Genomic DNA, 72,089 nt, shown 5'->3' with positions numbered 1-72,089 from the left:
GCCAGTGCTGCAGAGAAATCCAGTGCTGCAGAGAAGTCAGTGCTGCAGAGAAATCCAGTGCTGCAGAGAAGCCAGTGCTGTAGAGAAACCCAGTGCTGCAGAGAAACCAAGTGCTGCAGAGAAACCCAGTGCTGCAGAGAAACCCAGTGCTGCAGAGAAACCAAGTGCTGCAGAGAAGCCAGTGATGCAGAGAAACCCAGTGCTGCAGAGAAACCAGTGATGCAGAGAAGCCAGTGATGCAGAGAAACCCAGTGCTGCAGAGAAACCAGTGATGCAGAGAAGCCCAGTGCTGCAGAGAAGCCAGTGCTGCAGAGAAGCCAGTGCTGCAGAGAAACCCAGTGCTGCAGAGAAACACAGTGCTGCAGAGAAGCCAGTGATGCAGAGAAGCCCAGTGCTGCAGAGAAGCCAGTGATGCAGAGAAACCCAGTGCTGCAGAGAAACCAGTGCTGCAGAGAAGCCCAGTGCTGCAGAGAAACGAGTGATTCAGAGAAGCCCAGTGCTGCAGAGAAACCCAGTGCTGCAGAGAAACCCAGTGCTGCAGAGAAGCCCAGTGCTGCAGAGAAGCCCAGTGCTGCAGAGAAACAAGTGATTCAGAGAAGCCCAGTGCTGCAGAGAAACCCAGTGCTGCAGAGAAACCCAGTGCTGCAGAGAAGCCCAGTGCTGCAGAGAAGCCAGTGCTGCAGAGAAGCCCAGTGCTGCAGAGAAGCCCAATGCTGCAGAGAAACCAGTGCTGCAGAGAAGTCAGTACTACAGAGAAGCCAGTGCTGCAGAGTCCAGTGCTGCAGAGAAGCCAGAGCAGGGCTCAGTGGAGGCGACTTACCCCCAACCTAGCATCTCCTGAGGATCTGTCAAGGGTACTTCTATACTTGATTTCTGCTTTCCAAGCTGACTCCGCTGACTTGTGCCCTCAGAGAAATATAACCATCAGATCATACTGGGTTAAAATTCCCATTCTGCTGTTTCTAATTGTGTGACCTTGAACAAGTAAGTCACTCCAGTGTTGCTCCTTTCACCTGTCAAGTGGAAATAACAATACCCACCTCCCAGGGCACTGGGAGTCAACACCTGTGCTGACACAGGCTACCTGGTAGACTCTCGATATCTGGCTGTTCTTATTATTTCATTCTTCATACAGCTGTTATCATACTGTTTCATTTGCAGTTTGCTTGTAGTTCTCCTGATAGCCTGGGAAGCTTTGAGGATGAGGATTAGTTCTGAGTCAGCCCAAGTTCCCAAGGTCAAGTCTGTACCCCAAACAAAGGGGATATCTAAATATGAGGAAGGAAGGGAAGGAGGGGGGAGGGAAGAAGGGAGGGAGGGTAGAAGGAAGGAAGGGAGGAAGGGATTAGTTAACTGGTTTCTCCCCTGCCCCAATTTTGTCTGACAACAAGGGTCTGATCAAAAGAATGGATCAGTAGCCCCGTGCATTCTCCTGTCTCTTTCCGGAATCAGAACTTAGGTTTGTAGCTGTCTAATTTATTATTATATGGTGCAGTGCAGGGTAATTATACACTGTGGTATAATTTGTTATAACTTGGGCTGAGGCCTATAACTGTGTAATTTATTATTATACAGTTCAGTGCTGAATAATATGAAGAGTATGTAATTTATTTCAGGCTTACCAGCCTAACCTGTAATCCAAATGCAGCACGCAGCCTATGTGGATGAGTTAATGTTTCTACGGAAACCCCAACTTAGATATTTCTTCATTTCTAATTTCTTTCCTTGGGCTTTTCAGAACACTGCTTGGCTACGGTTGCCAATTTCCTGGTACTTCTTGTCTTGAGCAAGGCTGAAATGTTGGACAACCTCAGCCCAGTCTGAGCAAGTCTTACATATTGTGTCATAGAAAAGGAGGGCCCAGAGCTGTCACCCTGCCCAGTTTCAGTTGTTATCCCAGGGAGGCCACAGCTTGCCCAAGGTCTTGCCAGCAGCAGGTACAGAGCCAGGACTAGCGCCTAGCTTCCTGGATCCCCAGCAAGGGCCCCTGGCTCGAGAGAGCTCCATTCATTTATTTGATAACTATTTTTGTTCTATTCTCAGACTTAGGGATATGTCATTGGATCAGAAAAAATATCCTTCCCCTCAGGGAACTTCCATTCTGGGAATTGAGTGCCTATATCTCTCTGGCCTCTTATTTCTCAAAACGTGGTACCCAGACCAGTGTCAGCATCATCATCTGGGAGCTGGTTAGAAATGCCACCTTGACCTACAGAATCAGAATCTGCATTATAACAAGACCCTCTCCTTGCCCTACCCCCATTCATATGCTCTTGATAACCCCTGTTCCAATTTCTATGTGGTTCAGGGAAGCCATTTTCTTCTGTGTCCTTCCTGTCCAAAATATGTGCCTTCTCACTGAGTTTTGAAGCAGAATTTCTTCTTTTTCTTTATTTTAAAAAAGGTGTGTGTGTGTGTGTGTGTGTGTTTCTGTTTTTTCACCTTGATCACTGAAGTTCATTGTGTACCTTTTGGAAATTACAGAACAAAAGAGAAGAAAATCAAAATTACCCAGAACCCCACCATCCAGAGAGGACACGGTTAATGTTTTAATGACTAACCCATCAGACTTTTTTTTATATATACATACACATTTTTTCAAAATTTCAAGAAATGATAAATCGTGTTGTGTGGGGGCTCAGCAAACAATACCTCGAATATGATGCTTCGAGGCGCTGTGACCTTCCCACATCCCTTTCTGATCCTCTTACTTTCCCAAAGCACAAAGGGGGCTCTCTCTGAAATTTCCTTGTCTGACTAAAAAAGCTTCTTTCCAAAAGAAAGGGAATTTTTTAAGACCCCCTCCCTAGGACTCTCCTCAAATAACCAGGGAAGATTAGCCATTGGAAATGAGAGTAGGCTCCTCACCTAACCCCCCCAGATGACTTTTCATCTGTTCTCCCAAGGGCAGCCCCAGAGGTTACCTGGGGGACTTTATGTACATAAGACAACCTTTGTTCACAGTGACAGTTCTGCCCCTGCTGTCCCTTCACATCCTTCAGTGCTAAGAGGAACTTTGTTCCCGGCCATTGTTCTTTGGGTTCATTCATTCCCCCCAAAAATCACTTATTCCTACCTCCCTCCCTCCCCTAGGAAGAAGGGGACACATCTGGGTCTCACTGGTTAATAGGTAATCATTCTTCCACAACTCCCCTGCGCTATGCACATTAAATCCATTCATATACATATTTTTCCTATTCATCTGTATAATATCAGTTCATTTTCAGCAAATATTCAAAGGGCGAAGGGAAAGCTTTCCTTCGGCCTCAACAGTTGCACAGTGGTTCTCAAAATTGAGCAAATCAAACACAGATTGCTGGGTCCCACCCCTGGAGATTTTGATCAATCAGTCTGGGACCTGGCCTGGGAATTTGCATTTCTAACAAACCCAGGCTATTTGGAGCTGCTAGTCCAGGACCATCACTGGACTCAGGAACTAAGCACCAGGGCTTGGAGTCCAGCTACACCACCCACTGCCTGCCCACAGGGAAGTTAGTCTGCCTCTCCAGGCTGGGGCTTGTCAGTCCACAAGGACAGTACCTGCCTCAGAAGATTCTTATAAGGATCGCATGAATTAATGAAATTAGTGAAGCACAAAGGAAGTATTAATTATGATGAATATGAATATAATTTTATGATCAAGATTTCTTAACAATTATTCATAGACATTTGTCATGTCATTATTCTTCAGTGTATTTGTTTTTAAAGGCTGCAGGTCGTCCTTCACATCAATGCATTAATCTAGTCCCCAGTCACCAACTAGCCAGTGTTGCAATGAGCACCCTCGAGGATAAATCACTGCGCACCTGTTCACTCCTTTCCTTAGGACAGAATGTGCCAAATGTGAGGAAAATTGAATGAACATATTTGAGACTTTTGATAAGTTTTGCTAAATGGCCTTCCAAAAAAATTATACTGATGTATAAAGCCACCAACAGCATGTGAGAGCATCTTTCCCTTACCTCCTCCTTAATAGCCCATGTTGCTGCTTTTTAAAATTATGCCAATATTTTGTGTGTTAATTTGTATTTTTTTTTTGATGATTCCTGCAGTTAGGTGTCCCACCTTTCAATATTTTAGGACTTTAAATTTTTCAACAAAAACAAAAAATCCCTCAAAGATTGTGTTTGCAGAAGGTTAATCAGCACTTTCCCCATTACTAAACTAACTCTCTGTCTTGGCATCACTCCACACTCCTCACCCCTGCAGGAGCAGAGGCGTCATCTCACAGGTAACAGCTGCCTGATTTAAATCCCACCTGTACCGCTGGTAACATACCTCCCACTTAATAGACGGGTGTGGATTGGAGGAGACGGGAAGCATTGAGACAGCAAACAGAAGGGGAGAAGTCATTTGCTCAACACAAATTCCCTCATCATCTGCCACCAGTCAGGCTCTCTGATAAACTTGGAGGATGCAAAAACAAGGAAGTCTCCAAGTGCAGGTGGGGGGTGTGGGAGCATACAGTCAATTCAAAATAATGTGAAATGTAACAGTGAAGATGAGGACAAAGGGGTGGGAATTTCTTTTTCTTTTTTTTTTTTGAAACAGAGTCTCACTCTGTTACCCTGGGTAGAGTGCCCTGTCATCATAGCTCACAGCAACCTCAAACTCTTGGGATCAAGAGATCCTCTGGTTTCAGCCTCTTGAGTAGCTGGGCAGCTGCCACGACACCTAGCTAGTTTTTCCATTTTTAGTAGACACAGGGTCTCACTTTTGCTCAGGCTGGTCTCGAATTCCTCAGCTCAGTCAATCCACCTGCCTCAACTTCCCAGAGTGATAGGATTATAGGCGTGAACCCACTGTGAGCCCAGCCAAGGGGTGGGAATTTCATGGAGAAAAAATTGGTAATGGCTTTGAAGTCAGAGATTCAAGATTATCTATTTTTAGTTTTAAACTAGTTAAAACAACAAGTGAAAAAAGTTTGCAAACAGGTAAGGTATGAGCCTCAAAATGGCATTCCAGGGGCAAATACAGTCTATAGAAAGTGTTGGGTGGTCCATCCAGAGTTTTTAAAAATAATGTTTAAAATGGGAATTAGGGTGGCTTAGATCAATAGTTCTTCGTCCTGGTTGCATAGTAGAAACACATGGAAATATATGAGTTCCTTGAGAAGAGTTCCAGGTCCATTCATTGATTTCTCCTTCTGGCCAAGATGGAGTAAGAGAGAATAGGTGTATCATCTCATCTGAAAGAAAAATATATAACAGTTTTCAAGACACCGGACAGCAGACAACAAAGAACGGTAATCCCTGAGAGATAAAAAACAGAAGAGGAGAGTCCCGCATGTCATCTGGAGAGGGTTTCCAGGCCGTGGCATGAGAGTGGGGGCCCAGGTGGGGACCAGTGGTCTCCCTGAGTTGAGGGGATGCAGCTGGAAGGCTGCTATGGGCTGAATGTTTTTCAACCGCTCCCCCCCCCCCAAAAAAAAAAAACCTCATGTTGAGATTTAATCCCCAGTGCAACAGTGCTGGAAGTTTGGGCCTTTTGTAAGGTGTTTAGATCATGAGGGCAGAGCTTAATGGCCTCACATGGTTATAAAAGGCCCCGAGGAAAGGAACTCATTTTTTACTATCTGCCTTTTTTCATGAGGACACAGTGTTCCTCCCCTCAGGAGGACCCAGCCTTCAAGGTATCATCTTGAAAGCAAAGAACAATTCTCACCAGACACCAAGCCTGGTATCTTAATCTTGGACTTCCTGGTCCCTAGAACCATTTTTAAAAAAAGTATGTTCTATACAAATTGCGCAGTCTGAAGTATTTTGTTGTAGCAGCACAAATGCACTACGGCAGAGGCCAAGTGGCTAAAGTTCAAAGAGCAAGGTGTCAGTGAGAAGAGAGCTGTGAGCGGGGCATGAAGTCTGGAGATCAGCAAAGGACCCTTGGAGTCCCCTGAGTCCTGATGAACACATGTATGGATGAAAACTACCTGAGGACAGCAAAAACCACCTGGAAGGGAACAATGCCAGGAGCCCACAGAGGGCTGGAAGGAGACCCTCTTGTTAGGAACCAGAGTAAGAAATCTCACAAGGCAATACACAAAGTACTCACAAAGTTCTTGCCTTAGTAGGAGGGCAAAAGTAGCTCTAAACATTGCTCTAGTCCCGTCTAGAACAAATGATTAAACTGGCTCCAAGTAACTTTATTGGCTCTCAGAAAAAAAAAAAAGCTCAGAATATTTACAGAAAAAAAATCTAACAACCAAAAAGATAAAATTCATAATGTCTAGTATCCATTAAAAAATGGTCAGGCATGAAAAGAAGTAGGGAAATTCAACCCACTAATGAAGAGAAAATTTAATCATTGAAAGCTGACCCAGAAATGACACAGATGATGAAGTTAACAAAGACATTAAAACCATAATTACAGAGGTATTTCGTATGTTCAAGAAGCTTGAAGGAAGATTGAGTATATTAAATTGTGACATGGAAGATAGCAAAAGGGCCCAAATCAAAAAGATTAGTGAACTTAAAGATACATAAATAGAAAGTAAATGAAACACAGAGGGAAAAAAGACTGGAAGAAGAAATGAATAGGGCATCAGTGAGCTGTGGGACGACTTCAGATACTATGTAGATATATTTATAAGCTGAGTGAGAGAATTTGAAGGGGAAATAACAGTGAAAAATGCCCAAATTTGATGAAAACAATAAACCCACAGACCCAAGAAGCCCAGTGAACCCCAAGCACATTAGCTTATCACACTCTACCTTCTACCTCCAAGTAATGTTATTCCACTTCGCCTCACAGCATCATCTTGACAATCATACTCTCATTTTTCCCTCCTTGCCTTAAAGAAACATTAAAGGGATAGGAGTAGTGGCTCACATCTATAATCCTAGCACTCTGGGATGTCGAGTGGCGTGGATTGCTTGAGCTCCGGAGTTCAAGACCAGCCTGAGCAAGAGTGAGACCCGATCTCTACAAAAAATAGAAAAGCTAGCTAGGCAATGTGGCGGTGCCTATAGTCACAGAAACTCAGGAGCTGAAGCAAGAGCATCTCTTGAGCCCAAGTATTTGAGGTTGCTGGAGCTATGACCGCTATGGCACTCTACCAAGGGCAACAAAGTGCTTTAGGGCAACAAGGTGCGTAACAATCAAATTACTCAAAACCAGAAATAAAGGGCTGGGCGCAGTAGCTCACGTCTGTAATCCTAGCACTATGGGAGGCCGAGGCTGGTGGATTGCTTGAGCTGGAGTTCAAGACTAGCCTGAGCAAAAGTGAGACCTCGTCTCTACTAAAGATAGAAAAACTGAGGCAAGAAGATCGCTTCAGCCCAAGAGTTGGAGGTTGGCATGAGCTATGACACCATGACACTCTACCCAGGGCTTGAGACTCTGTCTCAAAAAAAGAAAAACAAAAAAACAACTAAATATAAAGAAAAAATCTTAAAAGCAGCCTGAAAACAAACAGAAAAATGCCAGGTTACATACACAGGAACAAATATAAAGCTGGCATCAGATTTCTTAAAAGAGACAGTGTGAGACAACAGTGAAGTCGCATCTTTAAAATGCTAAAAGAAAAAAAGAAGTTGGCCCAACCTGCAAAAATGTCTTAAAAATTGAAGATGAAGGCCAGGTATGGTGGCTCACACCTGCAACCCTAGCACTCTGGGAAGCCAAGGCTGGTGGATTGCCTGAGCTCAGGAATTTGTGAGCCCACCCTGAGCTAGAGCGAGAACTCGTATCTAAAAATAGCTGGCTGTTGTGGTGGGCACCTGTAGTCCCAGCTATTTGGGAGCCTGAGGCAAGAGATTGCTTCAGCCCAAGAATTTGAGGTTACTGTGAGCTATGACACCATGGCACTCTACCCAGCATGACAAAGTGAAACTCTATGTCAAAAAAAAAAAAAAATGAAGGCAAAATAAAGATGCTTTCAGGTATGTGAAAGCAAAAGGAATTCACCGTGTAAAAGAAGCACTCAAGGAATAGGGCGCTGGCCCCATATACTGGAGGTGGTGGGTTTAAACCCGGCCCCAGCCAAAAAAAAAGAAATGTTAATGAAGTCCCTTAGGCAAAAAGAAAACTATCCCAGATGGGAGTCCAGATGTACACAAAGAAATGAAGAGCACTGGAAATGGCAACTACTTGGGTAAATAAAAGTCCTTTTCCTCTTATTTCAAAAGACACTTTAAATAATAACAGAGTGCTGTGGAGTTTATAATGTACGTAGCACTATTAGGTATAATGGCAATAGCAAGCCAGGAGGGGAGAAATGGGAACATAATATTGTAAGATTTGGACAACATGTGTGGGGTATGGTAAGCATCACTTGAAGGCAGACTGTGATTAAGTTAAAGTTGTGTATTACAAATTCTAAAACAACTGCTAAAATAACTGAACAAAAAGTTATAGCTAATAAGCTGACAAGGGAGATAAAAAAGAATCATAAACATTTCCTCTCCTAATTTGAATTTTTAAAAAGCAGAACAAAGAAGGAAAAAGGAGGCTGGGCGCAGTGGCTCACACCTGTAATCCCAGCACTCCGGGAGATTGAGGCGGGAGGATCACTTGAGCTCAGAAGTTTGAAACCAGCCTGAACAAAAGAGAGACCCAGTTTCTACCCAAAATAGAAAAATTAGCCAGGTGTGTGGCAGGTGCCTGTAGTCCCAGCTACTTGAGAGGCTGAGACAGGAAGTTGCCTGAGCCTAGGAGTTCAAGGTTACTCTGAGCTGAGCTAAGGCCGTGGCACGGATGGCTTGGATAATGAAGCAAAACTCAGTCTCAAAAAAAAATAAAAAAAGAGGAAACAGTAAATGGGACTAAAAGAAAACAAATAATAGCATGTTGGATTTATGTCCAACCATACCAATTATCACATTAAATGTAAATAGTCTTAACACCCCAATTAGAGGGGCATAAATTGTCAGATTAAATTAAAAATCAAGATCCTCCTCCCTAATATGCATTCTACGAGAGAGAAACTCACTTTAAATACATATAAACAGATTAAATGTAAAAAGATAAGAAAAATATACTGAGCTAACACTAATCAAAAGAAAGCTGTGTCACTACGTTAATGTCAGATAAAATAGATTTCAGAGCTGCTGGGCACAGTGGCTCATACTTATTGTCCCAGATATTTGGAAGGCTGAGGCAGCAAAATTGATTGAGACCAGGAGTTCAAGACCAGCATGGGCAACATAGTAGGACCCTCATCTCTTTAAAAAAATTCAAAAATGGATTTCAGAGCAAAGAATATTATCAGGGATAAAAAGAGTCATTTCACAATGATAAAGGAATCAGTTCACCAAGATGTTGATGCCTTGGTCCCACCCTTAGAGATTCTAACTTAATTGGTTTAGGCTCAGATCTGTACTTTGATATCTTTTGAAAACCCTCCAGGGGCTTCCAGCTAAGAACCACATCTCCATCTGTCTCACTTCCTACTTTGGGTTGCCTTCCTGGCCCCTTTAGGCACTTGAGTCTGTGGCCCCCGTAGTAAAGTAGTAAGGACTCAGAAATGATAACAGCTGAGTTTTATTTCATTTTATTGTTTTTTGTCTCTTGTAAAGAGATGGTCTTACTCTGTCACCCAGGCTGGAGTATAATGGTGCAATTAAATAATCCCCCTGCCTCAGCCTCCCAAGTAGCTGGGACTATAGGTGTGTGCCCACACATGGGTAGTTTTTTTAAATTACTTTTTGTAGAGACAGAGTCTCACTATGTTACCCAGCCTGATCTGGAACTCATGGCCTCAGGTGATCCTTCCACCCTCAGCATCCCAAAGTGCTGGGATTTCAGGTGTGAGCCACTGCACCTGGTCCACACTTTTGCGTGCCTGGTAGTGTTTTAAGGGCTTGCAGTGTATTCTCTCATCCTTCCAGTAGCTGCATGAGGTTAACTGACTGGTTTTATGGCTAAGGTTATAAATTAAGGCCCAAAGAAGAATTGGTCAAGGCTGCCCACCAGATAGAGGTGGGGCTGGGCAGCCCCAGCAGCTGTGCTCTGACATTTCATGCTGCTGCCTCTTGGACATGTGACCTCTTAGCCGTGGGGCCAAAATGCAAGCCAGGGCCATCTGTGTCAGGGGCTAGCACAGGGAGAAGCGAGTTCAACAGGGAAGTAGCTTCTGCATCTCTGAATGAATATGTTTCCACCACCACCCAGATCCTTGGCTCTGATTCCAGGGTTCACCTGACCACTGCCATCTTGTAGCTGGGTAGCCTCTGTGAGGCCTGTCCCACCCTCAGGATAGTGTTCTGCTGGCCAGGATTGGAGACAAGCTCTCTTGGTAAAGACAAACCCTTAGTACCCAGCCAGTCCCAAATGCCAAGTAACCAGATTGTCTTCCCCACTCGATGTTGTGTGGGCCTTGTCAGATGTGTGCAGAACTGCTCCCACTGCGGGAGAAATGGCCAGGCTGGACACACAGCCTCACAGGACCAAAGAACTGTTGGTCTCATCCAAACCCAGGCATCTGTAGGGATGTTTTGTTCATTCATTCATTTGTCCATAGAATGTTTATTGAGCATGTCTGTGTGCCAGGCAGTGTCCCAGACACTGAGAAGGCAGTGAGGACAGTGAAAAGCTTTTACCTGCCTGGGCTCACAGTCCAGTGAATGGAGATAGACACACAAAGAAGCACAATGTCTAGTGAAACCACAGTCACCGCAAGGTCTAATGGATATATGTGGCCATGTTTCAGAAGGATGAACAGAAGTCTTCCGGGGAGTCAAGGCAGTGAAGGCCATTGCAGTCAGTGGCCTGGCAGTCACAAAGAGGCAAAGGTGAGTAGGAGCAGGAGGTGTTAGGGAAAGCCTGGGGCTTTGGAAAGCAGGGAGGGTACATGACAGGAAGTGGGACCAGCAAGACTGGAGATAGAGAACGTGCTGGATGAGAAAACTTGAATGCCTGGCTTGGAACAAGGTGCCCTTGCAGGGCTGTGGGCAGGTGGATGACACGAGAATATTGGCACCTCAGAGAGGCTACTCTGGAGCAGAGGAATGGCCATGTAGGGGCTGGTAAAGCCACTGGAGGCAGAAGGATGAGAGATGGAGCTAGATGGGAGACATTGGCAAGAGACGAAAGGGTCTGAATTAGATGGGTGTCACTCTGGCTGGTGAGGAGAGGATGGTGGAGTGAAGAGGTGGAAGGGCAGGGCCTGGAAACCCAGTCATGGGGGAGGAAGCGGAAGCTGGAGAGGGCCACGTTGGGGTTGATCGAGAAGACATTTCCGTGGAGCCACCGCAATCCAGATTGTCACCAGAGATGGGGGGCGGGCTGGGGGTTTCTTCGCCACTGACAGTGATTGGGGGTGGTGGGCTCTGTCTCCAAGGCCCCTCTGGGGGAGCCGGGATTATTGGCAGTACTATGGGGCTATCCACTGAGAGCTGACAGAGGCCACAGGGGACTTGGATAGACAGAGCACCATATTCAGCCAGCCACACTGTGCCTACAGCTGTGAGGCTTAGGAGATGGTACCTGGGAGAGAAATGAGCATGATGATTCCAGGGAGATGATTCCAGACCACCCACCACTGCCCCCCCCCATCCTTCCTTTTTGTTTCTAAGCTTCAGACAACTTACCCATCCCCCATCTCTCTGAGCCTGCTCTGCCTCCAGGCATGTGTCTATGTTACTCCCTGTCTGAAATTCCTACTGCCTCCATCCTCTCCATTTGACTAACTTCTCCAGGATTTCCCATCCGATGACTTAGGATCCCTTTGTCTAATCACAGTGACATGGTGGCCTTTCTTCTTGTCGTCCCCCACTACTCAATGGTGAGTTCCTTGGAGGTTCCAAATGGGTTTTATCTTAAGTTTCAGGGTCAGTTTCAGAGGGCTGAATTAATGAATAGGTGGATGGAGAAATGGATGAAGGAAAAACTGGAGGAACGGAGGGAAGAATTAGTGGATGGAAGGAAAGCAGAAAGGGAGAAGGGCAGACAGGATAGAGGAGATGCGGATGGATGGATGGAAGAATGAATCAACGTGAGGGACTGACGGAAGGGTAGGTGGAGGAGTGGGTGGATGGATGGCGGTATGTACAGACAGGTGAGCGTGTGGATGGGTGAAGGAAACAGTAAATGAGAGAATGACTGATGGAGTAGGAGAAGGGGCAAATAATGAGCACGTGGTTAAATAAGCACGTGAATGATTGTAAGAGTGAATCAGGAAGGGAATTGATGTTGAGTGGATGAATAAGTAAATGAGGAAATCAAGAATTAATTTAATTAATTATTAATTCATTAATAATTCACCAAACTCTTTGCATAAATTAAATAAGTTGGATGGGTGAATGAGCTGATAAAAGTGGTAAGAGAAGGAATATTATTGGTAATCCGAGCCCACCAAGCTATATTTGCAGCCCCATGCTGCTGAATCCGCAGTGCGTAGGACTGTGTCTGGTATGTAACAGGTACTCAATAAACATTTAATTGAATAAATAAATGGATGCATGAATGTTGGTAAACCAGTTGACCTAGTGCTGTGGCAAACACCAAGGCTCAAATTGGATTCTAATCTTAATCCTTTACTTTTCGATATTGTCACTTGGAACTCAGCCCCTTTATTCTCTGAGCCTCTGTCTCCCAACTCATAAAATGGGCTTTAAATGTCTTCATTTGTTATGTTTTATCATAAACATAAACATAAACATATATCATAAACATTGGTATCATCCAATGCAGTAAGAGCCACATGACAATAATTGGGGCTCCAGAAATGTTAATTTGCTCTAGTCCCCTCACTTTTTTTATGCTACTTAAAATACCTTCTAAGTTTGTTTTTTTTTTTTTTAATGTTACAAAGCCCCTACTGTGTTTCCTGTCTCATAGACTCATGCTTTCTCATTGAACCCACAGCCTTTCCCAGGATTTGAACAAAGAAGACAAAGACTTTCTCCTCTGACCAAAACTTTGGTTAGTCTGCTCTGAGTCCTCTACTCTGAGTCCTCTCTGTCCAGGTAGACACTAGTTTGAGCAAGAATTCTGCTAAATTAGTTTAGCAAAAATCCCCTACCCTTGGTATCTGACTACCCACAATATTTTATCACTCTGCCTTCAGCAATAATTCTATGAAGTCAGTCTAGCCAGAAACCCGTTATCCTTGATATTCTTCTAAGTAATTTTCCATCCACTCGCCTCCACCCTGCCAGATGGTTACAAACCGCCACTTGTCCCATCTCTCTCCCCCACTGCAAGATCCCACGGCAGTGGTCCCTGTCCCTGTTGCCATGGCCCCCTTGAGTAAAGTCTACCTTATCATCATTAATGTCATGAATAAATTTTTCTTAACAGGTCAGCCTTAATGAAATGCTCTTCCACACAAGATTTTCAATCTTAGTTGAGAGCCCTCAGCCTTTATAACTTATTACTTTTGCTTTTATCAGCATCATTATTATTTAAAATTTTCCCCAGAGCTTCGGGAGGAGCTAGGTAGGCAAAATACGTTGGGCCTGTTTTTATCCTTGTTTTTCAATTTTAAGTGGAGAAAAGATCGAATAGGCGAAGGGAAAAAAAAAGTGCTCTGTACTCAAGTGATGCTTAAATTTTTGAAAGCCACTTGTCCAAGCTCACCCTCCACTGGTGAGAGCTTATTTCCTTTTCTTTGCAGTGAAGAAATTGCATAGTTCTCTGCAGCGGAAGAGAAAAGACTGGATTTGTCCAGGATTTGTCCCTTCCCAGGTGGGAGAATGTGGAGATGGATTTCAGAGACGCCTTCTTTTCCAGGGCTCCACAGGGCTCCCCGGTGTCAGCCCCAGCTCCTTCATGAGTGTCTGCTAGGACCTCCTTCTCTCCAAAGGACAGTCTGCAGTGAAGATCACTGTGTAAGCGTATTTTAATTACGTATTTTAATAGGAAGCACCAAGCCTTCTCACCTGAACGCTAACGACTGGCCATTTATATTCAATGGGCCCCTGAGCTCATTCCTCAAACTCATTTTCCTTTTAGAGTTTGAACCTTAAGGCCATCTGGACGGTAGGAAAACCTCCCTGGACGCGTATTGCTCTGTCTCGACACGAGGGGGCGCTCCCAGACCAGATACAGGCGGCTGCAGCCCACCTGCCTCACTGCCGCCACCTCCGGCGGATGCAGCATCTCCGCACACCTGCCCAGAAGGGTGGGGCCCGGGGTCTTCTGCCCCATTACAGAGGAGCAAGATATTCCTGATACCTCCCGGCATCTCTATCAAAACACCTTAGGCCTCTGGGTAGACAATGGGAACTAAATTAAAGCCCTGCATGTGCCAGGGCTTTAAATAACGCAAGTCGTTTACCCCACAGACACAGCGGGCCTACAGACGTGGCTATCCAGGGAGGGAAGGAGGCCGAGGGTGGAGGAGGGAATGTGGCCCTCAGACCAGTTTCCTTGGCCCTCAGATCAGCAGGACGTTCCACAACGTGTTGCTAAGCAAGAAATTAGGCCCAACTGAAAACCAGCCCCCAGGTGGAGCTCTGGAGAGAGAATGGCTCCTACCAGGAGGGCAGGATTTGGTCTTTTGCACAGCCCGGTCTGGAATGGGGAGGGGTTCACCAGCCAGAAACAGGGATCTGGGTGTGGCTTCCACAGCATCTACAGCAAGTGTCAGCAGTGATTGTTTCGGATTATTGTCATGTCCAGGATTTGTCCCTTCCCAGCTGGGAGAATGTGGAGATGGATTTCAGAGACACCTTCTTTTCCAGGACTCCACAGGGCTCCCCGGTGTCAGCCCCAGCTCCTTCATGAGTGTCTGCTAGGACCTCCTTCTCTCCAAAGGACAGTCTGCAGTGAAGATCACTGTGCAACCTCAAAAGGGTGAGATGTGGGGTTCCTCCTAGGGGCTCCCAAGGCCTGTGCGGCTCTGTGACTATGCACACCTGTGCCCAGCCTGCACCTGTGCCTGACCCGGGGCAAGTTCATTCTCAGCGCCTTTTCTCTTGCTCTGTCTCCATCTGATTAGGTGTATGACCTGACAATCCCATCCCCTTAATGTTCCCCATCCAGGTTGGCAGTTACTGTGTAGCATGCAGACAAGCAGGGACTTTGGGGTTACCCCAAACCCCAATTTAGCTACCGAGTGAGCTCAGGAGTATCAGTACGGGAAATTTTTTGCTTGCTGAAAAGTTGTCCTATAAATACTTGTTATTTAATTTATATTCAATATATTACTGCAGCTTAAAAAAAAACTCTAATCAGTCTTAAGCCAAGTTCAATTTACAAAACTTATTATTCTATATCTAGGCAGTCACGTTCAAGGGGCTTTTGATTAATGGTCAATCAACTCATACCCAGTTAAACGATCCATGCCATTTGCAAACTTGGTTAATTAAATTATCTTCAACATTTTACACAGGACTTACTAATTTAACATATTCAATTTCCCTTTTTAAACACCTCCATTGCCTGACCTGACAAGCAAAACTTTCCAAAGTACTTAACCCACTTTGGAAAAAAAAAAAATCTCATTTAAAAACTTATACAGAAGTGAATCTCAAGATCTCTTATACATCCTGGAGTCATTTATAAATTTAATATAAGAAGATTCATGTGCTTCTCAACAAAAGAATCACAAGTCTAAACTCAATTATACATTTTAAATTGGAGTCACAAGGCTAATTATTCATACTCTAATATGCACCCAAAAAAGCCCTCTTTCACATGGTGGCTTATGTTCAAAAATAAATAAATAAACCTCTTCAATGTTATGAATTTTATTTATTTACTTATTTATTTCAGAGCTGGGGTCTTGCTCTGTTGCCCAGGTTGGAGTGCAGTGGCATGTTCACAGCTCACTGTAGCTTCAAACACCTGGGCTCCAGCCATCCTCCTGCCTGCCTCAGCCTCCCCAGTAGCTGGGACTTTAGGCACATGCCACCATGCCAGGCTATTTTTTTAAAAGTTTTTATAAAGATGGGGTCTCCTTGCTGTGTTGCCTCCCATGTTGGCCTCTCAAAGTGCTGGGATTACAGGCATGAGCCACTGCTCCCAGACCCTACAAATTCCATACCAAGGACAGAGTTATATGGATTTAACTTTAACCCTTTGCAGGGGTAAAAGGCATCTGCCCAGTGAGGATAAAGTTCTCCATCTTAAGGGTCAGGGCCACTTCTTTCAGTACATTATACTACGTCAGGGGCAAAAAATCCATATTGTGGCAGAAACTGCTGGGTCACCGGTATTCATGCTCCCCAGCTTCCTTAGAAATAGATCCTCAGATTCTGAATGGGCATTTAGTAGTCTAGAATAAAGATGATATTTCCCAGCCTTTCTTGTATCTAAGTGTGGTCATGTGACTCGTATCTTATATTGAGCTGTGAACAGTAACTTCCTGAACCTCCTCTGTAAAGACAGTTGCCATGGGTATCTTTTCTTTTTTTATCTGTCCTTCCGCCTTGGCCATGGGTGCAATGGTTGGACTGTAGTCATGGTCATGGACCTGGAGGTCCAGGGCCCCATTCCAGGCTGGAGGTTTGGTGAGCTACAAGGATCCTCAGATTCTGATGACTTCACAGAGCTTGTGAGAGATTAGAAACATCCGTCCCTTCCCAGTGCTTCTTGACAATGTGACTTTGCCCTGTTTCCATCAAGAGAAGACGTCTATTCCCCTCCCTTGAATCTGAACATGTCCTCTGGCTTTGATCAGTGGTAAGCAGGAGAACTGGCAGGAGGCCTAAGACCCCCCAGTGAGGAAGTCAGTCTAGTCTCCCGGAGGATGAGGGGCTCCAGCCAGGAGCACCAGCTGCCAGCACTCAGGTGGGACCTTCCAGCCCAGGAGGGGGCTCAGGGGAAACCTGCTGGAGAGGTGCACCACCAATGTGTGGAATATGAGACATGAATTGTTATTGTTTTCATAGTCGTTTTAGGGTGGTTTGTGCAGTTAAAGCTAAATAAAACACAACCCTAGGCTGCCCAACTCTGATGTTTTCATGAGAAAGCCACTTTGATTTTGTTTTAGCCATTATGGTTTTGGTTCTTGGGTGATCCGAATTCTGATGCACCTGTGGACCTGTGGACCAGAGATTTGTGCTTTGATGTGATACCTCAGTGTCCAGGGTGATTCTCTCTTGCTACTGATGGGCATGCTGAGCCCTTTTTTAATTGGTTACTATGACAACAGGGACTCCATTTCCTCTAAAAAGGTTAGTCTTGTGGGCAATTAGATTCTGGTCATACCGTTACCTAATTCTTCTGTCTGATCTGAAACTACAACCCCTGCTCCCTTCCCCCCCACGTACCCTCTTGCCTTGCCCTCTCCCTGCCCAGGAGGTCAAAGCTGCTAATCTCCTTATTGCCTAATTGAATTCTGAAGCTGCTTCTTGCCTTTGCTGCCTGCCAAGGCTGCATCTCAGATAGACACTGGAGGCTTCCTTTTGGATTCCACATCTCTCTCCTTCTGGGCTCTAAGCTGTGACATCTCTGAAGTCAAGTTACTTAGAGAATATGAGCCTTCCCCTGCCCGAGCCTCAGTTTTCTTTCTTTTTTTTTTTGAGACAGAGTTTCACTATGTCACCCTGGGTAGAGTGCTGCGGCATCACAGCTCACAGCAACCTCAAACTCTTGGGCTTAAGTGATTCTTTTGCCTCAGCCTCCTAAGTAGCTGGGACTACAGGTGCCCGCCACAACACCCGGCTAGTTTTTGGTTGTAGTTGTCATTGTTGTCTGGCAGGCCCAGGCTGGGTTCGAACCCACCAGTTCTGGTGTATGTGGCTGGTGCCCTGGCTGCTGAGCTGTAGGCATTGAGCCAGAGCCTCAATTTTCTTATCTGCAAGATGGAGACTGTGTACTGACCTCAAGCAGTTGCTGAGAGACCTCTGAGATTCTGTTTGCAAACACCTTGCAATTCTCAGCCCTTTCACTCCCTTCCAAGTCCCCAGATGGCAATAAAATCTCAGATACTCCCTGTGGCCTTAGGGACTGCTCTGCCCTCATCTCCTCTACCCCACACCAGCTTCACCGGCCCCCCAAAGCTCCCTCAGCCCCCAGAGTGCTCCCACCTCCAGCCTTTGTCCTGGCTGTTCCCTTTGCCCAGGGTACCCCCCCACTTTCATGGCTGGCTTCTTCTCCATCCTTCAGGATATGCCTTCCCCAACAATATTATCAAAAGATCCAGTCTATTCCACTTCCCCATTTCCATCAAAGGTAATAACCACAACAAAACTTAGGTCCACACAAAACCTACCCGTGAATATCCACAGCAGCTTTATTCATAATCACCCAGACTTGGAAGCACCCAAGATGTCTGTCTTTCATGGGGTGATGGATGAACTGTATAACTTCCATCCAGTGGAATATTTTCCAGCAATAAAAAGAAATGAGCTATCAAGCCACAAAAAAAACACAGATAACCTTAAATGCATATTGCTAAGTGACAGAAGCCAGGCTGAAAGGCTACATACTATATGATTCCAGCTATATGACATTCTGGAAAAGGCACTTCTATGAGGACAGTACAAAGATCAGTGGTTTCCAGGGGTTCAGGAAGGAGGGAAGGACAGGGGAGCACAGGGGCTACTTAGGGCAGTGGACTTACTGTTCTGTACGACACCGTAATGGCAGACTCACATCATTATGCGTTTGTTAAACCCACCCATAGAATATGCAGCACAAAGAGCAAACCCTAATAATAATCTACCATTATTGTCTCATCAATTGTAACCAAAGCTCCACAGTCAAGCAAGATATTAATAGCAGGGGGAACTCCGTGTGCTGTGGGGAGGTGAAGGGATATTTGTTATTCTGCACTTTTCACTCAATTTTTCCATAAACCTAAAACTAAAACATAAGGTCTATTACTTTTTTTCTTTAAATTATAGCACTTCACTTACTTAGAGGTATAATGGTGTTAGCTGTGTTCATTCTTGTCTAATCTTCTGGAGCAATCATTTTCAACGGGTGTGCGGTGAAAAGATTTTAGGTGTGCCGTGAAAATTTTTAAAGATCGTTAATTGGCTGGGCGTGTACCGGCACACTTGAACCATAGTTAAATTTCCACTGCACACTTAAATTATGTTGATCCAAATAAAAAGGGTAAAAAGAAGAATATACTTGATGTGCTCTGAACTTCGTTACAGTATCAGGCGTGTAATCCTAGCACTCTGGGGAGGCCGAGGTGGGTGGATTCCTTGAGCTCGCAAGTTGGAGACCAGCCTGAACGAGAGTGAGACCTCATCTCTGAAAAATAGCTGGACATTGTGGCAGGTGCCTGTAGTCCCAGCTACTCTGGAGGCTGAGGTAAGAGGATCTCTTGAGCCTGAGAGTTTGAGGTTGCTGTGAGTTATGTCACAGCACTCTACTGAGTGTGACAAAGTGAGACTCTGCCTTTCCACCTCCCAAAATAAAATAAAATTAAAAGATCATTAATTAAATTATTTTCAAACAAAGTTCAAAGCACAGTAGGTATATTCTTCTTTTTACTCTTTTTTTTGGGGGGGATCAACATAATTTAAGTGTGCCATGGAAATTTATGGTTCAAGTGTGCCGTGACATGAAAAAGGTTGAAAAATACTGCTCTGGGGAGTGGACTCCAAGAGATCAGGGAGCTGGGGATTGAATCCACATGATGTACAAGCGAGTGACTCAGTGAGTTCCTTGATGGCACAGGGCTTGGCTCGGGGCACACATGGGAACCATGTTACTCTCAGGCTTAAAACCCAGGGAGTAAATTCCAAGCTCATTACAGCTGTGCACAAAGCCCGTCCTGATCTGAAACTTCCTCAGTTCTCAATGTGGACAGCTGCCTTGGGACCCCAGAGGGAGGAATTTTTCAATGCTCTTTGAAACCTTTCTATTTTACTAAAGAGATAGGCTCCCCTCATGAGTCTTAGCCCCCCTCATGCTTGCAAGGCCACCTTTTGTTTTGTCTCTACCAGATTCATCTCAGAGCTGGTCCCCCATGATACTTCTCCTTGAATTGTTGCTTAAATTCACTGTTATGCCACTTCTAGGAATGGAATGGAATCCTGGTTTTCCATTCGTGGTGTTAACATTTAGCTTCCTTCTTAAATCAACTCATTGTGGTTTTTAAAAACCAAATCAAATTACAGAAAAATGTAAAGGATAGTGTCAGAAGAGGGTGGCCGCGGCAGATTGCAGGGGGGTGTCTGAAGTTTGAGAAACATGACAGGAATCTTGGAGTGAAGACTGGTTTGACTATATGGTCTCTAAGCCGATTAGCTGAAGGAGAATTCATGGCAGGATTAGTTAGATCAATAACAATAACAACAATGAAAGCAACTCAAATGTTTATCCCAGAGGAAGGAGGACCATTTCACTTTTCATCCTGGACCATTTTAAAAGTGAAAGGGGTGCTATTAATAATGGTATCAGAGGAAAGGTACAACCTTGGAACATTCCAGGCAAACCTTAATGCTCATCAGAAAATACTAAAGCAAGTGATGGTATATCTAATTTGAGAGCTATTATGTTTATGTAGATTAAAGATGATATAAAAAATCCTAAGATGAATAATGCTAAATGAGAAAAGCATGTTACCCAGTGTTTAGAAATAGAGGGACCATCCTGGGAGAAGAGATGCTAAATATTAATCATAGCTCTTTCTGTGAGGTGATACCAAGGGTGATATTAGTTTTCTTTGTTGCAGGTTTATGTATAAATATTTATGCCTCACCTTGTCCCAAAAACCCTGATTGAGCACATCTGACCATGTCACTTCTTGCTTAAAGTGTTCCTGAGATAAGTCCAAATGTCACAAGGTGGCCTACAGGTCTCGTGTGATCAAGCTCCCTCTCTGTTTTTCTGCACAGCCACTAACCCCTCTCTGCATGCACCCCACTCACACCAGCTGTCTCCTGCTCCTCACTGGGTGTGAGCGTCAAAGAGGCCTCATGCCTCACGGCCAGGCCTCTGCCCCCGACACCTGCAGTAACTTCCGTTGTCCACTCTTCCCACAGTAACTCTTCCTTGGTTTGCCACAGTTATTTGCTCTGTGAGCTCCTCCCTGCTGATCTGCAAACTCCTTGAGCACAGAGGTCATGTGCTGATCCCCACTTCATCCCCATTAGTGCGTTAATCCCCACTGTGCCTTGGCCCAGGATGGGGGCCCCTGTAACGTTCAGATAACATTTGTTATCTGAACCCAGATTGCTGGTTAATTTCATGTAAACCTTTTCGGTGCTTTCTGGGTTCTAAATGTTTCTAAATGGGCAAGAGATGCTGTTGCGATCTGTAAAATCAATAAGAACATTAAGTAGCATTATTCCCCAGTGCATTAAAACACAATTTGACTTGCAAAAGTTTGATTTATAAATTTTCCAGTGATGTATCTTTTATACAAAACAAGTCCTGATTTAGAGACTTTTCTCCCAAAAAGCTCAAACCACGAGGCTACATGTTTTCAAGGCTGAGATGGGGTGGGGAGGAAGGGGCTCTGATCTGGCCTCTGCAGACTAGTTTCTTAAGTGTAGCCTGTCACTGGTGGCGTTCTGGGAGCTCATCCCGCCCAGGGGTCGTGAGACTCAATGCTCATGGCTGCCTGGGAAGATGAGAATGTTGTAACTGGGACTTTGATCTCAAGAAAGAAAAGGTCCCACGTCACTCCAAAGCCCTCTATCTCTTGTGTTCACTTGGCAGAGTGACATTAGCTGACTGTCTGCAGCCTGCTCTACCCGACAGCCAGCACAATTCCTTTAGTGTCCCTCCAGGGTTCAAAATCTTCCAGTGGCTCCCGTCTCACCACAGAGCAAAAGTCAAGGTCCTTTCCGCGGCCCTTAAGTTGGACGACAATATTGTCAATTAGCAAAACCCAGACAATTTAAGAGTAAAAGTGGGCTCCAGAGTCAAACGGGACCATACAGGGTGTGGGAGGCCCTTGCGACTTGGACCCATCCACACTGCACTGTGTTTCCCACCCTCTGCCCTCCTTGTGTTTCCTGCCTTCCTTACCCTCGTGTTCACAAGCAGCCATAAGCCCGCCTCTGGGCCTTTGCACGTGCTGCTCCCTCTACCCAGAAGTCTATTCCCCTACCCCCTTGTCCAGACATACACAAGGCTTACACTCACCTCCTACATGTTCCTGCTCAAATACCACCCCCTCAGAGAGGCCTCTGTGACCTCTCTGAGGATCCCCCACCATCCCTCGTATCCTCTCACCCTGCGCTTCCTCCACAGCACTTGCAGCTGCCTGAAACTCTGAGACCATTTTGTTTGCTTATTGGTCTTCCCATCTGAGAGCAAACCCCAGGAAGTAGGGACTCTGCTTCATCACTGCTGAATCCCCTGCCCCCAACCCAGTGAAGAGTATTCAACAGGTACTCAATAAATGTACCTCAAAGATTGGATGAATTCAGAGTCAGGGGAGCTTTAACACAGATTACAACTGTGGGCCAGACCCTGCTCCTGTGTCTTCTCTTGGGACTTCCCTTGACCTGCTAGGAAGGAGGTCATCACCTAGTTTTAGGATGGTCAAGTTGAAGCTCCCTGTGTGGTTCAGTGTTTACAGGTTGATGCCAAGCAGGTGTTTTGTGTCAGCTCCTGGAAGGACAAAAGGCCTTACGACGTTATCAACATCATTTTACAGAAGAGAAAACTGTCCTGGAGAGGTCAGAGCCTACCTCCTATGACGAATTAGCAGGGCCAGGACCATCCTCAGGACCCCAAGTTAAGGACTCTCAGTCCAGTGCTCCTTGTCCCAATCCAAGCACCACAGAGATCTTACCAATAACTGGAAAGCCTTCCCTGATTTCCCAAACCCGAGGGCAGCCCTGGAGGAGCTCAGCAGGTGTAACGAGGGGTCTAACAGAAGTGAGAGAGATGCACGTTCTCAGAAGGCAAACTTCATGTCAAAGGTGATGAGAGATGAGGGGAGCCCTGGGGACAGAGAGTAATGTGGCTTGGCTTAGGTTAGACATAAATAAGACGAATGTGGGGGCAGTGCAGCGTATGGGCAGATTTACATATTAAGGGAGTTAATTATAATCTTTGTTGTAAATCTCCACAGCTAATGGGAAGCAACACGGACCCAGCACATGAATCAAGAATGCCGAGATGACATCTATTAGGGAACCGTTGTTCCTGACACTGTCATGGGGATTTTTGTTGTCTTCACTGGGGGCCTTTAATTAAGAAACAAGCCCCGTGGCTGGACTCGCTGGTGTGAAGGGCTTGGAGCGTGGGAGTGGGGGAGGAGCGATCCAAATCCGAGGGATCATAATGATTGTCGTGATCATTATGACAAGACTTTCCTGGCTGGTGATGGTGTATGGTGTTGTCATGGAAACCATGTGCTTATTAGTAACATGCTCTTTTAAGGTTACCAGGACGCTGGCATCCCTTAACCAATGCCCGCTCTGTGATGGCTACACGGTGGCCTTTGTGGCGTGGACAAAGAATCAGTACTCCACAAAGCCTTCTTTATTTTTATCCCCATTCTAACTCTGGCTTGCTCCACACCCTCACAAACAGCTCATTACAAGGATCTGCTTGAGCCCTCTGGGGTGCCAGAAACGTTCTATGTTGTGATATGAGTGACGGTCACACAGGTGTTTGCAGATGTGAGGCCCCTTTGAGCTGCATACTAAAGACAAGTACACTTTAGAGCATGTGTGTTGCAGCTAATAATTTCTTTTTTAATTTCATCCTTTTCTTACCACCAGCATAATTTTGTCCCTTCAACAGTTGTGTGCCTGCCACAGGTGACATCAAGAATACCACCATAATCAGGCCAAATGTGGTGGCTCATGTCTGTAATCCTAGCACTCGGGTAGGCCAAGGAGAGTGGATTGCTTGAGTTTAGGAGTTGGAGACCAGCCTGAGCAAGAGCAAGACCCAATCTCTACTAAAAACAGAAAAACTAGTTAGGCATTGTGGCAGGTACCTGTAGTCCCAGCTACTGGGGAGGCTGAGGCAAGAGGATCTTTTGAGCCCAAGAGTTTGAGGTTGCTGTGAGCTATGATGATGCCATGGCACTCTACCCAGGGTGACAGAGTGAAACTCTGCCTCCAAAAAAAAAAGAATACCATAATCAGAGTTACCATCTTTTAAGGGAGCAACAAGGTGTATCATATACTTCTCATGTATCAAGAATATATTATAGAATGTTTTGCTGAATCCAGTGAAGTCAGTATTTTTCTCCCACTTGACAGACTGGAAACAGAGGCTCTGTGAAGCACAGTGGCTCATCCAGAGAAACAGCATCTGAGCCCAGGTCTCTGTGACCCTGCCACGCTCTTCTCTCCCTGTGTGGACAGGCTTGGCTTCCTTGACATGTGAAAAAGGTCCAGAAAGGAGAGTCCAGGACACAGAATTCTATAATCCATAACATATGGGGAAAACTTTTTTTTTCAAAAGGAGTGTTTCTCATTTAAAAAGGAAAAGAAGAAGAAAAGATTGGGAAATAACTTATGAAATAGTGGTGAGAGAGAGAGATGTCTTATCCCAACATGTTATTGTTTATCTTTTTAAAAAATACATATTCCTATGTTTATTTATTTTATTTTTTATTAAATTATAGCTGTGTACATTAATGCAACTATAGGGTACTATGTGCTGGTTTTATATACAATTTGAAATACTTTCATCAAACTGGTTAACGTAGCCTTCACCACATTTTCTTAGTTATTGTGTTAAGACATTTATATTCTACACTTAGTAGATTTAACATGTACCCTTGTAAAATGCACCACAGGTGTGGTCCCACCAATTATCCTCCCTTCACCTCCCCCTCCTCTTTCCCCTTCATCTTGGGCTGTAGTTGGGTTATAGCTTTCATATGGAAGTGTAGGTGCTTATAAATTGGGTTCATAGTAGGGCTGAGTACATTGGATACTTTTTCTTCCATTCTTGAGATACTTGACTAAGAAGAATATGTTCCAGCTCTATCCATGTAAACATAAAAGAGGTAAAGTTTCCATCTTTTTTAAGGCTGCATAATATTCCATGGTGTACATATACCACAATTTATGTTATTGTTTATCTTATGCAGTACTTTTTATAAATTACTTGCTTAGTTTAAAAACTTCAAGATGTCACCTGCAAACTCAGATTTCTACAGTCTCTTGAAAATCAGTTCTTGCTACTCTAGGGCCACATGCACCATAGTATGACTCTCCAATTGCCCCAGGCCCCTCCAGCTCCCTTCACTCTGTAGGGAGGTGGCTTCTGTTTGGTGGTCTGGCATTCATTCACCCTCCCACTGGTACCGATGCTCCAGTTTTCCTCACAAGAACCATCCACCTTCCTTCCCCACTACTCTGAGAGAGGTTAAATCCATATGCGACTCCGTGGAATCTATACGGTCCAGTCCTGGCTGATCAGAGCATCACATCAATCCACAATGATTAGCATGCACTCAGGATGGAACACATGACCCAGGGCTGATGAGATGCACTTTGATTGGGATTGTAGTGAAAATAGCATTCAGGACTTGAACCCACATGGTATAGACAGGAGCATCTGTCGGCCTTTTTAAAAACACAGGGAGCTTAGAATGAACCCAACACAGAGGAGAAAAGAGCCCAGTGATGAAGAGGTCCTGATATCTCTATCGAGCCCCCGAACAAGCTTTACCTGATTTTTCATTTATGTGAGCCAACAAATTACCTGGGATTTTGTTTGTGTGTTTGTTTAACCCATTTGAGATAATAAGGGGCCATTTGTTTTCAAGCAACAGAAGATTATTTCCTAGAGAAGTCCAGGCTAGCAACAAAAGGATCAGGACACAATGAGTAAAAATAATAGAACCTCTCTCATGTACCACGATCTTTATCCATATGGACTCCTCTAATCCTCACAGCAATCCTCACAGGCAGGTGGATTGCTCGAGCTCAGGAGTTCAAGACCAGCCTGAGCAAGAGTGAGACCCTGTCTCTACAAAATCAAAAAAGAAAAAAGAAAAGAAAAACTACCCAGGTGTAGTGGTGTATGCCTATAATTCTAGATACATGGGAGGCTGAGATGACAGGATTCCTCAAGCCCAAGAATTTGAGGTTGCTGTGAGCTATGATGTCACAGCACTCTACCCAGGGTGTCAGGGTGAGACTCTGTATAAATAAATAAATAAAATAACAGAACCTAACATATAGACAGAACTTTTCAACACTGAATTGTTAAAGAGTAAGAATATTTTATCAGCAAAAGTATTCAACTTTATCATCAATGTGTCAATTTTGGCATGGGGTAGGTGGTTAGATAAGATGAGCACAAACTTTGGGTTTCTTCCGACTTGGTGATTCTACGAATATCAAGAATGAAATATTTCTTGGAGTGGGATTTCCTAAGTACCCCAAGGAGAGTTCTCCCTACTGCTGCTACCCTTTGTCTCTATACCCCAACTCTTTCCTTCATGACATTTATGAACACTACTATTTTTAATTTTATACTTTTGCTTACTTTTTATCTCTCCCACACTGGATGGTAAGTTCCAAAAGAGCAGAAATTCAGTCCGTTTTACATTTCTGTACTTCTACCACCTACTGAAAGGCTTGCACACACAGCAGGGCTTCAGTTAACGGTGGAATGAATGAGCGAATGAACAAGACCTCTCTGACCCCGTGTTTTCTGTGAAGTCACTTGGAAAGACAGTGTTCATGAATGAGGTCTGCAGGAACAAGTCTTTCTCACATCCATTGTATTTAAAGACATCTAATTTATACCCTTTAATGGAGGTTGGCATCTTCGTAATGAATGATGCCGCCCAGTGGCTAAAGTGTTCTTCATCCCTAGCACATTCCCTTCATCTAGGAATGCCCGTCCCTCCTTTCCTGGTCATCCAGCATGGGAAACAGCCCCTGGGAGTGACGTGGGCCGCAGACTCTCTCTGTAGCGTCCATCCCTCCTTTCCTGGTCATCCAGCATGGGAAACAGCCCCTGGGAGTGATGTGGGCCGCAGACTCTCTCTGCAGCACCTCTTCTCACCTTCCCCATTGTGTTGCAGGATGCTTGAGTTTGGGTTCTGTCCCTTAAGACAATGTAGGAAAGAAAACCCTCCTCTACTGAGCATCTACCATGTACCAGGATCTTTATCCAGATGGACTCCTTTAATCCTCACAGCAACCCAACAGAGTTGATGTTATTAGCCTTTATTTTTCAGAGGAAAGAACTACGGCTCAGAGAGCTCAAATGGCTTACCTACGGTCAGACAGATCCAGTTTTCAAATTTAAGGTTGTGGCACTCTAAGATTTTTACTCTTTCTGTTATCCCACACTTAGTTTTCTAACCTGAATATTTGTCTGTATGTGTATGTGATGTATACGTGTGTGTTCTCCTGTTCATTCCCCGGCACTCTTTTCTGCCAATGGTCTTTTGCTCTCTGGACATGGAGACATTTGCACACAGACACACACACAAACACACACACATCCCTCAAGTCATCAGCATCTTTCTTTTATTTATTATACCAGAGGAGCAGGAAATTACACAGGCCTATTGAGGACTAAGCAAATTCCAAGTAAATTGCATAAATGGAATATTTTGGAAACACACAAAATAACTCTAAAACAATCTATACATTTCAGAAAAACATGAGAGACCTGGCGCCTGTACATGAAGGGGTATGTTTAGTAGCATCTTACACAAATTATCCAAACTCAAGTCTGTTTTCTCTCCTATCCAGCCTCATCTCTTGGACCCATAAACCAAAACATAGTGCCTGGGGATGAAGGAGAAAGAGAGAGAGAGAGAGGGAGTACTTTGACTGCAACCAAGACATCAGGAGGTCCCTGCCTCAGATTTTGGGTTATTTGAATCAAGGGAACTCATTTGGACTCTAACACTTAATCATTTCATTTCCCTTTCTGGTTTTGTTTTGAGACATTAAGAGGAAAGAATCATCATGGGGTTGAAGAGGGCCTTTTTCTCTTTCTAGCTGTTGCTTCTGGATTCCCTTATCCAACGCCCAATGCATATGTCAGGCCAGATGGCTTGGACGCTCGGCAGCCAATTCAGATGCTCAAGAACATGGTCGTGCTTAACTTCATCCACTTGACTCTGCTTCAGTTCACCGTGGGGTAGAAGTGTAATACCAATTCATTTAATTAGCTTAATGAGAACTGAGGGAACTGGTCCACATTCTGAGTTTGTTGCACAGAACAAATTGGTTTTGCCTTACTCCCTCCCTGATCATTTAAGCATTCAGAAAGAGAACAGCTCTCAACCATTCCCGGAAGAGATTTCACTTTTTCTTCTGCAAAGAGTTGGGCGCTGTCCATGTTACCAACATGACCAGGAGTTCAAAAACTCGGTTCTTCAAGAGGTGCTCTCTAAACAATGAGAACTCAGAGTACACCAGTTAAACATCCAGTCCCCTCGAAGGCTGATCTCTCTAGTGTCAGAACTCTTGCTCCAATAAAAAAACAGTTTTTAAACTTTTTACCTATAGTGAGGTCTCCAAAGTGGAGTGCACAGGAGACCCTTGAGGTTTGGGAATAAATGTCAGAATTTCTATTTGTTTAGTTAACTTATTTTAAGTTTCTACTTTTTTGTATGTTTTATGATACATAGATATGTATATATACATATTGCATGGTGAATGCTAATTTTTCTTCTGATCAGGGCATATGATAAGTTGAATTTGGAGATCATAAGTCTATAGGCAAAAAACCCAAGTTACTCTAATTCATAGAATTGGGGAGACAAACGGTCAGAGTAGAAGGAACTGCTAGTGGCAGTTTTAGAGTCTATGGGTCTCAGCCGAGGACTGAGCCTACTGGGGAAGGATCTCCACTCTTCCCCATTACTGTACTCCCAGGCACAGGAGAGGCAGGCTCCTGGGCTTGGATATTTTGTAGGTGATGCTGAACTGAGCGTGGGATGGGGCACCACACAGGGATGATGAGTGCATTCCAGTGTGGAAGGGGGTCAGGAGAAGCTCCTGACTTGACTCCACAATGGGGAGGTATTTATGCATCAAAAAGCTCTCCAGAGTAAGCACTAGGGTCTTCCTGAGACCGAGTCACCACCTTGAACTGGCGCCGGAGAAAACCACCATAGCGCTTCTGGTTGTCCCACTTGAGCTTGGGACGGATGCGCCGCAGGAAGCCCCCATAGCGCTTGTATAGATCCTCGTGGCCTGCCCTCTCCCCATCCCCCTCCTCCCCAGCCACTTCTGAGCTCCTCTTGGGGTATTTGCGCAAAAAGCCCCCATAGCGTTTGACCTGCTCCTTAGGGTCCTCCTCATCAAAATTGAGTGTGCCAGCTTCCATGGCTCCATCATTCAGCTGGGCATCTCCCACTAGCTCAGGTTCTGGTCCTGTCCCAAACCTGCCAGAGAAGACCCTGAGAGTCTTCTCCAGACTCTTGCTCAGAGCATTCTCCTTTGGTGAGGTACTAGGGAGGAATTTGCTTCTATCCAGCTCCTTCAGGAAAGGTCCAGGCAGCTTTTCCAGCTCACTATAAGGCCCTTCCAAAGCCAGCTTGCTCCCCAAGTCTTCCTTGCCATTGAGCCCAAGGGTGGAGGGAGTGAAAAAAGACAGAAATCCCTGGCATCTCTCCCATTCCTTAGAGGGCGTCAGGGCGGCCTGGCATTCCAAGGAGCAAATCTGCAAAAGACCCCAAAAGAGCACATGACAATGTCACCCCTACCAAATTATCAAAACACATTCCCTGCCCTGCCCCAGGCTCTCGGTCCAGTAACAGAAAATCAAACTGAACTGCTACTGCTTAGCACTGGGCTGCCCATCCTCCTGCTCCCAGTGGTGCATAAAGGGGAGGGACTCTGTGCCTGTGTGAAAGGCAAGAAATTAGACTTGGAGAGGTGACACAGCTGTCCTGAGGACACACAGCTACAGGTGGCAATGCCAAAAGTGGAAGTAAGATTTTCCCATAATTCTCTGTGTTCTTACCCTTCCCTTCCAGTTCTGACTCCCAGAGGGAGTTGTTGAAGGTCCCAATATGGCCCAGGTGGGAAGGATGCTGCTAGCACTTTGTACAGAGCAACGCAGAATGGCAGAAAGAATGTGGGCAAGGGGACCTGTGGGGGTTCCTCAAGCCTGGGATGGGAGGACAATTGTACCTACTTCATAGGACTGTTGGGAGCATTCGATCATGATGACGACGACAACAGTGGGCTGTACTAAAGTTTTAATCAGAGGTCTAACGCCAGGAGTATCCCAGGCTTAACCACAGAGCTCTCCCGAGATCGTGCATGGGCTGCACCCGGGCACACTGCACGCTTCTCAATGAAGCATGCCTAGAACCATATATCCAGTACCTCTGTCATTAGCTCATGGAGTCAGCCATTTCTTTCAGATGATGAAACTGAGGCTCATAAAGGAGGTTCCACAGTCATGGAACTAGAAAGAGGCAGAACCTGTGTTCTGTCCACAACACCCTTGGTACCTCTACTCCAGCCTTTCTGTGTCACGAGATAGGAATGTGTGGGAACTTGACTCAAAGCAAAGCCTACAAGGTGGGGTCAAGTGATGCTAAGACCCAGGAACCCCTTCAGGTCAGGCTTTGATCCTGTCACCATATCCTGTGCTTTTGGCGTAGGGGGACAGCTTGTCCCATGGAGTAACTGTATTTGGAGGTGCCCATCAGCCTGTTGCTGAGAGGCCCTAAAAAGTTCACCTAGAGCTGCAGACGGTGAGGGCAGCACCATCTCATGAATGACACTCCCTGTAGCCAGCATCATACTCCTTGGAATCCTGAGTCTCTGGCCTGACCTGAGTGAGCCCTTGGTGGTGAAGTCCGGGGTAGGTATGGGAGCTGGAAAACAGCAGACCCTGGTGCCCAGGCCATCCATAGGTCAGGAAAATCCCTGTATAGGAGGGATGAGTCTATAGGACAGGTGCACAGCTGCCCAGGCCTGCGACCTCCCATCTCTGGGCTCCACACACAGAGGGTCCCTTCCTTGCTCGGGCCCCAGGACTTGGGCATTGCCCAAAACCTACCATGGGGTTGATGGGTTTGGGTCCATCCTGGGTCTTTACAGTGCACAGGGAGCACTGGGCCAGGCAGTCTGCCGAGATGGAGGGCAGCACGAGGAGGCCAGCAGCCAGCACCAGCCCCAGCCAGGCCATTCTGTCCCAGCTTCTCCTGCTGAGGAAAGAGAAAGAGACCGTAATGAAATCTGTGGTCACCACTCTGTGAGTTGTGTCCTGAGCTTGCAAAGCCATCTCGTTAGCTCCACCAGTACCATCACAAAATGAGCATTCTCATTTCCCTTGAACAGGGGAGAAAACAGAGGCTTGGAGAGGTGAAGTGGGTGCCCAGGGCCAAAAGTCAAAGACGCAATTAAGAAATGCTGCGGGAGGAACTTTCCTGCACGTTCACATTCAGCCTGCACAACGGCTTGCCAGGTGGGCCATGCCGTTTTGTTTGATGAATGAGGAAGCTAAGACTCAGAGAGGGGAAGTGATCGCACACAGCTCAAAAGCGGACAAGCCAGGACTTCACCTGCATCTGTAAGACATCAACACCCACTCTGACCATCTACCAAGCCCGAAAATACTTGGCTGTGCTTTTCTGGATTCTCTGCAGGACTCCCCAGGCCAGTCCTTTAAAGGTATCTGGGGTTTTCCTTCCCAACCCCAACACTGCCACTGACCTCGGCCACAGCTCCAGCTCTACCCCTCCTCCATGTGGCTTCCTTGCCTCCAGTTCCTTCTCTAATCCCTCTTGCCTACCCTGAAATACCCTTCTTGGCGATATCAATTCTGTCATTAGACCCATCGGGTTGGGTAAAGTCTGGCCCTTCTGTCTAAATGTCAGGACACCCTCAGGCCTATCTCTATACTCCAGCACTTCAAGTCTGGGTTCCAACCACATCTAGCTACTTGCAATTCCCTTAATGAATGTCTCAGACCCTGCTCTGCCTCTGGGCCTTTGCACATGCTGTTCCCTCTGCCTGGAGAACCCTTCCTCTCCTCTTCTCTTACCTGTTGCTGGAGTCCTAGATTACATATGGCCTCCTCCAGGCAGCTTTCCCTGATCTCCTGGGCTGGATGAGATGCTCCTCCTTTCTCTTCTCCCAGTCCACTACTTCATAGTTTGCTGTGAGTCCCCAGACTTTAGTTCCATGAAGGAAAGAGCTGGGTCTTGTCTTTTTGCATGCAGTATTAATATTTTCTCTGTTCCTGAAACATGCCATGCTTGCTCTGACCTCAGGGCCTTTGCATCGTCTGTTCTTCTGTCTGGAGTACTTTGACCTCAGACTTTCACATTACTCACTCCCTAATTAAATATATTAAATGTCACCTTAGCAGAGAGGCATTTGCAGACCTCTGTATCTCACATGGGTTCCTTGGCTTCTCTCTCTCATCACCCTTTGTTTTCATCACAACACTCACCACCTCACACTTTCCTGTGTATTTGATGTTTGTCATTGTTGGTCACATCTCCCCACTAAACTGTTGGGTCCTAGAGGATACAGCCCCCAACTGTCTTATTTCCTGCTGGATCCTAGCACCCAATTCTCTGGCTAGCCCTTGGTAGGTCCTCAATAAATCCTTGGCAGATGAATTAATGGATCAAAAATAGTCTGTTAAAGTTATCCCTCTCACAGTCAACTCTTCATTAATCAGATGTCAGTACTGAAAGTGATTCAAATGAGGGCACAGTGTATGCAGAGACCCTGGCTGCTCTGGGGCCTCCATGCTCAGACCAGTCTGGTCTTCCTAACCTGATGCCACCAATCTACTCTCAGAAGTGGTGGCTCTCCTTCCCTCCACGTTCCCCCTTCCTGTACACTGCCCTATCTGCTCCAGGATGGAGGGGATTTAAAGGACTCCACCTCACAGGCCCCAGAGCCCCCATGCTGTATCCCAGAGCAGGGTCTCCCCCGTCAAAGCACATGGTTGTCGCCCTCCACCCCAGAGCAAGCTTGATGATCATCCCAGTCATTATTTATTGAGCCCCTTGTGCCCCAAGCCCCTAAATTTATCACCTCGTTTATTCTATATTAGTGAGCTGGGCACTTGTGACTCAATGAAGTGTCGTGGGCTTGTGTCCACCCTGTCTCTCTCCTGCTGTCAGGTTTCTCTCCCGCTTTATCAGCTGCTGAGCGGATTAAGGTTCCTGACCAGTGAGCAGCACAAAGCACATGGCTCATGCTTCCTCTGATAGCAGCAGTGGTACGGCTGGCCTGTTACAAGATTAGCAGTGAATTAACCCACCGGAGAGCGGGAGCCTGTCCCACCCTCTAACTCCTGGCTGAAGGCTTCCCACGCAGCTTGGCTGCTAAGGTAGGGAGCCCAATTTGTAATCTCTTTGTCCCAAGCAAAAATAGCGCTAATATCCTTTCCTTCCATCCATTAACTTTATATTTAAAAACAATGCTAGTTGCTCTAATGGTTATTAAGAACCCATGATGTTCTGAGCAATCCTGATGGATGAACTCATTCAGACTCACAGCAACTCCATGGTAAAAGTGATGTTATCAGACATAGTACCTGCCTTATGGGTGAGAAAATCTAGTCAAAACGTCTGCCAAGATTCTGGCACCAGTAAGTGACAGAGCTGGGATTTGTACCAGGCAGTCTGGTATGACTGTGCACTTCCCAGGCCCTCCAGCTTCTCCCTCGGGGGTCAATCATCTCCCCACTTCACCTGTTTCAGCAGTGGCCTCCAATCTTGCCACATGGCAGCTGGAGGACTCATCTAAAATGCAAAACCAACTGCACCTCTGCCTTGGGTCCAGCCTGCAGGGCTCTCCACTGCCTTGCAGAGGAAACCTGTCCCCTTTGCCTGGCACCCGAGGGCTTTCCTGATTCGGACAGCTGACGTTTGCCAGGTGCTCACCATGTGCCAGGCTCTGCACACAGTTCTGCACGTATCTTAATGTAGGGGCTCTCATGACAACCCCACAAGGCTGGGAATAATATCTTCCCATTCTATGGATGAGGAAAGGAGCACAGCAAGATGATATAATGTGTGCAAGGGATCCGGCAGGCACACAGCACCCAGACAGACCGACTGCGGCTTCTGCCTGACCTGGGATTGACCAAGCCACCTGCAATTCCAAAGCAAATGCCCTATGTTCCCATTCCCCAAGCCTGGAATACTTTTCTCACCCCACCGATCCACGCCCATCACCCTTTGACCTCTTACTCTGCCTTCAAGGCTCAGTCTCATTTGCCTACTCCAAGAAGCCTGTCTGGATGAGCTCCCTCCTTTGAGCTCCCACAGTCAGCTGTGCTAGCTCCAGCACATAATTACCGCTGGCTTTTCTGAGTCCCCCCCTTCCCGGGGGGTGGCGCTTTGTAAGCACAAAATCCCTCGGGTGTGAGCATAAGTGTGTGCGCTGTGTTTGAGGGTGTCAACGGGGCCGAGGTGGATGAAGAAGCAGGAAAAGCGGAGAGGCGGGTAGAGGCTAGCTCACACCAGAGGCCCTCGCAAGCCAAGAAAGAGTTTGCATTTGTTCTAAAGGTGACGCCAAGACTAAGGAAGTGTGAGAGATTGAGGAATGAATGAAGGAACGTGTGAATGAATAAATGGTGTCCAGTGCCCCACACAGGGCTAGGGTGACAGCAAGAGCTCCACAGAAGTCTGCTGAGTGAATACAAGGGAGACTTTCAAATTGGGAGACTTTTATCTTTAAAAAATTCTCAATTTCTAACTTGTCTCGAAGAATCTAAAACCCTGAAGATAATGGGCTTGGATTCCTCTCTGGCAACCATGATGGAGGGGAACAAGGGCTACTTCAAAGCCACTGTCCCCTCATGCCTTTCGCTGCTGAGCACCCGACAGACACATGAGTGTGCACCCTCTGAACTGCCCACTCTGACAACCTGGAGAAAGAGAGGCTTCAGAGTCCTCCCTGGCCCAGAAGCAGTGTCACCAGCCCACCAATTGCCACCACTTTGGGAAAACAACTTCACTTTGCTGGGCTTCAGTTTTCTCCGCTATAAGATGGGGTTAATAAAAAGATGCTTCAGCAGGTTAGTGTAGGAATTAAAGAGACCATGTGTGGAGGACCTGGCACACGCCTGGCTCATGCACAGACCACTTTGTACATATCAGTTCTAATCCTCACAGCAAGCCCACATGTGGGGGTTCTTACACCCTTAGTACAGAGGGTGTGACTGTGACTAGGAGAGGAGAAGCTGCTTGTCCAAGTTCATGCGGCTTATAAATGGGAGAGTCAGGCTTCTGACCAGATCCCTCTGGGTTAAAAGCCTTGACGGACCAGGAAAACTCACAAGGAAAAATCCTCCCCCACACTTGGCAGTGTATGAGGCATTTCCTCAGCCACTAGCTGGGGGTGTTTTTACAGCCCAGTCAGGGAAGAATGGGCTGCTGGGGAGCAGGAGTGTCTCTTCCCTAACAGGGAAGGGCGCTCTTAACCCACTGGCCTCCGTGACCACACAGCCAGTTCCTTACAGAAACTCTGTTTCCAAGTGTCGGTTCCGTTTCTCTGGAGACTCCTGATACAATACTCAGCCCATTTGTTCACATCCACGTCTGTGGTTGTTTTCATGCCACAAAAGCATACTTAATTATTGAAACAGGAACTATATGGCCCAGAAAGCCAAAACTATTTACCACCTGGTCCTTGACAGAGAAAGTTTTTTGACTCTAGCCTTCAAAATAGTTTTCAAGCTGATTTTCTTGAAACCACAAGCCCTTGAACATATTATCAAAGAATGAAACATCCCCTAAACTTGCTAGCGTGTGTATCTCTCACCAGGAGGTCAGGAGGCTGGACTGGGAGAGAGGCACCTTACCCCTGGGGTCTGGAGTTCTTTCTAGTCGCTTCTGCTGCCCTCCAGGTGAGGGTCTGGGCAACCTCTCCTTGGGATTTTCCTTTTCCTTGGAAGGGAAAGACATGGGCTCTGGGGGTCAGACTGAACTCAGGGTCACCTCTTTCACAAGCCTCAGTCTTCTCATCTCTGAATGGGTGTATCACCTCCCTGCTGTGTCCCATCGGGATGACCTGGGACAGTACTGAACCCGCGGCCTTCTGATTTCAAGATTGTTACTTTTTAAGCACCAAAGGAGGCAAGAAATCTTTCTCTGCTGCACCCCTTTTAATAAAAGGATTTGTTCTGCAAAATTTGGCTTCAGTCAAAAGACCCTATCTAAGGACCTAGGAGGCCACATGTGTCCTGAAGGCAGCAGGTTCCCCACCTCTAGTTTAAAGGGACACCACATAGTAGGCCCTGTTTTCACCGAGACCAGAGTTCCATGAAAGGGAAGGGCTTCTTGCTCTCTCAGCTTCTCAATATTTCTGTATTATAGTCAACTGAGGGCTCAGAGGAGCCACAAGCATTTTTACTAAAAAAGCCAGCGTGGAATAATAATGGCTTGATTTAGCATCTCAATTATCTTTCCGAGCACTTTATTGCATATGATTATCTCTATTTGATAGACGAGGAAATGGGAAGAGGGAGAAATGAAGTCACTTGTTTAAGGTCACATCATGAGTCAGGAGAGAAACAGACAGAACTCAGGCCTCCCACCCCTGAACCACCATCCCCACCGAGGAGATGCTGTTGTTTCAATGACCCTCCTAACAGCCAGCAAGAACTGTGTCACTGCTCTGCCAGGCACCATGCTCTCCAGATGCCTCCCAGGTACCCTATGGAGGGGGGCTATTATTACGGGATCAGGTTCCAATGGGGAAGGTGAGGACCAAGTGGCCCCCATGGGGCCAGGGCACATGTGACTCAGGTGGAATTCTCTGAGTCCAGAGCATCCCCCATTTAGGGCACGGCTACAGGAAGACAAGCTCTTTGCCACACAGTTTACCTCAATTATTTCAGGTTTGCCCTCAAGAGAATCCAGTGGGTTGGATTAGTTGCGTTTTCTGGATGGGAAAAACAGAGGCTCGGGGAGGCAGGAAGATTAGGCCAAGGCCAAGAAACAAAGAAACAGCCAGGTTTAAAAGCCAAGCTGCTAATTCCACACCACAAATAGTCCTGAGATCTACATAGTTTCTAAATGTTTCTCAAATGACTCCCTAAACTCTCAGATTCCTGAAAATAAAACTGTTTCAGGAGCTTTTATCTCGCTCGAAAACGTAAGATTTATCTTTGTGGGTCTCCAAAGGGAGACACTGCAACTGGAGAAACAGCAGTCTTGTTAGGTTCTGAGCAGGAAGAAAAGCCAGCCTGTAGTACGGCCGAGATTAAAGCAGAGTACCAGATGAGGTCCCACGCCCAGGGTTGGCCACATCTGCTCTCAGAGACCAGAGAGAGAGGCAGCCCAGCAGGATGGCCACGATGGGATCGTCCACTGCGTTTTAAGAGAATATTTCTCAAGAGCGGGATCTGGATGGAACCCCCTCCCTTTTGGTACTTGGTGCAGTTAGAGGGTGGAGAGAAAGGCAGAAGGAGGGTGACTCGGAGAGATACAGACATGAAAAGACACAGAGAGAAGAGAAAGGGAAGAGTCCAAAAGAGCACCAGAGATGGGACCTGTGTGACAGAGCAGGGACCAAGACACCTAGGGAAGCAGAGAGATGGAGGACCACCCAGGGCGGGAAGATAGAGACTTAGAGATGGTGAGAGGACAAAGGAGAACAGAGGGAGAGGGGAGAGGGGAAAGTGGAGGGAGGTGAACAAAGCTAGGCAGAGAGAGGGAAGGCGAGGGGAAGAAGATTGCAACTCGGGAGTTTGACCTACCCTGTGAATCACTGACACCGATTCTCTCCTCCTCTTCCTCTCCGAATCTGCCCTTTGTTCCTGTGACCAGTGGGCAAGAGACCTAGCCGCACAGTAACTGCTCAGTAAACCCTGTCAAGTTAAATTGAATTGTCCAGGACTAGGACAGGGGCCAAATGTCAATTCTAGCCAATATATTGACAAATTGCCCCTGGGGCATATGTCTGCCGCTCGTGGCCAGCCACTCTGGCTGGTGGGATGAACTGGATGGACTCAGGGAGGAACATCCTGAGCCAAGCGATGTGTCTCATGGGTTGGGGCTATTACCTTCCTGCCGAGGGCATCAGGCTGGATCCAGATGGAGAGAGATTGATAAGGTTGAGCCCCAAAGCGCTAAGGGACATCACTTCATCTTGAGAGTCTGATCCCAGGCTTACTTGGGTGTCTGCAGCCGATGTTTACTGCCCGCCACAGTGCCCAGCTCTGTTTCACTGAAATCACTTTATCACTTTGTCAGGCCCAATGAGATTAGCCAACATTTATGGGCTGAGATGAGCGAAAATGGCGAGAGAAATCAGCTGGCTGACCACACTTCTCAGACATGCACTGAAATCGAACCAGCAACTATTGATCCCTCTTACAATGATGGAAAAGATCTAATAAATATGGTAACTGTGCGAGAATGACCCAAGGAGGAGGCAGTGGGAGGGAGAGTTGGGGGAGTGGGATCGATCACGAAGAGACGTCGTGATCTCGATGAAGCAGATACCGAAATAAAGCCTTCTGTTGGGGTGGGGAGGGGAGAGCAGTGACAGCCCCACAAATGAAAATATTAGCTGTTACATCATATTTCCTCCACAGCATGATGACGTGGGATGATCAAGCATATTATAATCGATGGAGGGGGGTCCAACCCTGCCACTCTCAAGTAGTGAAAACTTGAACCATCGTGCCAGTATTTATTAAATACTGACCAAGTGCCAGGAGCATTACAGTATCCCGTTGGGAGCTCACAATAACCTTGGAAGGTGAATACTGTTATTATCTTTATTATACAGGTAAGGAAATTAAGGCTCAGAGAGGGGCAGATATTGTTCCCAAATCACACAGCAGATGAGTCTTGGGATCTGGGCTGTGAACCCAGCACTATCTCAGGTGTTGTGAGACACACATTTAGATGGGATATGGAAAATTCCTAGTTCCCAGAAGTTACTTCAAGAAACCCTAACTCCCTTCCATGTGTTTTAAGATGATTGCCAATTTCTCAAACAGCCCAAGATCTGGCCCCTCTACCTGTTCCCTTAAAACATGCTGGGTTCTACCACATACCCTCAGGAACTACTGTGACATCCCACTTCCAGCTTCCAATGGAGACGCAGGATTCACCTGCCACCTATCACACCTCTAGCTCAGCTGGGGCAAAGCAGTGGGCTTGAGATCCCGTCAGTGAATGCAAACCACCCCCGGGCAGCACAACTCACCGGCTTGGGCTGCTGCAACAGCTCCCTCCACGCAGATCTCAGAGCCTGGAGATAAGTGACCTGCAACAATAGAACAAAGGCAAGGTGTGATGGGCTGGTGGGGGGTGAGGGGGTGGGAGAGGGTGAGAGGAAAAGAGAAGGGAGGCTAAGTGGAGGGATGGGGACTGGGGGGGGAGAATCGACATTCTGAAATGCTTTGCCATGGATCTCAACTAGAATGCCTGTCAAATTAGAAAGGCAAGCTTTGTGTATCTTACCAACCCTTGGAAGAAAGATGATAATGAAGACTTTCAGTCTGTGGGAGGGGAACTGAAATCAGATCCAATAACCGAAAGAGCTCGTTTCCCCTGAGAAGCTTGGAGGCTTAATTAAGGAATGTTTGTAAAGCTTGAAGAGATTTAAGATAAAAGATACCCAGGAAAAAGTAAGCGGTCACAGAATTTACTATTCAACCTTCAAGTTGTCAGCAGTCTTTTTTTTGTTTGTTCGTTTCCTGGAGCTCACCAGCTTTTTACTGGAGTCAAACTTTGGGATTCTATAATGCTTTCTTTGAATTCGGGCATCTTTACCAGGGAACAAATTGCTTTCGGGTCTGAGCTTCCTCCCTGTCTAACTTAGACTCCACTGGCTGTAATTAACAGGAGAGCAACAAGTCCTTTAAAGTAAAATTGGTAAGAAAACACCTGCTCAGTCTGGTCTCCTGGCTTGCTGTCACTCTCTTTTCTCTTCCCCTCCCCCCAAAATAACCCTAAACTTTATTCTGTATAAAATTACGACAAAGGAAGGCACTCAAACCAGCACCCTGTCAGCAATTAAACACCTTCCAAAAGAATGAAAAGGCTGAACTTTGTTGTACAGTGATGTACATGTTACACACTAAATGCCAGAGCCCTGAACCTCATTAGTGTCCCCAAGCCCTTGTTCTCTAAGGCCAGTGAGAATCACTGACCTTTAAAATCATCCTGATTAGCTAACCCTCTTACTTCCTCCACCCAAGACATCTGATTCTCCTCAGACCCTGGAAATGGCATGGAAACTGCTATGTGGCAGGTTGTAAGAGGCAGGAGACCCTGGGCTAAAACCAAAGAGGGGTCCTCTCGGGGGAAGAGTTACCCACCTGTTTAAGCAGGAAGGTACAGAGTGGGAGATTCCAAAGAACAGTCAGGCTTTCCCTGTCTGGCTTTTGTAAACTAGCCTCTCAACTGTAACTCCCATCACCAGATAATCAGATCCCAAGCTAAAATCCCCTAGCCCAACATCCCACCATGTCCAGGTCCAGAGGACCAGAAATAAACAAATAAAACCCAGAGAAAGCATCCCAGTGGCCCCTCCGATATTACCTGTGCTCTGTTTTGTCCCTGGCAGCTTCTGGCCAAGCAGGTCGGAGGCAGCAGTGGCTGGTCCTGGACTCAGGGACCTCCCTGACTCCGGCTCAGAAGGAGGTGCTAAAGAGGTAGCTGTGAGCACCACCAAGCCCCTTAGCATAGCAGTTCTGGTGCCTCGTCCCCGCTTTTATGGACTAGAGCCTCCCCTGTTGCTCAGCCCTTGCTGAGCACAGGCTGCTCAGAGCCAATGGGGAAGTAGCTCAGAGCAGTCAGAGCTCAGACCCTCAGGCCCTTCAACTCAACTCCCCAGGCCCACACAATAGGCTTCTCTCCATTCAGGGATGTGGAGGAAGAAGGCGGCAGTGTTGGGGAGGGGGTGGGTTCTGGATGTAGTGCTGTTTGTCACTTGAAATCCAGCCACTTCGGTTTTTGATGCGTTTCCGGGAGAGTATCACAGGAAAAGGAGACAGAGGTAGGGAAAGACAGAGACAGAAAGAGTTAAAGAAGGGTTGAGAGACACATAGTGTCAGAGAGAGATAAAGAGTCACAGTCGGAAAGACAGACAGACTCAGAGGAGGCGAGAACAAAACAGGGAGAACCAGAAACAGAGAAAAAGGTCGTGTCAGAGAGACAGGGAGGGGTGCAGACAAAGCAGGGGAGAGACAGAAAAACCCAGAGTGTCAGGGATGAGGACACATGAGATGGGTAGAAAAGGACAGAGTCAAAGGAAGAGAAGGAAACCAACAAGGAAGACAGACTCGAAACACACACCGATCGGAGACAGACGGACGCTGAGACAGACAGAGGCTGAGAGAATGTCTTGATAATGGAAGCGAGAGGCAGCGGCAGGCGTGCATGTTGCCCCGGGTTGTGCGCCTGGCAGCTCCGTGTTGGCGGCTGCATGCGTGTGCTGGAATGTTTTTGTGTGTACATTTGCCTGCAAACGGCAGTCGGCTGCGTACAGGCTGGAGCCAGCGCCAGACATGCTTGCCCTGGCAAGAGCACAGCCCTTCCCCGACAGCCAGGAGCTGCAGTTTAGTTTTCTCTGGCGGCAACACAAAAATGAATATCATGAAATCCCCCTCAAAATATGGGCTGTGATGTGCCTTTGCACACACTCTGGGAGGGGGATGTGCCCACCTCATGCGTACCCTCGGCCTGTGCCAGCAGCAGCTTGGAGGCTGCACTCTTCATGGCTACAAATACCTTCCAGAACGCAGGGGGGTTCTCTGAGTTTGGAAGAGAACGTGCTTCCCTTCCCAGGCAACGGCAGACTGGCCGGGGTTGGTGGGAGGCACAATTGTTTCAGAGTCTGGCAGGGCTGCCCATTTGGTGGGCACCTGGGCTGTGCAGGCACTCAGCTAGAGCTGGTAGGTTTAACCCTCATGACTTGGCCAGCTGGTGAATATTATCCCCATCTTATAGGTGAGGAAACAGAGGCTCATGGCCTGAGAACTTGCCTAATGACACACGGGTAACTCATGTAACTGTCCAAAGTCAGTAACAACTCAAAGTCAGATATGTGTAGCACCGAGGTCCCGGCTCAGTTCCTCCCTCCTCCCAAGACATGGAGGCTTGAATATGAGGGGTTGGTGTCTGGAGCCTCCTGCTCTGGGGCTCAGTCTCTCCATTTGCACATATAGAACAGGGCTACACCTAATAACAGGATTCAGGTTTGATTTCCAGTTCTGCCACACAGTGGAGAGATCTTAGACAAGTTAAAAACTTCAGCCTCAGTTTGCTCATCTGTAAAATGGGGACAACAGTATCCAGCTCACTGGCTCTGGTGAGGGTGAAATGAGGATGTGAGTGTTAGTACTTAACACAGCCAGCATTTAGTGAGCACTCCTTTACTGTCTGTCCCAATGAATCATGTCATTCAAGCTCTGATACACCAAGGGTCCCTCAGCCACCGTCCTCTCCCAGCATCTGGCATACTCTGCTGTCTCACTTAAGGAGGCTGATAGAAGGGGCTGTTTGCTGAACACCCACTGCATCTTAGGTATTTCCACACAGACTGTGGGGAACTGTGGTTTGGGGGCTTGAGGGACTAGGGTTACTCCTCCTTCCGCCTGTGTGGCTATGGCTTCTCTGAACATCGGCTGCCTTATCTGTTTGAGGATGCCCACGGCATCCCTAGTCCCTCAGGCCCCCAAACCACAGTTCCCCACAGTCCTCTCTGGGTCCAAAGCTTTCCTTCTCCTCCCTGTTTCCTTGTCCCGAGGCATCACATTGGTCCTGACAGACAGATAGGTGCCCTGCGTGGAGGCCCCTGCCCAGTGTCTGATGGCCACTGTCTGCGTTCAGTCAGTGCTTGGCCACATCTCAGGCTGGCTTCCTGCCAGGTGACCCCAAGGACTTGGGAGGAGCTATTCACTACCTCCCTGGGAGCTGGGATCCCAGAGCTTCCTCTTCATCCCCTTCCAAATCTCCTCTCTCCCCTTTACTTGTCACCTCCTCCTCCTGCTCCCTCCACCTCTGCTCTGGGTAATGACCTTAGAAGAGATAAAGGCTCTGAGAGACAGGGAACAATGGCTGCCAAGGCTGGACGTCAGCAGACACTGGGAGACCGGAGGACTAAGGGCCTCTCTTGACCATTATTCATCATAAAGTAAGTCAGGATTATCCGTCAGGGTAGAGACACTCATGGATAATCCCTCTCTAAGCCATTGATGTTTAATATCCTTCACTCCCTGAGTCTACCGTCAGCGCAAGAGCAAATAATCCATGCACTTGGATACCTCTCCTTCGGCAACGTCCTTCATAAACAGACACACACAGAGAAGGCCAGGGTTAGCCTTCTCCCTTAGTCCTAGAGAACCTTGCCATAAAGCTCACCCCTCACCTGGGCTCAGTGACACTTGGGTCATGGCACAGGCTGCCAGGATGGGGTAATGGGAAACTCTGGGCTTGGCCAGGCTCCCTGTGCTCACTCACTGTGTGACATCTGATGGGTACCTCACCTCCCGAGTGCCTGAGTCATCTTCTCATTACAGGAGGAGGATGCTGGCTTTGCACAGTCATCCGGCTAATTCCAGAGCTCCATCCTGCCCCCTTCCCTGCACATCTTCACTGCATCGTGAATGTCTAATTCAGACCTTGAGGTGGGCAAAAAGGAATAAATACTTAAAAAAAAAAGAAAGATTATACTTGAAACAGCCAGCCCTCAAATCATTTCCTTAGGTTATAATCATTTCCAAGTTTGTGACTTGTCTAAGATCTCCCCACTGAGAGGAAACTCATGAAGGAGAACAGAAAAAACAAAGATAGAAGTTCTTAAGGGCCCCCTACCGCCAGGCTTCATTGCCAACCCTCCACACTTCTCAACACACTTGATTCTCCCCACCGCCCTGCAGTTATACAAGAGTCCTAACCCCACCTTACAGGCGAGGAAGCACAGGCTGGGAGAAGTTAAGTCACTTGCACATGGCCAAGCAATCTGACTTGGGGCTTGTGCCCCAGCTGTGTGCTGTGTGCTGTGCTGCTTCCTGGCTGCTCCACCCTGCTCTGCCTCGCACACAAAGCTCTGTCCGTTCTATTCGCCTGCTGACCTGGAAAGGTAGCAACAGTTGACTTGGATCACTCAGGGCTTCAGTGGGATTTATTTCCCGTCCTCCGGGCAGCTTTGAGTCTCTTGGATCACTGTTCACACTGTGATGTGTCCAGTGTGAATGTTAGGGAAGCCAGACGGGGGCTGAATGAGGCAGTGTGTGCTGGGCTCCCACCATCCGAGCCACCAGGCTCAGTCTTTCCCTCCCTCCATCTCCATCTCTGTCATCTTTCTCATTCTTTCACACTGAAATGTCCCAATGTGCCAGTCTCCCTTCTCAGCCTTAGAAGTGAAACATGCCGCCCAACACACAGTGTTGCTCCCAGTCCAGGTTGGGGGGCAGGTGTAGGAACAGCCACTCTCAGCTGCAGTGCAGGATCTGAGCTACGAAGAGACCTGGAATGCCACGTGGACACAGAAGAGGGGCTCCTGACCCAGCCTGGTGGGAACTAGGGAGACGACATATCAGAGAAGGTGAGCGAGGAGCTGAGCACTGAGTTCTTCAGGCTAAGAGAAGGAAAGGGGACACTAGGCTGGGCAAAGGCCAGAGCAAGGGATGATGAGGGAGCCACCCCTGGCACCTCTCTTTCTCTGCCCTGACATCTAGTTCCTCAGCACATCCTCACTGGTTATGGCTCTGTCGTTCCAGGCTGGCCTGCCATCACTCCTTTCCTAGATCGTTTATCCAGCCCCACTGCCTGCCACCTCCACCCTTACCCTTGACCTTGCCCCTGAGATTCTTTCAAGAATGTAACTCAGATCATATAACACCCCTGCTTGAAACACTCCAGTGGTTTTTCATCCCACTTGGAGTGAGATCTGCGCACCTCCCCACCAAGGGCTGCTCTGTACTAAGCTCCTATCCTCCTCCCCCTGCAGGCTGCCCACTCTGCAGCCACCCTGACCTCCCTGCCACCGTCAGACACACCCATCATGGTCCTGCCTCAAGGACTCTGCACTTGGTGTGCCTTCTCTCAGGAACACCCTTGTCTCTGCTATTCACCCCGTCACTGCATTCAGTTGGTGCTTAAATGTCACTTCCTCAAGCAGGTCTCTCCTATACGCCCTGTGCACACCACTCTCCCTCCCTCACCCAGCTCTGCTGATTTCCATGGCTTGCCCCAGCTGATATGACATATTTACTTGTTTATTGGATTATTGTCTGTTTCCCCTGGTGGAATGTAAACTCTATAATAGCAGGGGTATTGTCTTCCTGGCACATAGAAGGTGCTCAGTAAACATCTTTTGAGTTAGTGGTGGTGGTGGTGGTGGTGAAAAAGAAAAAAAACTTAAATCTCAAATCACTGAAGTCTTGTTATAGCCCCCATGTACCAAGTCGCTGCTAGGTGCTAGGCCTGTCTCCGAAAGTATATCATTTACTCTTCACAACAGCCCTATGAGGTAGATATCATTAGCTCCTTTGCAAGCAAAGAAACTAAGCTGGGAGTGGTGAAGTTAGCTGCCTAAGGTTGTACCATCAGGAAGTGGCAGAGCTGGGATATAAACCCCAGTCTGTCTGCCTCAAAAGCCAGGGCTCCTTTCACCCAGCAAGCTGCCTCTCAAAAGCCACCAGTTCTTCATTCCTCTAGCAGCATCCTGGGCATGAGCAAGAGGACAGATCCCCCCAAGAGATCTGGCTATTTGACCTTCAGTGAGACCCTTGATCTGAGAGCTGCTCCTCATCATCTTGTGAGCTCCACAAGGCACATCACTCCTAATAATAGCTCTTCACACAAGGTGAGTTTCTTTTCACCAAAGGGGCAAATTAAATTGCTTTTCTTCACTGTCTATGAATCTTACAGTTTGTCCTAAATCCTATCAAACTGACAAGTTGTGGCTTTTCCCGTATTCATTCCACAAAACACTCCTGAAATATCTGCTATAGGCCAGGGTCTCTGCTAAACACTCAGATGCAAGGCTGAGAAGACCCAGTTCCTGCCCTCTGGGGATCACAGTCTGGTGGAGATGTTAGGAGGTAAACAATTTCTGTGCCATGTGGAAACGACTGAGATAGGGGTGACTGTGGAATTACAGGAGAGGTATCCAAGCCAGTCTGGTTGATATGGGAAGTGATCTTGAAGTTGGAGACCAAGGCTGGGTTTTGTAGGTTGAGTAGGAGTGCTCCATGGTGATCCCTTATGGATTAGTGCAGAAGAAAGAAACAATCCAGGCTATTTAAAACAATAATGGATTTAACATAGGAGATTACAAACTTTAAGAGGTTCTGGGGAAGGAGGGTGCTGGAGGAGTAATGTGGCCTCCAAGAATGACTCCCTAGAACACTGCAAGACTGACCAGCCATGCAATCAGAAAACAGAGCAACAAGGAAGCCACCCCTGCAAATAGTGAGTTCAGAAACTTACCCCTACACTCCTGCCCAGGATCTGAAGCTGGGACTAGAGAGTTACCATGACACCCTCATAGCTGGCTCTCAGCACCCATGGGGGTGGCCACTGAACCCTCAGCTGCTGCTGCAGAAACTCCCACTATGACTGCTCTTGCTGGAGAAAAGACCCAGAGCAACAGAGAGATGGCCTGTCTTTCATTTTCATCATCTAAACCTCACATAGTATAGCTTATTGTCAGAACCTAATTGACATCCAGAACTCTAGCTGCAAGAGAGTCTGGGGAAAGAGTTTTCAACTCCCATCTCAGCAATGCCAGAAGACACACTGAAGACAAGAGGGCGGTGGGGGGGAAGGGTGCTGAGGCCCGAGCAGGAAAATCCACTACACGTGGGGAGGAAAGGAGGGCATGTCCAAGGCCAGGTGGACACATGCCTTGCCTTTCCTCTTCTGCACCCACACTGAGGCCCTTTTACAGTTCAACACTTTCCAGGTCATTTGGGGGCCACCCACAAAGACCCTTGACATGGAACCCACACAGTCAGAGAGGGAAGCACTGATTAGACGAATCGATCCATATCCTCGCTTTAGTGATGAGGGAATTGAACTCGGGTCTGAGGCCACAAAACGACATGGCTAAGCAGGGCCTCGGACCTTGTTCTTCCCACCTGTTCTGCCGTCCTGAGCCCCTCTTCTTCACATTCTGGTGCTGGTCAGGCTGGTCAGGTGAAATACTGTAGCCTGGAGTGGTGGGCAAAGCTCCGTCTCTGGAGTCAGAAAGAACTGAGTTTTCCTCCTGGCTCCACTCCTAATTATGTGACCTTGGACAAGTTACTTTACCTCTCTGAATCCCAGTCGCCTTTTCTGTGACATGGGCATAATAATAGCACAGACTTATGATAAGAAGGGCAGATAATGCATATAAAAAGCACGTAACAAATATTCTCTAAATAGGAGCTAAATGACTAGTTCTACAATATATTGTTAACTATAAGTTACTATTGCTAATAGTAGCCAATCTTCCCCTCACTGACGATGGAAGCTTTTTAAAGGTTTTATGTGGGATTTAACCTCCACTTCTTTCCCTCTCCTACATTAGTAGCAGCATTGCCCTGTAACTATGACAGGGCCATGTCAACCTGCCCTGTAACTGCTTTCACCCTCCTAGCCTACTTGTCAGTTTCTAAACATTTAGGATTTCTCCTGATAGACGTTCTCCAAAATATACATTCAGAGACCCACAAGTACCCACAAACTCATGAGCACAGATTTGCACCAACTACTCATACACACAGTTACGAACAGATACAGGTAAGCATGGTCAAATACACAGAGCCTCACCAGCACTCTCAGACCCACAGAACTCAATCACACCCAAATACACACACACAGAGCAACCACAGCAGCGCCCTTGCAAACACACCCTCTGACAGGCACAGCTCATGTCCTCCTGGTTCTGTGAGACATTCAGGAATATTTTTAATAGAAGTTGCAGGGGATGGAAGCAGGTAGAAGCCTGTTCCTGACCTCACTTTAATAACTGGTCAGTGACAACTGAGGATTCCCAGGCTTCATTGAATGGTCAGTATCAGTCTAAAGCTGAGTCTTCAGCCTGAGTTCCCCCATCTCTGATAAGATCATTAATTTTCCATTGTGGCTTCTCCCTCTCTGAGTCATCCTTACAAGTTCCTGGAATAATGGCATTTAAGGAGGGAGCTTTCTGAACACCTCAGCCCTAAAGAAAGGTTCAGCTTCTTTGGTTAGGCATTTACGTGCTGGGGGAGGGTGCGCAGAGTGACATGGTTTCCACATTTGCGAAAAGTAAGTGGGAGGGAGTATCAGACAACTGCACGGTGCAGAACGTCATTTAAATAAAATCCTCATGGGGCTTGGAGGCAGCATTAAAATTTCCCTGTGCCTCTGTGACAGTGTTACAGAACATGTGCTCTCCCTTATTCTGTTTACCATTGAAAGGAGCAATGTGGTTCAGGGTAAATATCCTTCTAGGTTCAAATCTGATGCATCATTTCTGGACTGTGTATAACTGGACAAGTTGCTTACTTCCCTGAGTAATGGTGTCTTTATCAACAGAATATGGTAAGTAAGAGCAAGGAAGGGCTCCAGAGATAGGTGGTCTGGCTCTACCTCTGACTAGCTGTGTAATATTTGGCAAGTTACTTAACCTTTCTGGGCTTCAGTTTTCTTCTCTGTGAAATGAAAATAAAAATGGAACTTTCCTCATATGGTTGCAGATATAAAATTAATATACATAAGTATCTATGTAAGATACTTAGAACAATGCCTACTACTCAATTATGATAATGCTGCTATTATTATTATTCTCATTACTGCTTCCTTCCAACATTATTGGGAAGATTAAAAACAATTAAGCATGAGATCGTGCCATGGAAGGGGCAGAGATGTCAGGGGCTATCATTATTGAAAAATTGGCTCTGCATATATAGGGAATCGATTATTTTTTTAAAGCTAAGCTAACTGAATACTTAAGATCCAGGAAAAAATTAGGACTTCAAATGGTTTGGGGGTCAGACAGATTTGGAATTGAATCCTATTTTATCTCTTAAGTACTCTGAGACCCTGGGCAAGTCACTTAACCTTTCCAAACTTCAGTTTCTCTCTCATCAAATGAATAAATGTTACTCTGCCAATGTCTCAAAGATGTTGAGAACCCTATGGCACATCAGACAGGGTATAGAAAATTCCTGTGTGACCTAAGACTCGGGGGGGGGGAGACTCTTCTGCTTGCTTGGCAGGATTTTTCTCAGGGACTTGGGGGCCTTCTCACAGGGATGATGATGTCCCACCACATCATGGAGTTGACGTGATGACTAAATGAAATTTTTAGCAAAGATGCTTGGAATAAGATTTCCTTTCCTTATGCTGTCTGGCAGGAATTAGCTCATGCTGCTTTTTGCTGAGTAAAAGGGAACTGAGCCTCAGTGATGGGGGCTTCTGGGACTTCCGTTTCTAAATGTGTAGCCTACTCTAGACCACGGTTGTTCCCTATCTCTCAGCTGAAGAACGAGAATCACAGGAAAGTGACTTGGTCTCGTATTCTGCTGCCTGGAGCTTCTTATTCATCTTTAGACATTCTTGTTCCATCCTTAACAATCTAGAAATCTCCTAGACCTGATAGTTCCATTAGGCAATGGTCTTTGGGTACATAGTACATACTAAAAACTGTTGACTGAATCAATATTACCTTGCTAGCTTCTGTTGGCCTTCATTTGTTAGATCATCAGAAATACTAAGCTCTGTAAAGGCAGAAGCTCTTCTTCAGTGATCCCTATATCCTAGTGGCATCCAATGCTATGGCTCACCCATGGCAGCTGCAGCACTAACTGGCATAGTGTACGTATTTCTCATATTCTGAGCACCTTGCTTTGGCCTCCTGAAGACCTACAGGATAAGGCTTCTGTGTATTCATCCAGCCCTTGAGATGCCCTCATTGGAAAATCTGCTTCATTCACACTGCCTACTTGCTGTTCCTTGGATATGCCCTCTCGTTTCCATCCCCACCCCAAGACTTTTGCTCTTGTTTTTTTTTTGTTTGTTTGTTTGTTTTTGTTTTTGTGACAGAGCCTCAAGCTGTTGCCCTGGGTAGAGTGCTGTCACACTCTGGGTAGTGGCATCACAGCTCACAGCAACCTCCAACTCTTGGGCTTACGCGATTCTCTTGCCACAGCCTCCCAAGTAGCTGGGACTACAGGCGCCCGCCACAGTGCCCGGATATTTTTTGGCTGTAGTTGTCACTCTTGTTAGCAGGCCTGGGCTGGATTCGAACCTGCCAGCTCTGGTGTATGTGGCTGGTGCCTTAGCCTCTTGAGCTACAGGCGCCAAGCTGACTTTGGCTCTTGTCACCTCTTCCAGGAATGCTGCCCTCCCCCAAAATATTTACATGTCTTTTTTATCTTTATTCATTCATATCTATGCTCAAATGTCATCTCCTCAAAGAAGCCTCCTGTGATTACTTTCTTTATGAGAGCATTCCTTATCATTATCTAGCCTCTTGGCCTGGAATTATTCTGAGCATTCATTTGTGTACATATTTATTGTTTGTCTCCTCCATTGGAACCTAAGTTTCAGGAAGCCATAAATCTTATCTTTCCTGTATTTGACTGTATCTGGAGCTCTTATAGCAGTGCCAGGCCGTGGCAAGTGCTCAATAAATATTTATAGAATGAATGAATACAAAAATTATCACATTAGATACTGGTCAAAACAAATCCTAGCCAATTGGAACACTCACCCAATTCAGCCTATTAATCCTACCTCTTCCTGGTTAGAGTCAAACTAGCATGTGACTCCCCACATAGGTCTGAGTCGGAACCACCATGGCCAGTTCTGACTCAGAGCTGCCTACGTTCTTGAATGACAGACATGGATGAAATCAGCTGGAGAAGGCATCTCTGACTGATGCTTTTTCCTTTCCTGGGAATAATCTGGAGAACGGGTCCACCGTGTTCCCAGAACACTCTTATGTAGGGCTTCATAGGGATATGGGCTCCCAGTACCTCTTCTATTGTGGAGATTATCATCCTGTATAGTTATTGAGAACCCCTATCTGCACAGTGTTTCCAGCTGGTAAGAAATGCCAAGTGGGGACAGCTGAGAAAGGAAATATCAGTTTTGGATTCCAAGAGATGGTGAAATGAAGATGTCACTAATAGCCAGTGAAAAGCTGGCTCATTCTTCCTCTCTCTGCTCGCTTCCCCTGGGCTCCATTTTCTGCCTCAGCACCTGCGCTGCCTCATGCCGAGCAGCAGGAATTTGCTTTTCAGCACCACGGACAGCTTTCGGCTGGCAGCCGGGGAGGCAGAGGCAGCCAGAACGTGGGGCATTCATGCAGCCAAACAAATATTTACTGAGCACATCCTGGGGCCAGACATACTGGAGAACACAAAGATTTATGTGGCCTTGACCTTTAAATAACTTAATCTCTTCAAGTCAGCCACAGTCCTAGGCCTTAGTCAAGGTCCTAAGCCACCTGATATTTAAAAGGTGGGGAGAACTGAAGGGAAAACGTTTCCCTTTTCAACAGTTGTTGAATTTCTTCTGTGTGTTTGCACATGCCATATAATTTTCTCACTGGACTTTCATCCATCGTTATATCCCAAGTACTGAGCATCATGCTTGACACATATTAGAGCTCAATAGTTTCTGACTGGACATGTGGATAAATGAATCCTCACATAACCTTATTTTATCCCTTTTCTTTTCACTCTTATTTTACAAATGAGAAAGCTGAGGCTTGGAGAACTGCCTTCTCCCGGCAACTAGTAAGTGGCAGAGTTTGGATTCGCATCCAGGGGCCTCCCAGTTTCATACTGTGCTGCCAATCACAGCCACTTATACTCTGCTAGGTTCTCTTAGAACCTAGAAAAAGTGCTTGTCTAGGAAAAGCTGGTTCTAATCTTAACACAGACACACTATTCAACCTTGGGTAAATCATACTTTTCTTTCTGGCCTCAGTTTTCTTCATAATGTAAAATGAGGAAAGACGGTTGCATGGCTAAGGCTCCCCTCGCCCTCCTCCCGCCCCTAAAGACTGGGTCTTACATCTGTTGCAGCTGGGCAAGGGTACCAGCAGGGGCACTATGAAATGATTATCCTCTCCTCTGCAGGGCATCAAATGAGAAGTGTATTGATGTCCCAACAGACCTCGAGCTCCTTTTTCATCTTCCTGCTATAATCAGAATGTGTGCACAAGCAGGGTAGGCTCCCTTCTTCTTAGAGTGCAACAAATGAACTTCAACCCCTCTCAAGAAGTGAGTAAAGAGGCAGCCCCAGGACACAGTCAGTGGAATAAGACTGTGGTGACTTATTGCCCAGGAACCCACTATTTGAGTAACTTTGGAAAAAGCCCCGAGCAAAGATAACTGTTTAAATGGCTGCGGCAGTGGAAAAATCAGTTGGGCTGATGGATGTTCTGGGTTTCTAGTTAGTGGGTGGCTTCCAGCCATGGCTCTGCCTTGGCTCCCAGAATTACTCCAATAAGCGATTTGCTCATCCCTAACTCTTGGGGTAGGGGGCTGAATCAGCTGTCTCACAGCCTGATTGGGATTTAATGGGGACCAGTGGGCACTGGCACAACAGGGACATTGTGGGGAGAGAAGTGGATCTGGCAGGCTTGGCAGAAGTGTCTGGCTCCTGCCTGTGGGAATGGAGGGGAAAATAAAGTCAGGAAAGAACTGATTGCAGAGTGAATTCTTTAAGTTATTAATATTTAAAAGGAATATAAATCAAATTTGTCATGAAGGCTGTTTCTGTAACCAAATCCTAGTCATTGAACTCTAGATTGACACCAGTGGGTTCCCAGGCTAAAGAACAGTAATAGGGACCTTGGGAGACTTTGCCAAGGAGCCTTGCTCAGTGTGGGAGGGGTCTGGGATCAGCAGGAGAAAGCAAGCTCTGCAGTTTAGCCAGACCTCCATTCAGATCATGGCTCTGCCATTGACTACCTGTGGGACCTAGATCAAGTCCTTTCATCCTCCTGAAACTCAGTTTCCTCATCTGTAAAATGGGAAGAAAACTAATAATAGCTGTGCTTCCAGTTTTCTATTCCTGCATAACAAACCACATTAACACCTTGCGGCATAACGAAGCCATCGTGTTATTATGCCCACAGATTCTTGGGTTGGAAATTCAGACAGAACATAGCATATATGGCCTGTTTTGGCTGTATGATGTCTGGGGTCCCAGATGGGAAAACCCAAATGTCTGGGGTTTGGAATAACCTGGGGGCTTTTTAACTCACATAGTCCCAAGGGTGGGGGAAGAGGATGATGCAAAGTCAATTAAAACAATGACTGGAGCACTTACCTGTTGGCCTCTCTAGCCTGGTGGCTCAAAGCTCTAAGAGCTAGCATTTCAGTGAAAAGGCTGAAGTTGCATGACCTTTTACAACCTAGCCTTGCAAGTCACACAGTGTCACTTCTTTTGAACTCTATTAGTCAAAGCCATCACGAGCCTATCTAGATTAAGGGGAGGGGACATAGACCCTACCTTTAAGTGAGAGGAGTGTCAATTTGCAGCCAAGTTTTAAAACTACTACACTGACCATGAATGAATATTACAACAGGCCAAGTACTTGACACTAGCCACCCCTGTTTCTTTAGAGAATAAAACAGTTCTTCTGAGAACTTTCTGTTATTTTTAGATAAAATCCATAAATCCTCATCATGGCCTACCAGGCTTTGTAAGGTCTGGACATGACTTCTTCTCTTACCTCTTTCTACCCCTGTCACTTCTCAGGCGCCTTGCCATTTGTCTTCCTTCAGCAACTAAAAGGCATCATCATGCCCTTTTCCACCAACCAAGCCCCTGTGCTCTGCTGCTCCCTCTGGCTGGCACACTCCTTGCTCACTTCATTGTCTGGTAAAAAATCATGTATACCTTAGGCCACACCTTAGGGAAACTTTCTCTGATTTTCAGACCTATATCAGGTCCTCCTTTATCTTCTGTTAGAGCACCCAAAACTATTTCATCATAGCACTAACCACAATCACTGTGGTTAGTTAACAGCCATTGCTTGCCCCACACTCAACTTTATCATGATCATGTTAACTAATGGACAGGGACTCCCATCTGTCTGGGCCCTCAGCATCCGCACAAAATAGGTGCTAGTTTATGTTTGCTGAGTTAGCTGGCCATGGTGGCTTATTCCTGTCATCCCAGCACTTGGGGACACTGAGGCAGGAGGATCACTTGAGCCCAGGAGATTGATCATTCTAGCCCAGGAAACACAGCATGACCTTGTTTCACAATAAATAAATATTTGCTAAATGGGTGAGAAACTGGGATTCGAGCCTGAGGCTTTAGCTGTAGGCTTAAGTCACATTTACTAATAGTAATTAGCTCATGATCATCAGAGATCTGATTGGCTTTGACGTTGTCATTACCAGTACTGAGGGAAGAAGTTTCTAGTATTGGAAAGAGACTTCCTGGAGTACACTTTTCAGAGTTGGTCTCTTGAAAAGGCCTAATGCTCTTCATCTCAGCTGTTATACCCTCATTCCTGGGACAGTGAAGGATTTAGAAGATAGTTATTACAATTTGTGCAATAAAAACGTTTGAGTATTGACTTATCTGAACCAGCTTTTTTTCAGCCAAGTGTTGCCAAGAACACCATAAGCATTAAGTACATAATTAAACCAGAGCCTGTATACACTTTCTGTGTTCTATGCACTGTGCCAGTTAGTAAAAGGGCAGATATATTCCCTGTTCTCACAGACCTTAGAGTCACATAGAGAGAAAGTCACATAATTAGAGAATAATGAAAGTTCCATAACAGTGGAGTCTTGAAGACCTGTGAAAGGGCAAGGGTGGCACCAGCCCTACCTGTGATGGGTGGTTAGGGAGGCTTTATTGAGGAGGTGATATCCAAACAAAGATCTTAAGAATTCATAGGCAGGCCAGGCATGGTGGCTCAAGCCTGTAATTCTAGCACTCTGGGAGGCAGAGGCAGGTGAATTGCCTGAGCTAACGGGCTTGAGACCACCCTGAGCAAGAGCGACACTCATCTCCAAAAGTACTTGGGCACTGTGGTGGGCACCTGTAGTTCCAACTGCTGGGGAGACTGAGACAAGAGGATCACTTGATCCCGAGAGTTTGAGGTTTCTGTGAACTATGATGCCACAGCACTCTACCTAGGGCGACAGAAAGGAAGAAAGGGGTGATGAAAAGCGTTCTAAGAATGGGAGTGGCATGTAGTGAAAACAACTAAAGGAAAAAAATAACAAGGCTTGTCAAGGAAGTGGAAGACATGAGTGTGAGAAAGAGAGGCACGATGAGGCCAAGCAGGTAGAAATCCCAGAATGTAAGTACAGACTCGAGGCCATGTTAGGGAGTTTGCATTCTAACCTGAGGGCAATGGGACGTCACTGAAGGGTTTTGAGCCTGGGGATGATAAAGCTTCAGTGTGAGGGGATGGGCTATATCGGAAGACACTGGAAGCACGAAACCAGATGGAAGGCCGATCACTGTCCAGGTCGGAGCTAATGGTGGCCTGTACTTGAGAGGGATGTAGAATGAGGAGAAACTGGCAAGTTTTGAGGATACCCAGGAAGAAGAATGATGAGTCATCAAAAAATAGGGAATAGTGGAGAAAAAAAGAGTCAAGGAGACTTACAGAGTTCTACTTTGAGCACTTGGTTGGAAGTGAAGTCAGAGTCTCAAGAATAAAAGCAGGTTTGGGCAGGGGAAGGTGGTGAATTCAGCTTGTGACCCCCCACCTCAAACTGGGTTTGAGGTTCCTGTGAACATCCATGTGGAGATCTTATCCTGGTCCTGGAAAATCCTGGTCCCAGAATTCCCTAAGGATTTGGCTTTTCTCTTAATTTGGGTAATAAATGAAGTTATGAGGAGAGGGTCCCATTTTGTCTAAGAGCCTTCTTAAAACTCAAAATCTGATTAACCTGAGTTCTCCAAATCAAACCAGCTTTCCCAGGGATCAGCTCAGTATGCAAACAATCTCCTGGTATGTGTCTGCTCTGTGATGTAAAGAGAACAAGGCATAAAGAGTCAGAAACCGGGGTTCTCATCAGACCTAGGAACTAACAAATTCTCTCTCAGTAGATGAATTTAAACACAGGCTTCAGAAGGATATTGCAGAGGAGACTCCAATACTGGATGAGGAATCAGATCAAATGGCCTTTAAGGACTCTTAGAGCTCTGACCTTTACTTTTTAAAATTGTGTATCTTTAACTTTAAAAAGTGTATTTGCCACTTTTAAAAAAACCCTAAAAACTAAAAGACTAAGTATCTCATTGCCTCCATTTCCTTATCTGCCAGAGAGGGTGTGGAGTTATGATTAGGATAGAAGGCTCTTCTAGCCTGGTAACTACAACTATTTTGTCAACAGCCTGCTTGTTGATAGATCCAAAGGGCCCTTCTCAGTTCTTATCTTGACAGATCCCTCATAAGTACTTTATGCTCTTAATTACTCAATTGTTTTGCATCACTCTCTCTCTAGGGCTTGCAAGAAAAGAGCTATCCTTATGTCTCTCTAAGTACTCTTCTCTGCTGTTTCACAAGCTCCTCTTCCTCTACCTGTCCCTTAAAATGGGCTCCTCTTTTCTTCTTCCTCTTGACATATTCTTATTCCACAATCTCATTCATCACCATGGCTTCCATACCTACCGGAAGCTTCCGTATCATTGAGAACTTCTTCACTTTACCCAACCTAACCTAGTTTAGTAGACAAGGAAATCATTGGTTCAAATGATTGAAAATCCCCGAGACTAAGCACAAATTGAACAAGGGCTTGAACAATATCCTCTAGACTTGCTCATTCCCAGCATCCCTCAGATAGGCTTCCTCTCCTGCTGACAGGTTCTCAGAAGGCTCTTGCTTCGAGAAAGCAAGATGGCAGCAGCATCTTCACATCTTCAGACCTGACATCCTATCAGATCAACTCCAATTAGAAACAAAATGTGTCTTCCCAAGATGATGGGACAGAAGTATTGAACCTCGTTCTCATTGACCAAATTCAGTTACAAGTTTAAGCATTAACTATTCCCTATAACCAAGGGGAGTGGGATGTGGTAATTAGTTTAGTCCACCCAGTCCAGCTTCTAGAGTTGAGAGTGGGTTAGTCCCTCTCATGTGGCTAAAATTAGAGATTGGTTGTGTTGATGCCAATTGCAACTGGAACTGGAAGGGTAGACTACCAAATATAGCCGCAAGCCCAGGACCCTTCCTTTACTTCAGATTCATGTGGTAAATTGCCTTCTGAATATTTCCACTTAAATGTTCCTCAAGTATCTCAAGCTCTACATCTTCCAAACCAAACTCATTTCCCCTAAATCTTCCCTTCCCTCTAGATCCACCCTAGTAGTAAATTACATCACTTATACTCAATTACCTGATCCAGATACTTCAGTGTCATACCCCTTTCTCTACCTTCACATTGAATCAATCACCATATTTTCTTCATTCCATATCATCTGTAACTGACTAAGTCACACAGTTTTCTCTATAAACCTATTACTTTCCTAGAAGAGGCCACCCTGACTTCCCACCTTGGCTCTTGGTTCCAGAACAGCCTATTAACCAGTTTCATCATCTCCAGTCTGATCTTCTTCAATACATTAAAACATGATTAATTTCAAGTTCCAGGTAAGGAGGAATAAGCAGCCTCAACCCTGTCCCTCCCACTGAATGTAACTAAAACTTAGGTAGGATGCATGAAGCAGCTATCTTTTAAGTAGAAACTAAATGGTAGCAGGATGACTGGGGAAGGAAATCAAACTCTAAGCACAAATGATCTAAGTTTGGCAGGCAATTTTCTGATCCCTTGTCCTTCTGTATTGAATTAAAATGCAGTATGAGTTGTAGATCTGTGTACACAGCACAAACAGAAAGAGCTCCAGGAGAAGCACTCTGTTTCTGGTCAGAGTAATGGGACAGAGAGAATGGGTGAAATTCTCTGATTTCTTTTTTGCTTGTTTGAATTTTATTTTTAACCCTATTCCCTAGACAAGCCCAGTTGCAATCCCACAGTGACTGGCAGTGTCTGGGAAGTAGTTAGGGGAAACACCAACAATAGTCAAGCATGCACCCAAATCCTGAGCAATGGAATTTTCTCTTTCTCACTCTCTCTCTCTCCTTTCCTCCCTCCCTCTTCTCCTTCCTTTCTCCTTCTTCCACTTAGCCTTAGAGGCTGACATATTATGTGATGAATAAAGCCTTGGCTTTGTAATCAGACTTGAAGAATATTATAACCAAATTAAAAAAAAAAAAACACTTCGTAGACTCACTAGCACAATGGAGCCAATAGAGGAAAGAATAAATGAACTTGAAAATAGATCAATAGAAATTATCCAATCTGAAAAAATTAAAAAAGCAATAGAGTCTCAGACACCTATGGGGTAACCCAAAATGGCCTATTCATAAGTTATTAGAGTCCCAGAAAGAGAGAGGGAAGCATATGGTGCAGAAAAAAGAAGTATTTAAAGAAATAATGGCTATAAAATTTCCATATTGTGTGTAAAGCCCCAATATACAGATTCAAGAATAAACAAATCCTAAATAAAATAAAGAAGTCCTTGCTCAAGGATCCTATAGTCCAAATTACTAAATATATTAAAAAAATAAGAAATCTTGAAAACAGCTATAGAAAAATAATCCATGACACATAAAGAAACAAAATTCAAATGACTGCAGACTTCTCATTAGGAATCACAGAGGCCAGGGGAAATAGAACATTTTTAAAGAGACAAAAGAATTTTCAACCCAGACTGCTATAGCCAGCAAAAATAGCTGACAGAGGAATGACAACAAAATAATTATATTCTTGGATGAAAGAAAACTAAGATTTTTTTTTTTTTAATCACCAGAATACCTGTTCTAAAAGAAATGTTAAAAGAAATTATTCAGGGCTCGGCGCCCATAGCACAGTGGTTACCACGCCAGCCATATACATCGAGGGTGGCAGGTTCGAACCCAGCCTAGACCAGCTAAACAACTGCCATAAAAAAAATAGCTGGGCATTGGGGCAGGCGCCTGTAATTCCAGCTGCTTGGGAGGCTGAAGCAGAAGAATTGGTTAGGCCCAAGAGTTTGAGGTTGCTGTGAGCTGTGATCCGACAGCACTCTACTGAGGGTGATAGTGAGACTCTGTCTCAAAATAAAAAAAGAAAGTTATTCAAGGCTGGGTGTGGTAGTCAACACCTATAGTCTTAGCACACAGGGAGGCTGAGGTAGTAGCATCACTTGAGGTCAGGCGTTTAAGACCAGTCTGAGCAAGAGTGAGGCCCCATCTCTACAGAAAATAAAAAAATCAGCTGGGCATGGTGGTGTGTACCAGTAGTCCTAGCTACTTGGGAGAATTGCTTGAGTTCAAGATTAGAGGTTGCAGTGAGCTATAATGATGCCATTTGCACTCCAGCATGGGTGACAGAGCAAGACTCTGTCTCAAAAAAAAAAAAAAAAAAAATTTACTCAGAAGAAAAGAAAATGGTACCAGAAGGAAATCTGGGATATGAAAGATGAGTCAAGAGCAACAGAAATGCTAAGTACCTGGGTAAATAGATGCCTTTCTCCTCTCAACTTTCTTTAAAATATATGACAGTCGAAAGCAAAAAGTATTAACACTGGTTGGGTTTTAATTTGTGCAGATGTTGTACCTGTTTCGTGGTAAGAAAGCTGGAAGTAGTAAAATACTGATTCTAGTAACCTAAAGTCAAGTGCATATATTGTTATCCTTGGAGCAACCACTAAAAACTATATACAAAGAGATATAGCAAAGTAAAAGTAGAAATTTTTAAATGGAATCTAAAAACCATTCAAATAATCCAAAGGAAGTCAGGAAAGGGAAAACACAGCAAATAAATAAATATAAAACAAAAAACACACAAGTTGAAATTTTAAAAGTAGACCTAAATCCAAATTTATCAATAATTACAATACAGGAAAATAGTCTAAACACATCAATTGAAAGACAGAAACTATCATATTTTGACAAAATAAAACAAGTGTCAACTAAGCTGCCTGTAAGAATCCCATTTTTAGTATAATGAGATAGGCAATTAAAAAAGTAAAAGGATAAAAAATACTATACCATGGAAATATTAGTACAAAGAAAACTAAAATGGTTCTATTAATAATATGAAAGTAGACTTCAAAGAAAAGATAATTACCAGAGACCAAGAAGGCATTAAATAATGAAAAAGAGTCTGTTCACAAAGGAGCCATAACTCTATTAAATGTGTATTTATCTAATAACAGACCTTCAAAATGCATGAGGCCAAAACATTACAATTGAAAGTAGAAACGAACAAAATCCACAAATTATGGTTGGGATGTGAACACTGTTCTCTCAGTAATTGATAGAGCAAGTACAGAGAGAATCAGCAAGGATATAGCACTGAACACCACCTTTAATAAGCTGGCTCTAAAGGACACTTCCAGAATATTCTATTCAAGAACAGAGAATACACATTCTTTACAAACATGTAAGGAACATTCACCAAAATAAACCATATTATATGTCATAAAACAAACCTGAACAAATGTAAAAGAATTTAAATCATCCAGGTATAATGAACGTCAGTTATTTATTTACTTTTTGAGACAGTCTCACTCTGTAATCCTGGGTAGAGAGCCATGGCATCGTACAGCAACCTCAAACTCTTGGGCATGAGGAATCCTCTTGTCTCTGCCTCCTGAGTAGCTGGGACTACAGGCCTATGCCACCATGCTCAGCTAGTTTTTCTGTTTTTAGTAGAGATGGAGTCTTACTCTTGCTCAGGCTGGTCTCAAACTCCTGAGTTCAAGAAGCTCAGGCTGGTCTTGAACTCAAGCTCAAGCTGTCCACCTGCCTCAGCCTCCCAGAGTGCTAGGATTACAGGTATGACCTAGACTTAAATTAAAAATTAATACCAGAAAGTTATCTGGAAAATCTTCCTAATACTTAGAAATGTTTTTAAAATCTCATAAATAATCCATAGGTCAGTGTATAATTAATTCTCCAGGGAAATTAGAAAATCTAATTTTCTGAAGAAAAGCAAAAGTACATCTAAAATTTATGGGATGCAGCTAAAGCAGTATTTAGAAGAACAATGTATCTCATTAAATGCTTATATTTGAAAAGAAGAACAGTGTCCAATCAACAATCTAAGATTCCACCTTAAGAAGCCAAGAAAAAGGAGCAAAATAAACTTAAAGCAATCAAAAGGAAGAAAATAATAAAGATAAGGCCAGAAATCAATGACATTGAAAACAGTAAAATAATAGAGAAAATTAATCAAACTGAAAGCTGTTGCTGTGAAGAAAACCAATAAAATTGATAAACTTCTGCCCAGATTAACAAGAAAAATAAAGAGAAAACACAAATTACTGATATCTAGAGTGAAACATTGAACTGTTACTACAAACCTCACAGACATAAATGATGATTAAAAATGCTATGAATAACTCCATGCACTTAAATTCAGCAACTTATTGAAATGGGCCAGTTTATTTTTATTTTTATTTTTATTTTTTGAACCAGAGTCTCACTCTGTCACCCTGGGCAGAGTGCCGTGGCCGCAGACCTCACAGCAACCTCAAATGATTATAATGCAGAAACAATCATTGATGCAGAAAATGCACTTAACCACTCTCAATATCTATTCATAATTTTTTTTTTCCTTTTTTTTTTTATTGTTGGGGATTCATTGAGGGTACAATAAGCCAGGTTACACTGATTGCAATTGTTAGGTAAAGTCCCTCTTGCAATCATGTCTTGCCCCCATAAAGTGTGACACACACCAAGGCCCCACCCCCCTCCCTCCGTCCCTCTTTCTGCTTTCCCCCCCCATAACCTTAATTGTCATTAATTGTCCTCATATCAAAATTGAGTACATAGGATTCATGCTTTTTCTATTCATAATTTTTTTAAGGCACTCAGCAAACTAGGATTAGAAAGAAGTTTCCCTAACTTGATCAAAGTCATCTGCAAAAACACCCGTAGCTAACCATAATATTTAATGGTGCAAGATTGAGGCAGCCAGGACGTTTACTCTCATCACTTCTATTCAAAAAGTCAGGTAAAAGAAATAAAAGGCATACAGATCAGAAAGTAAAAAATAAAACTGTCCCTGTTCACAGACAATATGATTGTCTATATAGGAAATTTCAAGGAATCTGCAAAAAAAGAAAATGCTAGAAGGAATAAGTTTGGCCAGATCACAGGACACAAAGTCAATGTGTAAAAAGTAATTATATTTCTGAATGCTATCAATGAACAATTAGAAACTAAAAATGTAAAAACTGTGCCATTTGTAATAAATCCCAAAATAGTAAATTATTTAGATTGAAACTAGCAAAAACATGCATGGAAACTGCATGCTGAAAACTATGTAACCTGATAAATAAATAAACCGAGAAAACATACCATGTTTGTTGATGGAAAGACTCAATGTAGTAAAGATATTAATTCTCCCAAACTAACGCAGTTCTAATCATAATCATAGCAGGAATCTTTCAATATATATAGACAAGCTGATTCTAAAATTTTATGGATAGGCAAAGGAGTTAGAAGAGCCAAAACAATTGTGATAAAAAAACAATGTTGGAGGTCTCGCATTTTTCAATTTGAACACTTTCTATAAAACCACGGTGTTAAAGACAATGCGGTATTAACAAAAGAACAGACACACAGACCAACAGAACAGAATAGAGAGAACAGGAAGAGACTGACTTAAAGACAGCCAGTAGCTTTTTGACAAAGTTGCAAAATAATTCAATGGAAAAAAGTCTTTTCAACAAAGTGTTGGAATGACTGGGCAGCCATATATGAAATAAGCGCCTGTGGCTCAGTGAGTAGGGCGCCGGCCCCATATGCTGAGGGTGGCGGGTTCAAACCCAGCCCCGGCCAAACTGCAACCAAAAAATAGCCGGGTGTTGTGGCGGGTGCCTGTAGTCCCAGCTACTCGGGAGGCTGAGGCAAGAGAATCGCATAAGCCCAAGAGCTGGAGGTTGTTGTGAGCCGTGTGACACCACGGCACTCTACCCGAGGGCGGTACAGTGAGACTCTGTCTCTACAAAAAAAAAAATAATAATAAATAAATAATAAAATAAACCTTGGCTGGCACAGTGGGTCACACCTGTAATGCTAGCACTTTGGGAGGCTGAGGCAAGTGGATTGCTTGAGCTCATGGGTTCAAGACCAGCCTGAAGAAGAGCAAGACCTTGTCTCTAATAAAAATAAAAAACCTAGCCAGGCATTGTTGTAGGGGCCTGTAGTCCCAGCTACTTGGGAGGCTGAGGCAAGAGGATCTTGTGACCCCAAGAGTTTGAGGTTGCTGGGAGCTATGATGCCATAGCCCTCTACCCTGGGTAACAGAGTGAGACTCTGTCTTAAAAAACAAAAACCAAACAAACGAAAAAAACCCTCAAGTTATATCTTATACATAATACCTTATATAACTCAAAATTATCACAGATAGGATGTAAGACATAAAATTTCTCCAATAATGTCTCCATGCCTATAGCTCAAGCGGCTAAGGGGCCAGCCACATACACCAGAGCTGGCGGTTCGAATCCAGTACGGGCCTGCCAAACAACAATGACAACATCAACCAAAAAATAGCCGCGTGTTGTAGTGGGCACCCATAGTCCAGCTGCTTGGGAGGCTGAGGCAAGAAAATTGCTTAAGCCCAGGAGTTGGAGGTTGCAGTGAGCTGTGATGCCCCAGCATTCTACCCAGGGTGACAGCTTGAGGCTCTGTCTCAAAAAAAAAAAAAAAAATTCTCCAATAAAACATAGGAGAAATCTTCATGACCTTTGGTTAGGCCAACAGTTGATAGCTATGACACCAAAAGCATGAGTCATTACAAGTTTTTGATGAACTGGACTTTGCCAACATTTAAAATGTTTGCTTTGCTAAGAGACTGAAAATCAAGCTCCATGTAGGAACAAAGTATTTGCAAGCCGTATATTTTGCAAAGGACTTGTATTTACAATATACAAAGATTAAAAAGTAGGCAAAAAATTTAAGTGGCCATTTTACCAAAGAAAATGCATGAGTGGCAAATAAGCACGTGAAAAAATGCTCAACTTTACTATCCCTTCTGGAAATGCAAACTAAAACCAAGATGATAACATCTTGGGTGGCCACAAGCAAGGGGGCAGCTGCGCCGTCCTGGGCTCTACAAGGAAGCAGAGAAACCAGAGCTCTCTTCCATTGTTGGTGGGAAGGAAAACAACGCAGTCACTCTGCCCTTCAATAATGCAAGTGGTAAGTGAATTGTACACTATCAATGTAACGTGACACTACTAACCAATAGAAAAGAACAGACTGTTGATACCCACCATATGGACGGATTTCAGAGCTTACACGGAGTGAATGACTTCAAAAGTTACATACTACATTATTTCCTTTGCATAACATCAGAAGATTGAAGAAAGTTTATCTACAAAGGGCAGCATGAGAAAATTTCAGAGGATGATGGGACCATTTTGTATTCTGATTCTATTTCTTTTATTTATTTATTTATTTTTAATTCTTTTTTTTTTTGAGATAGAGTCTCATTTTGTTGCCCTCGGTGGAGTGCTATGGCACCATAGCTCACAGCAACCTCAAACTCTTGAGCTTAAGCGGTCTTCTTGCCTCAGCCTCTCAAGTAACTGGGACTACAGGCACCTGCCACAAGGCCCAGATTTTTTTTTTTTTTTTTTTTTTAGAGACAGGATCTCATTCCTGCTTAGGCTGGTTTCAAACTCCTGAGGTCAGGCAATCAACCTGCCTCAACCTTCCAGAGTACTTAGATTACAAGCATGAGTCACTGTGTCTAACCTTGCATTCTGATTATAGTTGTGGTTATGTGATTATTATAGGGATCCTAATTAATAAAACAGTATACCAAAAAATCAGTTACCTATTCTGGAGACTGAGGACCCAGGAATTTGAGGTTGCAGTGATGATGCCACTGCACTCTAACCCAGACAACACAGTGAGACTACCTCAAACAAAATAAAAATAAATAAATAAATCACTGTATGCAAATTTTCTTTTAAAAATACTCAGTGACAGAAAATGGTAGATCACTATCTCAAAAAATATATATAGTATACAGAATTTAGTCAATGTTAACATTAACATTTTATATGACCATAGTACAATTATCAAAACTAGTGAAAAAACCATTGACACAATACTGTTAACTAAACTACAGACCTTACTAAATATATATATATATATATATTTTTTTTTTTTTTGAGACAGAGTCTTACTTGTTACTCTCAGTAGAGTGCAGTGGGGTCACAGCTCACAGCAATCTCAAACTCTTGGGCTCAAGCAATTCTCTTGTCTCAGCCTCCCAAGTAGCAGGGATTATAGGTGACTGCCACAATGCCTGGCTATTTTTAAAGACAGGGTCTCACTCTGGCTCAGGCTGGTGTTCAACATGTGAGCTCAGTCAATCCACCTGCCTTGGCCTCCCAAAATGCTAGGATTACAGGCGTGAGCCACCACACTTGGCCCCCTTACTAAAATATTGATAATTTTCCCATTGATGTTCCTTTTCTGGCATAGACTACAATCTGGAATCTCACATTGCATTAGTAAACTCTCCTTAGTAAACTATCTCCTTAGTAAACTCCTTAGAACAATATTAGGAAATTCTAACCCTTGGGTGAAAAAAAAATCATTTGAAAATCAGCAATTACTTCACTTCCATTCATTTTCATTTTTAAAATTCAAGTAAAGTTAAATTAAATACTCTTATTGAAAATGCTATTGCAGTAACATCAGTGTCACGTGGGTTGAATAAAAGATTAATATCTCAATATTCATCAGGGGGAAAAATGCTAATCAAAGTACTGAGATGCTTTTTGAAAACCCTCCTTCACTCTTCGATTCATCTGACTGTTACTTTTAAACCCTGCTATACAGAAGGCATGACACTGGGCTCACACAAACGTGAGACACAGGCTGTGTCTTCACAGTCCTTCAGCCCATGTGGCAATGCCGCAATCTAATTACAATGCTCTATGCAGTGAGAGCCAGTAGTTCCTAGAAACAGGACTTTAATCTACTGAGGCATCAGGGAAGGCTTCTCCAAGGAGGTTACATGAGAGCCGAAGCTACGGATGAATAAGCACTTGCCAGATGGAGCCATGACTTTTTCATTAGGTTGTTTTTTTTTTCCAAATGATAGAGAATTCAAGCCAAGAGGATTTCAACAAAAAGAAGAGATTTATCAGTTCACAAAACCAAAAAGCCCAGAGATCTGCGTAGCTTCCGGTGTCGTTTGATTTGGAGGTTGACAATACCCCCAGTTCCCTGGCTCTGCCTCTCTCTACTCTTGGCCTCTGCCCTCCTGTGCTGTTGGCTTTCCCCAGGTGGAACCATCCATTTCCCATAGCAGTCATGTTCCAAATCTCCGTGGCCATCAATATCTATAGATATTCTACATCTCCTCACACCCCTCCTGATAATTCCCAAAGAAGCACAAGAAAGCATCTTTCCAAGAATCCTGAGCAAATACCTCCGTGCTCATGTCAGCTTCTGCGCCCATCTCTATTTGTGGCCAACAGGATTGACTATTCTGGTTGGATTAAACCCTGAAGCTGAGGGTACAATCAGTTCCGTCCAAACTCCATGGCTAAGAATGGAACAAGGATAGTTTTCTAAAGGAAAATCTGAGTGATCTTGGCAAGAAAAGAATGCTGGGGAAGCAAGCTACACACATATACTGCAAAAGAAAGGATATTTCAAGCATGAGCAAAGATGGCGTGAGGCAAGTGTGTTCTAAGAAACACAAAAAATTCAGTATAGCTATAAGAATAGCTATGTTTTATTCAGAATAAGAACTGAACTTGGTGGCTGGTTGTTTATCTCAGGTGTGAGAAAGAGAAGAATGAAGGATGCCGTTCAGTCTTCTGGGTTGGTAGAACAGGTGAATAGGAATGCTAGGGTTGGAGAGGGGAAAAAATGCTACCTACTGCTTCCTGGGGCTTCCCATACTGTAAGCAACAGTAGAAAGGGCTCCTTGTGTAATTTTTAAGCCACTGTCTACTAAACCCTTACAACGAGCCAGGCTTGTTACCAAGTCCTCGATATGCCTTACTTACTTTGGTCCTTGTAACAACTTAGTGAGTTTAGTCTGTTTTGGCCACAGGAATATCACCAATGCCCAGAAAAGTACCTGATATATAGTAGGCACTCTATAAATATTAGTTAAACAAAGAATGAAGGGAAGGCGGGATTATCCTTATTTTATGGATGAAAAATCTGAAGTTCAGCCAAGTATCCTCACGACGGTGCGAAGCCCCCAGAATGGCAGAGCCCGGAGTTCAGCTTAGTTCTGTGCTTGTCCACCGTGATTTACACTTTCCTTTTAAAGACAAGAAACTCCCACTTATTCAGAGAAAATGGAACCAGTGGGAGTTGGAATCTTTCCAGAAATCAAATCCTTCCACAGCCTGCCGAGTCCTGGGTGGTCCAGCATCCCAATATCTCCCCAACTCAATCTTCCATCACTCCCTCCTCAGTGCACTCAAGCCACTTTGCTCCTGTTCACACTGAAGTCTCAAAGCTGTCCTCAGGATTTTCCCTCTGCCCTCGAAGCTCCACCCGGCTCCTAGATGGATGGACAGCTTTCTCTCATCTATCATCAATTCTCAGAAGCCTTCCCTGAGCCCAAGACAAGGCCAAGTTCCCTCGATACAGAATCTCTTAACACCACCCAGCTCTTTTCTCTACCATTTCTTGTAGACTATGACTAAAAAGTTACTGACTTGATTATCTGTTTATTGACTGGACTTGTGCTAGGATGTAAGTCGACTCCATGAAGGCAAGAGCTATATTTGACTTGTTCACCACATCCCCAGTGTTTATCCCAGTGTTGGCACATAGTAGATTCTTCGTACATATTTTATTTGTGACAGATGGATGGAGGGACAGATAGATGGATGGATGGACAGATGAATGTAAGAGTGAACAAATGGATGAATGTATGCTACAGGTGAATAGACAGATGTTATGTACATATAAAAGGATAGATGGATGGATGGATGGACAGATGGGTGAAAGGCTTTCTCTAGACCATCTGTCCCATCTCATTCCCAGGTTTCCTGGCAGGCTTTCCCCTGTTGCAGTTTTTTTTTACCACTCCTTCCTTCTCTGACAAAGCCTGCCTGGTTGGATCTTACCTGGGCCCACACTGCTGGGAAAGTAGCCAAAACACTCCAGATCTTACTTGGGTATGCAGCAGCAGGAGACTGTGGGCTGATGTGGAAATATCCTCTCCCGGGGAGAAGGTGGGCCCAGAACAATTATGCAACAGAAAGGGCCTTGAAGTCAATCTGTCTTGCACAAACAGGTTAGAGTTAAATTTGACCTGAGCCATGAATCACACTGTCAGTTTCACATTCAACCACATCACTGAGCTAGCAACCTTTGTGAGTGCTACTATTTATATAGATACAAATATATGTATTTATACAGACAGAGGTAGGTGCGCAACTGAAGCATTGTGATTAATTGTATCCTTGGGGAGAATTTTTTTTTTTTAAATAACTCCTTTTGTGTTCAGCAAAAGCTGGTTCAAGGCTTTAGAGAGGCAGGACCAGAGTGGGAGGAAAGATCGAGGATTCATTCAGCAAACATTTCCTGATGTCTACTCTGGGACAAGCACTTGGGAGTGGGAGTGGGGTGAAGGATGTGAAAATTAATGACATGCTCTTCCCTCCCATGTTATTCAAAGTCTGGTGGGACTGCTGACTGACAGATGGAAGGAGAGTGGGTGGTTAAGGATTTAGATTCTGAAATCAAATAGATGGGGATTCAACTCCCAGCTTCACCATGTACTTGCTGTGTGACCTTGGCAAGTAATTTAAGGTCCCTGAGCCCAAGTTCTCAGTTCTATGAGTAAAAGATATATAAATACATATAGTATCTACATCCTAGAGTTTTTATGAGTCTGGAATAAGCCTGGCACAGACTGAACACTCAGGAATCATCACCGCTGCCGTCATCATCATCATCATCGTCACAGCTTCATAGCTAACTTTTTTTCAGTGTTCAGTATATTCCAGGTACAGAAAACACTTATATAAGGGTATTAACTCACTTAATCCTCAACAGCTCTAGGAGAGAGATATTTTTATCCCCTACCAACCTCCATTTTTTTTAGATGAAAAAAGTATAACAAAAGCAGTAAAGTGATTTGTCCAAGGTCACATCCAAGGTCCATGTCTAATCAGTGGAACCAGGCTTTGAATTCAGAATACAAACCTAGATCCAAGAGGTCACAATCCACCCCAGGGTTTCTTTAGCACCCTTCTGCCATCATTTTCCTAACTGTGATGATCCTCTGGCCAGAACCTTGAGGACAAAAGGGGAAATTGCTTCTCCCATCATTAATTATTGTTATCTGCCAGATATTTATACATAGAAGGAGTATAGTGTGGTGTTTATGGTTCAAATCCATGCTCTTCTCCCATGTTAAAGAAAAGATTAGTAACAGCAGTAACAAGATGAATAATCTAATTTAAAAGAAATTGCACAATGGGAAGGCTTCAGCTCGGATCGGTTTCTGATGCCACATATCTGCTGTATGACTTTGGGTAGGTCAGATCCCCTCTAATACCCTTTCAGCTACTATCAGGTGCTTTGCTTGTTTAATAAACACTGCTCTTGTCACGTTTCTAAGCACTTTACTAATATTAAGCTTCATAAAAATCCCATGAGGTGGGAACTATTATCTCCCCATTCTGTGGAAGGGAAACGTGAGACATAAGGAGGTCAAATAACTTGCCAAAAAAGTAAAACATAAGGAGGTCAGATGGCTGGTAAAGGACAGAGCCAGGATTCAAACCAGGTAGTCTAGCCCCACGATCAGTTGTATTAAGCACGACACTGTCCTGCTTTATGTACTGTTTCACACTGTGTCCTCCCAACAACCCAGAGGAGATAGTGTCATCCCCCTTACAGATGAGGACACTGACGCTCAGAAAGGAAAAGCCACTCTCCCAAAGTGCTCTGGCTTGTAAGAGGCAGTGCCCTGAAACACCAGGTGCTCTCCATACAGCACCTCCAAGATCTTCCCGGGGTATACATCTGACCAGGCTGCTCTCCTAGTAGGGTTCTGTGACTCCTCATTACCATCAGGATTAAAGCCCAGGGCTTTAATATAGTTTCCCAGGTCCTGGGGGTCTGGCCAGTGCCCTCTCCCACCCTCTTCACACTGTCTGAGCCAGACTGAAGAACATACAGTTCTCAAAGTGCTGGACCCTCTTTTCCAGGGGAACCAAGATCCTTCCCTGATGTCCTTAAAAACCCATGGTTTCCCCCAAGTTTCTGTGACTTCCCTGGGGCTTTACCTGGCCCCCATGGCTAACTATACCTGGGATGTTGTCCCTGACATCCCTGCATCTTCCCAGACTCCATATGCAGCTGCTGCAGTGGGCTCCAATCACAAAATGTTTTAAATACAATCCAGGGAGGTCTTTCTTTTTTTCTTTTTCTTTTTTTTTTTTTTTTTTTTTGAGATAGTCTCACTGTGTTGCCCTCAGTAGCGTGCCAGGGCATCATAGCTCATAGCAACCTCAAATACTTGGGCTCAAGTGATTCTCTTGCCTCAGCTTCCCAAGTAGCTGGGACTATTGGTGCCTGCCACAACACCTGGCTATTTCTGGCTCAGGCTGGTCTCAAACTCCAGAGCTCAGGCAATCCACCTGCCTAGGCTTCCCAGAGTGCTAGGATTATAGGTGTGAGCCACCACGCCTGGCCCCAGGGAGGTTCCTTAAGGGCGGGGACCAGTGTAGCCACAGAGCCTGGTACAGTGTGACTACAGAAGACGGAGGAGCAGAGGGGTACAGGATGGACAAGCCCACCGGTCGCTCCTCACCACGCCACTGTCCTTAAGACATTTCAGAACCAAGATACATTCCTCCTTTTGTCTCAGTTTCCACATTATTGCAGTCACCTCTCTAGGCTTAAGCAATGGCTTTGAGAGCATCATACTCTGCTCACCCCAAGGGCCTTCTATCACCTTATTCTGATGTCAATAAATACCAATTTATTCTTTTAATTAAGCTCTCCTAAAACAGATCATACCCAAGCCCCACTCAGTCCAACAGAAACCAAATCTGTGGGGGTAGCACCCAGGCATCAGTACTTTTTATCTTTCGGCCCCCAGCAATTCCCCATTCCTAACCATTTTCACTTTCCGTGTGTGGCGAGCTGTCAGTGGTCTCAGTGTCTTCCTCTGGGAAGCCTTCCCAGCTGCTCTTCCTCTATTCCTTAGAGAAGCTGGGGTGCCCCTTCTCTCAGCGATATGGCTCACTGTACGCACACTGCAGACACGTATTACCCTGGTGACATTGTGCATTCACTTACCTTCTCTTCCTCTCTGAACACTGAGTTTTTAAAATCCCTTGAGTCTCTCTAGAGTCTAGAATAATGCCCATCACATTATAAAAGAGTTTTGTAACTGTGGAACAAATAATTGAGCCGAATATTGAGGATGGTTCCAGCTTTGGACTCTTATAATTGATAGCCAACATCTCTATAGATACGCTTTTCCTGTGTTTTAGACTATTTCCCCAGAAGCAAGACCCCTGGGACAAGGGCATCACGGTCTGTGCATCTCTGGCTGGAGGTGTGTAGCTGTCTCGCTCTGTGTGTTTCTCTTCCTCCTTCCTGACATGCCCTGAATGTGCCAGCCACATGTAAACCATTCATAAATACCCAGTTAATCCAGTTGGACTATCCTGTCACTCCCCACACCATCCACACCCCATCTTCACACACGGAGTGATTGACTTAGGGGTGAGCACATGAACAAAGCGCAGCCGGTCAGAGCTGACCAAATGCAGGGCCAATACTTTTGACAAATAAAAATTGTACACTGGTTAGCACTCTGTCTCCAAAGGGTCCATATCCAAGGATTCAGCCAACCACAGATTGAAAATATTCAGGAAAAAAACCCAGTTAAAATTTAAAAAGAACAATACGACAATAAAAAAATACAAACAAAAAATATAACAACTACTTACGCAGCATTTACATTGTATTAGGTATTATATGTAATCTAGAAATGATTGAAAGTATGGGAGGATGTGTGTAGGCTATACGCAAATACTACGCCATCTCTAGATTGCTTAGAATATACAAAGCAACGTAAATGCTATGTAAGGAGTTGTTTCGTATTTTTTGTTTGTGTTATTTTTACTGTTTGTTTTTAATGGATGTGGAAAGCTGACTACTATGCCATTTTATACAGAGTGGCCATAAAGTTTGTATGCAATTTTAAATAGTGTGCAATTTTTTTGTTTTTTTAAAAGACAGAGTCTCACTTTGTTACCCTTGGTAGAGTACCATGGCATCATAGCTCACAACAACCTCTAAGTCTTCGGCTCAAGTGATCCCCTTGCCTCTCAGCCTCCCAAGTGGCTGGGACTATAGGCACTTGCCACAATGCCTGGCTATTTTTTTAGAGATGGGGTCTCACTGTGGCTC

General features: G+C 45.1%; 1 protein-coding gene across 2 annotated transcripts; it reads right to left on the bottom strand.

Moving 5' to 3' along the window:
* Positions 1-27,246: 27,246 nt before the first annotated feature.
* PDYN (prodynorphin) lies at positions 27,247-40,526 on the bottom strand. Of its 2 annotated transcripts, none has more exons than XM_053573842.1 (4): positions 40,238-40,526; positions 38,898-38,957; positions 30,766-30,910; positions 27,247-29,412 (listed from the first exon to the last, which is right to left on the bottom strand). In XM_053573842.1, the coding sequence occupies exons 3-4, from the start codon at positions 30,892-30,894 to the stop codon at positions 28,774-28,776; spliced, it is 768 nt and encodes a 255-aa protein (XP_053429817.1). In that variant the 5' UTR covers positions 30,895-30,910; positions 38,898-38,957; positions 40,238-40,526; the 3' UTR covers positions 27,247-28,773. The 2 variants fall into 2 exon arrangements, with proteins under 2 accessions (XP_053429817.1, XP_053429816.1); XM_053573841.1 differs by having other exon boundaries at positions 30,766-30,913; positions 40,238-40,525.
* Between the last annotated feature and the right edge of the window lie 31,563 nt (positions 40,527-72,089).

The sequence above is a fragment of the Nycticebus coucang genome, chromosome 21 (genome assembly GCF_027406575.1).
Source record: "Nycticebus coucang isolate mNycCou1 chromosome 21, mNycCou1.pri, whole genome shotgun sequence".
NCBI lineage: Eukaryota > Metazoa > Chordata > Mammalia > Primates > Lorisidae > Nycticebus > Nycticebus coucang.
This window is presented reverse-complemented; position numbering and strand designations above follow the sequence as displayed.

What these genes read in the sequence shown, in the direction of transcription:
- PDYN (XM_053573842.1), bottom strand. Translation starts at nt 30,894, where the DNA reads ATGGCCTGGCTGGGGCTGGTGCTGGCTGCTGGCCTCCTCGTGCTGCCC. An exon ending in CCAAACCCATCAACCCCATG is followed by an intron (nt 29,413 to 30,765) that starts GTAGGTTTTGGG and finishes GGTCTTTTGCAG; the next exon opens with ATTTGCTCCTTGGAATGCCA.